The sequence below is a fragment of the Anomaloglossus baeobatrachus genome, chromosome 4, assembly GCF_048569485.1.
Source record: "Anomaloglossus baeobatrachus isolate aAnoBae1 chromosome 4, aAnoBae1.hap1, whole genome shotgun sequence".
Taxonomy (NCBI): domain Eukaryota; kingdom Metazoa; phylum Chordata; class Amphibia; order Anura; family Aromobatidae; genus Anomaloglossus; species Anomaloglossus baeobatrachus.
Genome location: NC_134356.1, coordinates 623352230 through 623413177, shown reverse-complemented (window position 1 = coordinate 623413177; position 60948 = coordinate 623352230). Strand labels below are relative to the sequence as shown.

At 48.4% G+C, this 60948-nt stretch overlaps 1 protein-coding gene across 2 annotated transcripts; it reads right to left on the bottom strand.

The window, feature by feature from the left end:
* Positions 1-2906: 2906 nt before the first annotated feature.
* On the bottom strand, positions 2907-37982 carry GIPC1 (GIPC PDZ domain containing family member 1). Of its 2 annotated transcripts, none has more exons than XM_075342980.1 (7): positions 37844-37982; positions 32180-32501; positions 28904-29089; positions 27695-27875; positions 6929-7044; positions 6683-6764; positions 2907-3794 (listed from the first exon to the last, which is right to left on the bottom strand). In XM_075342980.1, exons 2-7 carry the CDS (start codon positions 32462-32464, stop codon positions 3643-3645), a joined length of 1002 nt encoding a protein of 333 aa, XP_075199095.1. In that variant the 5' UTR covers positions 32465-32501; positions 37844-37982; the 3' UTR covers positions 2907-3642. The 2 variants fall into 2 exon arrangements, with proteins under 2 accessions (XP_075199095.1, XP_075199096.1); XM_075342981.1 differs by having other exon boundaries at positions 6938-7044.
* Between the last annotated feature and the right edge of the window lie 22966 nt (positions 37983-60948).

The following is a 60948-nucleotide window of genomic DNA, read 5'->3' as shown; positions in this document are numbered from 1 at the left end:
AATGACAGCAAACATCTAAGTAAGTGACACATCGCTGGAATCAGGATCTCTGTCTCTATATTATTCTGCTCTCAGATGGAGGAGCAACAACCTTGTGACAGATTCCCTATAAGTACAGATTATCATTACGGTGTGTTCAGTTGGACATAGTATGCTGCATTGGGCTGCCCACTGTGGACTAAGAAAGATTGCTATGGAACTTGGATTTCTTGTGTTAGGACCAACAACACAAATCGTAAGGCAACATCTGAATGTTTCCAATGGGTTTTGAGATTTTGCTTCGGATTCAGTTAACTGAGAAGGATGTCTCGATGACTGAATGGAGCAATGTTGATGACTGAAAGCAGTCATACAACCCCTTTAATACTCTCCTTCTACCTCAGTCCTCCCGTCCTCTCCACTGGTCATATGAAATGAACATCATCTAATGATGATCACTGGGGACATGTAGCAACCGATGCAACAAATTCAATCCTGCTGGATTACTGGCTGCAGGTCCCAGGCCCCCAAGGATCTCTGTGTAACCTGTGATTTGTCTTTTTTTTTTTTTTTTTGGGGGGGGGGGGGGTGTTAAAAATCATGGTTTGAAGACAAACTGTCACATTAATAAGGGGTTGTCCACTACTTTTACATTGATGGTATCTTTAGGATAGGTCATCATTGTCTGAACGGCCAGGGTTCGACATTCCGCACCTCCACCGATCAGCTGTTCTCTGCGGCGGCAGAGGTCAGCCGGAAATGCTCAGCTCCGGCGCTGCTCCGTCTTCTGATAGTGGCCGCGGCCGAGCACTGCACATCTGCTTCCCATTCAAATTAATAGGAGGCGGATGTGCAGTTCCCGGCCGCGTCCACTATCAGAAGACGGAGCATTTCCGACTGACTGCCGCCACCACCAGCAGCAAGAACAGCTGATCGACGGCGGTGGCGGGTGTCAGAACCCGGCCGGCCAATCAGACATTGATCAATAGGATAAAGAGTTGCACACCAGTCACAATGTATAGGGGAATGATGAAAAGCAGAACTGCTATGGGAATACTAGACTGAAAAATACAAATGACTATCTGAAAAAAGTGAAAAAACATGAAAATGGTATGTGTATAACTGCTATGAATAATAGGAATGAGATGCTTAGCCATTGTATTGATCAATACAAAGGAGCCCCAAAACCAAACGCCAAGGTAATCTCTAGAATGGCTAAACATCTCTTATATTTCTATTATTCATAGCAGTTATGCTCATATCATTTCATGTTTTTCACTTTTTTCAGATAGTCCCTTGTATTTTCAGTCTAGTATTCCCATAGCAGTTCTGCTTTTCATCATTCCCCTATACATTGTGACTGGTATGCAACTCTTTATCCTATTGTTTAGTTGTATATTTTTGAGTCTTGCACCTTGTTCACACCATGGTGTTCCAGACGTACATTCTTTAATCAGACATTGATGACCTATTCTTAGGATAAGCCATCAATGTAAAAGTAGTGGACAACTCCTATAATGTGACTGTTTTAGAACAGCGATTTTTTTACCCCCAGAAAAAGAAAGCCAAATCACAGACAGGTTACACAGATATCTTTAGGGGCAATGTCGCCTGGGACCTGCAACCAGGAATCCGCCAGTGTTGACTTTCTTGCATCTGTTGCTACATGTCTGACGTGATCATCATTAGAGGACGTTCATTTCGGCCATCAATGTAAAAGTAGTGGACAACCCCTTTAAGTCAAATTGCACAAACTATCTGGCCTGGCAGTGGCACCTGTTGTCCAGGGGTTGTCCAGGACCAACATATTGATAACCCATCCACAGGAGAGGTTATTGGTATTAGTGTAGCATGTAACCTGTACAAAATGGTGTCTACCTCTACAAACAAAATGTGTCCACCACTACAAAATGAAAACAAACAAAGTAAATAAACAGTAAAAATGCATAGGACCTCAGTCAGTCAGAAATTACCTCAGAAGATCTCAGTCAGTCAGAAATTACCTCAGAGGACCTGTCAGTCAGTCAGAAATTACCTCAGAGGATCTCAGTCAGTCGGAACGTTACCAGAAATTACCTCAGTCAGTCGATGTATTTCTGTCAAACAAAGTAAATAAACAGTAAAAATGCATAGGACCCCAGTCAGTCGGACCGGATGGGAAACAAGACTTACGCATGTTCCACGTGCTTTGTCGGAACAAACAAACGTTGCGACCGATAATTCAACCCCATATAGCACCCGGCACATTGATCAGACGAATGGGCCGCTTATCGGAACATTTCCACATGGCAAGGTTTCAATCACATGCACGAAACGGTGAATCATCAACAAAATTTCACTGACCCCATCATGGGTGCAAACACGGAAAGGATGCGAATTCCACTGGGGTAATATTAAATAAAACCAAAATATTGCGAAAAATGAAAAAGGTACATCGCTGAATTTATTTCCCGGTCACTAGGCTGAATATTGGTGGAAAAAGATACACAACGAAGCACCATTCAATGTCATCGTAGATGAAATAGCTGCGCAATTTCAGCTGATATAATCGCAATTTCTGGTAATTTTCCGACTGACTGAGGTCCTATGCATTTTTACTGTTTATTTACTTTGTTTCATTTGGTAGAGGTGGACACATGCTACACTAATACTGATTTTATCAATATGAGATAGTTGGGTGGTCTGACACCCGGCTGATATCTATTCCAGCAGTTGTCAGGTGTATATAATGTACGGACCTTGTGTAGTGGGCACTGCTAAGTACTGCAGGCTATCTCCCAGATACTGATGAGTGGAGGGTACCGGGTGCTGGACATCAATATGTTCAGAAAACCATTTTATTATTTTTAAAATTGCCCCAAATTCTAATTTTTGCTCCCTTCTAGTCTCTTGTGTGACCTATTGCCCCAAAAAGAAACTGAAAACTCTTATGTATAAAATCTTTTAATAAATCCTGTTCTTTCTTTTTTTCCTCTTACAGTCACAATAGAGAACACAGAAAATAGACTTGTGAGTTGACGACATAAATTATCTAGGTCAAATGATTCCTCCGATTCAGTAAGAAGCACTATAAACATTATTGCGATTCTGCCCCCAGACACTGGGTGGCGCTAGTAACCAGCATCTTCTGAACACGGAGGCTCTGTAACATACCACTCTTTTTAGCAGTTTTAGACTTTAAACATTAGAAAAAAAAAGTGTCCTTTACGGGGCGGAAAATGTCACCGGCGAGCATTTCCCCAGACGAGATGTCCCATGTTACAGGGCGGAGAGATTAGCTTATTCAAATCGGATATTCTGGAAATCCCTCGAAGGAATGTAGTGGAGCGTTTTCGGTGGAGGTTGTAGTGTGCAGCGTGGTCCTCGCCATCTCCTGCCCTGCAGTGGGTTTGCATTCAGAAAACGTGACAATGTTCATGGCCATTTGTGTCAGTCACTCAGGGGTTAAATCATAAATCAGTGCCAGGAATCCCGATGATGGGGTCTGCAGAAGACTGAGCAGGAAGGGACGTATAATCGCCGGGGTCAGCAGTGGTTTAGCCCTTGTGTAGATCCCCCTTCACCTCCTGGGGCTGGATGAGAGAAGATGTGGACGAGAAGCAGCGGATCCAACCCCCTTTTAAAAAAATAAGATGAAGGGCATGGTGCAGGGGTTAGGATAATTTAGTAGCGTCCAGCCTTGGCATCGCCTATTGCCCCCCACACGTCGAAGACGAACTCATCCGGGAAAGCGAAGTCCCCTAGCGTGCGGTCCAAGGCCTGGGAGAAGTCGTCAGGGTTCTGCTTATCCATGCCGAGCTCCACCATGGTGCCAGCTGCAAGCGAGGGCAAGAAAAGGTCAGAAGGCAGAATATCTGGCGCGGATTCACATTCACTCATCCAATTAAACAAAAATAAATAAATTAGAGAACTGAAAAAAAAAAAAAAAGGAAACACGAAGCCGTAATGATATTGAGGCGATCTGTGCAGCCAACAGTTTAACCATCAGGGACCACTTACTATCAGTGTGTCATGGAGCGTGAGCGCCCCCCTGCTGGAGGACTACTCCTCATCCAGTGCATGGCTGCACTCCTCAATGATAGGAATACCTGCTTTGTTTTTTTATATATATCAGATATGTCATTATTAAAAAATTAAAGGGAACCAGTCACCAGGTTTTTCCCTTATCAGCTGAGGCCACCACCACTGAGCTCTTATATACAGCATTCCAGAATACTGTATATAAGAGCCCAGGCTGCTCTGTATAAAGTAAAAAACACTCACCTAGGGGGCGGTTGGGTCCGATGGAGGTTGCTACTCTCCGGTCCGGTGCCTCATCTCTACAGTGTTCTCTGTTCTCCTCCTTCTGAGGCCCATGTGCATGACGCAGCCTATGTCACCACATCCTGCGCAGGCACACTTTGATCTGCCCGGCTTAGGATAGATCAAAGTATTATAGTGCGCATGCGCAGGAGGTCTTTAACCTTTCCTCATCCATGCGCATTACAGTACTTTGATCTGGCCTCTGTAGGGCAGATCAAAGTGCGCCTGTGCAGGACCTCAATGCCGGTGTGTGTGGATGATGTAGGACAGGTCATCCATACTGGGCTGGGGAGATGGAGCACGGAGATCGCAGCAGAAGAGAGGCGCTGGCCCGGAGAGAAGAGGCGCCGGAGTTGAGAGGAGCGACACCCATCGGACCGGACTGCCCCTTAAGCGAGTACTATCAGTGTTTTTTATGTTATACAGAGGCCTGGGCTCTTATATACAGTATTCTGGAACGCTGTATACAAGAGTTCAGTGGCGGTGGCCGCAGCTTATAATCTGGCCAAATCTATAGCCAAATCTGATAACAGGTTCCCTTGAAGTTATAACATCACATGAAAATTAACCTCGATGTGCAGCGGGGGAGGTGCATGCACATGGAATGTATTGACACGCCCAGAATGCACCTCAAAGCTAATTTGCATGTTTTTAAAGCTTCGTCACCCCTGGCACATTGGATTACAGCAAAACAGGTAAAATTTGTGTTACTGGACCTATCCAGCCATAGAGGTGTATGGCCAAACCCACACATCCACTATATCCAGTATTGCCGGCCCCCAAGTTTTGGAGCTATGTGATAAACATTTTTACAGCTCTGAATCGAGAACGGAGTGGAAACTGCGAACCATGAAAACAACAGTAATAATATATTAGTCTTCACGTTTCCCAGAATCAGTGTAAAATATATGGAGGCCATTCACAGAGCCCCCTCCTCAGCCAAAGCTCAAATTTCTATGTAACTCAATGGCTCTTTTCACCCCCTGGCAGCAAGTCACCCACGAAGACCACCCCCCCCCTCATCCATAAATCACTGAGGAGGGTGAACCCTCAGGCTGGGTTCACGCAGTGTTTCAGTGGCTCTGTCCGAAACAAGATACCAGCGTATGCACCGATGGGGCCATTGACTATAATAAGGCAAATACAGTCTGTTCAGCATCATTTTTGGCCATAGAGATGAGGCGGGCATTATGATATAGTCAACTACGTCTTGCTGCCCGCCTCAACTGGCATATCAGAGCCAAACTGTGACTACATCTGCGTCATTATAGTCAATGGCCCAGTCAGTGCACACAGCTGAATCCCGTTTTAGGCCATGTGCGCACTAGAAAGTGACTATTTCTTAGAAATCCGGACCCTCTGAAAGAATTCCGCACCCGAGGTAAAAAAACGAAACGCACCAAAACCGCAACAAAATCCTCATGCGGTTTTGATGCGTTTTTACCGCAGGTTAGGCCCTGCAAATTTTTACCATTATCTATGGCAAAAACCGCAGGTACCTGCGGAAAAGTAGTGACATGCTCAATTCATACTAATTCCGCAGCGGGAGAATCCACGGGTAAATTCGCAGGTATATAAAAAAAAAACAAAACAAAAAAAAACACTTTTTTTTTTAAAAACCCATAGGATTTGCTGGGGAATTGACTGCAGCAATGTTAGAAACATTTCCTGCAGCAAATCCGCAGCAAAATCCGCAGCGTGCGCACAGAGCCTTAAGGGGGTCCGGACATAAGCCACAATGAAGCCACTGGACGTAGGTGAAAATACTATGCAACCCACCCTCACATACATGTTCTGTCCTTGTTTTACAGATCACACACCCATTATAGTCTACGGGCCATGGTTTTTTATGCAGTGTGTCCACAAAAAAAACAAAAAACAAACGGATCAGAATGATCCATAGAGGTCTATGGGTCCGTGAACATCACTGAAAGCACCGTGATGGCATCCATGGGGTGTCAGTTTACATTGTAATGGATAGGAGAACTTAGTCATTTTCTTGTACGCTGGAAGAAACAAAAATTGCTAATGGTAAAAATTGGGAAAACAGACTATGCGATCAATGTCACAGATAGAAATCAGGCTGTGTATGAGGAAAATCAGCTGTAAATGAGGCCGGGGGGGGGGCGACAAGGAGCGAAAATCATCTACAAACATTATAGGTCATAAGTGTACGAAAATAAAAGTAAGGACGTGGGATTTTAAGTTTCCTAAAAGTAAAAAAAAAAAAATAATAAATGTGTGTATGTGTATATATTATATATATATATATATATATATATATATATATATATATATATAATATGTGTGTGTGTGTGTGTGTGTGTGTAATGTATATAATATATATAAAAATGCAAGAGACAATAAAACAATGGCCACCATCAATAAGTAGGGAGCTCACCAAGATCGCTGTCTCTGATGCCCATGTAGCTCTCCAGGAGGTCGTCCACCTTCTGTATGGCTTTCTCCTCAATGACCGAGACCTGGAGTCGGAGCGATGCACACAGCATGGGGTCAATTTATATCATCTCCGCCCCATAACGTGCACACATAATGCCCTCATCCTGAATATCGCCAATATCGCCTGAATATCGCCATACACACAACAGCCGCCCCTCCACCAAATGCTTCAGTGCACAAATCCCACCTCTCTCACCAGCTCCTCCACGGTCGGTGGTCCTTTGGCTCGGAGGCGTAACGTTCCTCTACCTGAGGATATCCCAGGACTACTCACCGAAGAGTTGGAGCGTTGACCGATCATGTCTGAGAAGAAACAAAATGAAAAAATATTGGTGAAACACACCTCACTGACTGTAGGTGGCCATCCCCGGCTACGCTGCTTACACCTAGCCCGTGGTATGGTGAAGGGTACACTTACACTGGCTCACTGCGCCATTAAACCACTAATCAGCTACATGGACGTGGACTGTAGTCATTCAATAGACCCGCCGACAGCACCTCCATGTGCACAAAACAATCGAGATTACAGTTGTTTTTGGCAGCACGTGTATACACAGGGCAATGCTGTAAACCTGCCCTTTCAAGAACAAGGAGCTGGAAAGATTTCAGCTTCCATATATAGTGTATTATTGTCCACTGATAATGACTTTCCACCTAACCAGAAGCCAGAAGTTAAATCACAAGCATTCAATGCAAGTCTATGAGAGCCAGAACGAGGCTCTCATAGAAGTTACAACTCAATGTAAGTCTGAGTCCATTAAATACTGGAGCTGCCAGTTGGTCATAAATCGTCAGAGACCGACCGAAGTGATGAACGAACCAGATGAAAACAGCGGCAGTTGAGTTAAAACAGAGAAGCAGGGTACTTAGATTTAAAGCACAACTCCAGCAGTGAAATTTAACCCCTTAACGACCCATGACGTACTGGGTACGTCATGGATCGTGTGCCGGTAAGCCCCGCCCCCTGCCGCTGGCAGCGATCCGCGCACATATCAGCTGTTAACAGCGGACATGTGTGCCTGCTAGCCACGGGTGGAATCGCTTCCACCCGTGGCCATTAACCCCTTACATTTCGCTGCCAAAATCTGGCAGCGATATGTATATGAGCGCCGCCATGACAGTCACTTACCCCGCCCCCACCGGAAGTCACGAGACATGATCACGTGACTTTCGGTGGTTGCCATGGTAGCACGGGGTCATGTGATGACGCCTGTAGCTAACATGACTCACTTCCTCTCAATGCCGGAATACAGCCGGCATTGAAAGTGAAGCAGCAAATCTGCAGTTCTCAGCTGTGTAGTGCAGTGCGATCGGATTGCTGATCGCTATAGCCCCCTAGGGGGACTAGTAAAATAAAAAAAAAATAAAAAAAACCTAAAAGTTCAAATCACCCCCCCTTTCACCCCATTGAAAATTAAAGGGTTAAAAAAAATAAAAATTATACACATATTTGGTATTGCTGCGTTCAGAAATGCCCGATCAAAATATAAAATCAATGACTCTGATCAGTAAATGGTGTAGAGGCAAAAAAAATGCCAAACGCCAAAATTACGTTTTTTGGTCGCTGCAAATTTTGCGCAAAATGCAATAACAGGCGATCAAAACGTAGCATCTGCGCAAAAATGGTACCGTTAAAAACGTCAGGTCGAGACGCAAAAAATAAGCCATCACTGAGCCTCAGATCCCAAAAAATGAGAACGCTACGGGTTTTGGAAAATGGCGCAAAACGTGCGCCACTTTTTTTGACAAGCTTGTGAATTTTTTTAACCCCTTAGATACAAGTAAACCTATACATGTTTGGTGTCTACAAACTCGCACTGACCTGAGGCATCACATAGATACCTCAGTTTTACCATATAGTGAACACAGTGAATAAAATATCCCAAAAACTATTGTACGGTCACACTTTTTTTGCAATTTTTCCGCACTTGGAATTTTTTTACCGTTTTCCAGTACACTATATGGTAAAACTTATGGTTTCATTTAAAAGTTCAACTCGTCCCGCAAAAAACAAGCCCTCATATGGCAAGATTGATAGAAAAATAAAAAAAAGTTACGCCTCTCGGAAGAAGGGGAGCAAAAAACAAAAACGCAAAAACGGAAAGTGCCCGGGGGCTCAAGGGGTTAAAAAAAACAAAAAACAAAAAAACTCTGTAGTGGTGCTATAAATGTAGCTTTTTGAAAGTGGGGAAAAAAAAAAAATCAACATATATACACACACACACACACACACACACACACACATAAAATATATATTAATTATATATATATATATATATATATATATATATATATATATATAAAAATTTATTAATATTAATATAATTATAATAATTGTTTATAATAGTTTTTTATTACAAAAAAATATTATAATTATCTTGCAATACTCAAACTTGCAACTATGCTTAAAGGGTTTGTCCACTACCTGGAGGAGCACCTTTTTAAATAAAGCACTACCTGTAAGAAAACAAATACTTTAAACTCACCTCCCACGCTGACTCCAGCGCTGTTGTATCTGTTACGCAACAGGAGATCTGCAGCCAATCAGTGGCTGCTATTGGGCTGCTGCGCCCAATAGCAGTCACTGATTGGCTGCAGATATTTCAAAAGACTGACCTGCACATCCTACAAGTGTGTATAGGTGCCAGCTGAAAAAACCTAGCAAATACAAAATGGATACAGCCGCACACTAAATGCCATCAATGTATAAGGGAACTCTGGTACTGCATTACTGCTATATGAAAGAATTAGATTTTTAGTTTATGAATTGGCCAATGCATGTAAGCCCGGAAACCCAATGGCAAGGTAAATCTCAATATTCCGGGTCCCTAACTAAAATGCCACTATCTAGGTTAAAAACATCCATGCCTGGGCAGCTAGACTAAAAATCTAACTAAGTTGCTAGGTTTTTTCAGCTGGCACCTATACACACTTAAGGACAAAGAGACAGAAATGAGAGTATATTGTATCAAAAAATTTTTTTTTAATAATATTCGTCAAAATATTTTTATAAAAACACCTTTTTTATTTCAAATTGCTAAAATCATCACAAGGTCAAGAAAAAACATCACCAGAAAAAACATATAAACACATACAGAGGGGATCTCTGATCCAAAGGATTACTGGTGAAAAAAGCAGAGGATCATTTCATATCAAAAAATATATATCATAAAAATATCACCCCTGTCCCTTCACCAACATCCATAGTACAGCACTAAGGCTGGTTTCACACTACGTCTTTTTAACATCCGCTGAAAACGTTTTTTTAGCGGAAGTACGGATCCTGCTTTTACAGCAAATAACGTATGCAAACGCATATGTTATTTTGCAGGATCCTGCACTGGATGTTTAGGGGCGGGCATTGGAGTCATGTGATCGGGAGTGAGGGGAACTAGACTGGGAGGAGGCTTCTGACAGCTGCAGACGCTGGTAACCAAGGTAAACATCGGCCTTGGATACCCGATATTTATCTTGGTTACGAGTGTCTGCAGCTGCTAGGAGCAGGGCTGCCTGCACGCGTAACCAACGTAAACATCGGGTAACTAAGAGAAGTGGTTACGCGATATTTACCTTGGTTACGAGTGTCCGTAGCTCTCAGGTGGGAGAGAGAGGGAGGGGGAAAGACAGATAGAGAGAGAGAGGGTGAGGGAGGGAGTAGAGAGATAGACAGATCACGCGAGACTGGTTCTGGGCATGCTCAGTACTTTCTGGGCATGCTCAGTACAAAAGCAGGATCCTGTCTATCAGCACGCCAGCGTTCACCTGCGTTTGCGTGCGTTATAGTGCGGATCCAGCAATTTGCAGTATTTGGACGGAGCTCAAAAACGCTACAAGTAGCGTTTTTGAAACATGTTAAAAAACTGCAAGTCACTGGATCCGCACTATAACGCACGCAAACGCAGGTGAACGGATGTTAACGCGAGTCCATTGCAAATGCATTGAAATGAAAACGCATTTGCACTGGATCCGCTTGTCCGCTAAAATAACGTTAAGGACGGATGTTAAAAAGACGTAGTGTGAAACCAGCCTAATACATATATTAATTGATAAATAATAAATATACAAATATATAAATATTATATCAATATATCAATAAATATACATATAATAGCTCCAGTGTAAATAGCCAATGTTCAAAAGGAAGGTTTCTACTCCTATAGACAAGAGCGGAATAAACGAGGAATCTCCTCCATATAAATATAACTTCTCCTTTAAGAGTGATATTCCTATGTCCATAGGTTTAATAAGGGGCAATGAGTTATAGTTTATTTAATAGCTTGCCCACTCAAGCTGTTTATAAATGCCCACTCCTCCCAAATAAAATAAATTACTCCCTTAACAACACGCACTCGTATTTTTAGTTCGCGGGTCGTCATTCCAATATATATTTTTTCACATGGACATGTAGCATGGTATATGACGCCCTTTGATGAGCACGTTAGAGTATGTAGAATTTTATACACTCTGGTTCCTTCAGCATTCTTAAATTGTTTGGTTTTCACCAGATTTCCACATGCCTTACAAAGGCCGCAAGGATAAAAACCTTGTAGATCTGAAATCACTTTTTTATTTTCTCTTTGCGGGAGATAGTGGCTGCGCACCAAATGATCCCTAAGATTAGGTGACCTTTTTGCCGTAATTGAAGGTTTTGGTGGCAGTATTCTCTTCAAGGTGGAATCTGTAAACAAGATACTCCAGTGTTTCCGAACTATCATTTGAATTTCATCCCAGTTGTCGTCATTAAAAGGGGTAATCAATCTGACTACAGCTCCATCCGTCTCCGATAATTTGGGACTATTCTTGTAAATCAACTCATTTCGTGATGTATTACGGGCACGATTTAGAGCCTTCCTAATTGAACGATGGGTATAGCCCCTCTCTCTGAATCTACTATACATATCCCTAGCCTGTAACTCAAAATCCTCCTCTGTGGAGCAAACTCTCCTCAGACGGAGGAATTGGCCAGTAGGGATACCTCTGATAGTACTGGGAGGATGTGAGGACCTAGCATGAAGCACTGTGTTGGTTGCAGTTGGTTTTCTATATAAATCGGTGGCAAGTTCTGTGTAATGGTCAGGGAGAGAAGCGTCTTTAATTGCCTGGATACCGATAGTGAATATCAGCTGAAATACACGTGGATCTTTTGTGGTGCCGACTATTGGCTGATGAACTGTATAAATAACCAACCCTCCTGCCTCGACTTCAGCCTCCTGATGAAAAGGTTTCCCTTGAAACGTACGTCGAGCTTTTGAGGGTGTCTCTGACCTTATATTAGGCAAGTATGGCAAATTGATGTCTGTTACACTTATTATTGGCCTCTGTTGTTAAGGGAGTAATTTATTTTATTTGGGAGGAGTGGGCATTTATAAACAGCTTGAGTAGGCAAGCTATTAAATAAACTATAACTCATTGCCCCTTATTAAACCTATGGACATAGGAATATCACTCTTAAAGGAGAAGTTATATTTATATGGAGGAGATTCCTTGTTTATTCCGCTCTTGTCTATAGGAGTAGAAACCTTCCTTTTGAACATTGGCTATTTACACTGGAGCTATTATATGTATATTTATTGATATATTGATATAATATTTATATATTTGTATATTTATTATTTATCAATTAATATATGTATTAGTGCTGTACTATGGATGTTGGTGAAGGGACAGGGGTGATATTTTTATGATATATATTTTTTGATATGAAATGATCCTCTGCTTTTTTCACCAGTAATCCTTTGGATCAGAGATCCCCTCTGTATGTGTTTATATGTTTTTTCTGGTGATGTTTTTTCTTGACCTTGTGATGATTTTAGCAATTTGAAATAAAAAAGTGTTTTTATAAAAATATTTTGACGAATATTATTAAAAAAAATTTTTTTGATACAATATACTCTCATTTCTGTCTCTTTGTCCTTATCTAATTATTTGAGTTAAAGTATCTCTAAAAACTATGGTGGAGAAATTATAGGAATCTGCTATCATGTTTCTACCTATACACACTTGTAGGATGTGCAGGTCAGTCTTTTGAAATATTTGCAGTGAGTTTTTTTCTGACTGAGCACTCCGCCCTATAAACCAGGCTGTGTTTACAATCCTTATACCAGGAGTCCTAGCTGCCCCGACATGGAGGTTAGTCCAGATAGTGGCATTTCAAGTTAGATTTTTAGTCTAGCTGCCCAGATAAGGATGTTTTTAACCTAGATAGTGGCATTTTAGTTAGGGACCCGGAATATTGAGATTTACCTTGCCGTTTGGTTTCCGGGCTTACATGCATTGGCCAATTCATGAACTAAAAATCTCATTTTTCATATAGCAGTAATGCAGTACCAGAGTTCCCTTATATATTGATGGCACTGATTGGCTGCAGAGCCGATAACGCTGTAATGGTGCCCATGCAAGAAGTGAGTATATTCTATTTATCCAAATGAAAAGGAGTCCAGCTTCAGAGGGATATGTTAATTTATATTTCTTTCATTTTTCTTTTGGCACAAGTATACAGCACATTGCAGTCAAGATGATAGCATGACCGACGCATTTCAAGTGACACCGCACTCTTAGTCATGAAACTTGTATACTTGTGCCAAAAGAAAAATAGAAAATTTTGTTTACTTACCGTAAATTCTTTTTCTTATAGTTCCGACATGGGAGACCCAGACCATGGGTGTATAGCTTCTGCCTCCGGAGGACACACAAAGTACTACACTAAAAGTGTAGCTCCTCCCTCCGAGCATATACACCCCCTGGATGACAAATCTAACCAGTTTAGTGCAAAAGCTGAAGGAGGACATCCACCCATAAGTAGAGAGAGTAAAACCCGGAATAACCGGAACCTCTGTCTACAACAGCCGGTGAAAACACACGGAACAAGAACTGCCAACAGGAAACAGGGAGGGTGCTGGGTCTCCCATGTCGGAACTATAAGAAAAAGAATTTACGGTAAGTAAACAAAATTCTCTTTTTCTTCATCGTTCCTTATGGGAGACCCAGACCATGGAACGTCTCAAAGCAGTCCATGGGTGGGAAATAAACAGAACTGAGAAGTAGGCAAAACCTAACTTCACAAATGGGCGACAGCCGCCTGAAGGATGCGTCTGCCCAAGCTCGCATCTGCCGAAGCATGAGCATGCACTTGGTAGTGCTTCGAAAAGGTATGCAGACTAGACCAAGTGGCAGCCTGACAAACCTGCTGAGCCGTAGCCTGGTGCCTGAAAGCCCAGGAGGCACCGACAGCTCTGGTCGAGTGCGCCTTAATCCCTGGCGGTGGAGGCACCTGAGAACATTGGTAGGCATCGGATATGGCCGACCTAATCCAACGAGCTAGGGTCGGTTTAGAAGCCGAGAGACCCTTGCGCTGACCCGTGGTTAGCACAAAAAGAGAGGTGCACCGCCTAAGAGCGGCGGTGCGTGACACAGATTCGGAGCGCCCGCACCAAATCCAAAGTATGCAACGCTTTCTCAAAGCGATGCACAGGGGCCGGACAAAGGGAAGGCAATGAAATGTCCTGGTTAAGGTGGAAAGGAGACACCACCTTAGGGAGAAAATCCGGAGACGGACGAAGAACCACCTTGTCTTGGTGAAAAAACAAAAAAGGTGACTCCGAAGAGAGCGCAGCCAAATCAGAGACTCTCCTGAGAGAAGTTATGGCCACCAGAAAGACCACTTTCTGTGAAAGACGAGACAAAGGAACTTCCCTAAGAGGCTCAAAGGGGGGTTTCTGTAAGGCCGTGAGGACCAGATTAAGGTCCCAGGGATCCAAAGGCCGCCGGTAAGAAGGAATGATGTGAGATGCGCCCTGTATGAAGGTGCGCACCTGGGCCAGTCGGGCGATACGCCGCTGGAACAATACCGACAGAGCCGAGACCTGTCCCTTGAGGGAGTTGAGGGATAGTCCTAGCTGCAGACCGGACTGTAGAAAGGACAGGATGGTCGGCAAAGAAAACGGCCAAGGAGCATGGCCGGAAGAGCGACACCAGGACAGGAAAATCCTCCAAGTCCTGTGGTAAATCCTGGCCGAGGAAGACTTCCGAGCCTGAGTCATAGTGGAGATGACCTCGGAAGGAATGCCTGAAGCCGTCAGGATCCAGGACTCAAGAGCCACGCCGTCAATCTGAGGGCCGCAGAATTCTGGCGGAAAAACGGACCTTGAGAGAGAAGGTCTGGGCGGTCCGGGAGATGCCATGGCACCTCTACGGACAGACGGAGAAGGTCTGGATACCAAGCTCGCCTGGGCCAGTCTGGGGCGATGAGTATGACCCGACGGCCCTCCATTCTGATCTTGCGCAGGACTCTGGGCAAGAGAGCTAGAGGGGGAAACACGTAAGCCAGACGAAACTGGGACCAATCCTGAACCAGCGCGTCCGCTGCGAAGGCCTGAGGATCGTGGGAGCGAGCCACGTAAACCGGGACCTCGTTGTTGTGCCGGGATGCCATTAGATCCACTTCCGGAGTGCCCCACTTGCGGCAGATTGACCAGAACACTGCCGGATGCAGGGCCCACTCGCCGCTGTGCACGGTTTGACGGCTGAGATAATCTGCCTCCCAGTTTTCCACGCCTGGGATGTGGACTGCGGATATGGTGGACTTGGAGTCCTCCGCCCATTGAAAGATGCGTTGAACCTCCAACATCGCCAGGCGGCTGCGAGTCCCGCCCTGGTGATTGATGTAGGCAACAGCTGTCGCGTTGTCCGACTGGACTCGAATGTGCTTGCCCGCCAACAGGTGGTGAAAGGCTACGAGAGCTAGAAGTGCAGCCCTGATTTCCAGCACATTGATCGAGAGGGCTGATTCGGACGGAGTCCAAGTGCCCTGTGCTCGGTGGTGGAGAAATACTGCTCCCCAGCCGGAGAGACTGGTGTCCGTGGTGAGGATCACCCAGGACGGAGTCAGGAAGGAGCGTCCCTGAGACAGAGAGAGAGGGGCCGAAGCCACCACTGAAGAGAGCTCCTGGTCTGTGGCGACAGAGCCACTAGCCTGTGGAAGGAAGAGGTCCGCTTGTCCCAAAAGCGGAGAATGTCCAGCTGCAGAGGACGCAGATGGAACTGGGCAAAGGGAACCGCTTCCATTGACGCCACCATCTGACCCAGCACCTGCATGAGGTGCCTGATGGAATGGCGGCGGGGCTTCAACAGAGAACGCACCGCCAGATGAAGGGACTGCTGTTTGACTAAGGGCAGCTTCACAAGTGCCGGCAGAGTCTCGAATTGCATCCCTAGGTACGTAAGTTCCTGGGTCGGGGTCAGAGTGGACTTGGGAAGATCGACAAGCCACCCGAATTGAACAAGCGTGGCGAGAGTGAGCGAGACACTCCGCTGACAGTCTGCACTGGATGAGGCCTTGACTAGAAGGTCGTCCAGGTAGGGGATTACTGCCAACCCCTGGAGATGCAGAACCGCAACCACTGCTGCCATGACCTTGGTGAACACACGAGGGGCCGTGGCTAACCCGAAGGGGAGAGCCACGAATTGGAAATGTTCCTCTCCGATTGCAAAGCGTAGCCAACGCTGGTGTGAAACCGCAATTGGCACATGCAGATAAGCATCTCTGATGTCGATGGATGCTAGAAAATCTCCTTGGGTCATTGAGGCAATGACCGATCGCAGAGATTCCATGCGAAAGTGCCGCACCTGAACATGCTTGTTGAGAAGCTTGAGATCCAGGATGGGCCGGAAGGAACCGTCCTTCTTGGGGACTAGGAAGAGGTTTGAGTAGAAACCTCTGAACCGTTCCCGGGCGGGAACCAGAACAATTACTCCGTTGGCCTGCAAGGATGCCACGACCTGTGAGAAGGCGGCGGCTTTGGAGCAGGGGGGAGTGGACATAAAAAATCTGTTTGGCGGGCTGGAAGAAAATTCTATCCTGTAGCCGTGGGAGATGATATCCCGCACCCACTGATCGGAGACGTGTTGAAACCACACGTCGCCAAAGTGGGAGAGCCTGCCACCGACCAAGGACGTTGCTGGCGCAGCCAGATAGTCAAGAGGAGGCTGCCTTAGTGGCAGCGGCTCCTCCGTTCTTCTGAGGACGCGGCTTCGCGCGCCAGCTGGGCTTTCGATCCTTGGCTGAGTTAGTGGATGAGGCCGAGGGCTTAGAGGATGACCGGTTAGAGGAACGAAAGGAACGAAACCTCGACTGGTTCCTGCCCTGGACAGGTTTCCTGGTTTTAGTTTGTGGCAAGGAAGTACTCTTCCCGCCAGTGGCTTCCTTAATTATCTCATCCAGTTGTTCACCGAACAGCCGGGACCCAGCAAAGGGATGCCCGGCAAGATACTTCTTGGAAGAAGCGTCTGCTTTCCACTCTCGAAGCCACAAGATCCTGCGGATCGCGAGGGAATTAGCGGAAGCCACCGCCGTGCGGTGAGAAGCCTCCAGAATGGCAGACATGGCATAGGATGAAAAAGCCGAAGCCTGAGAAGTTAAGGCAACCATCTCGGGAATAGAGTCCCTGGCGAGGGAATGTATCTCCGCCAGAGAAGCAGAGACTGCCTTAAGAGCCCACACTGCTGCAAAGGACGGGGAGAACGAGGCTCCTGCCGCCTCATATATAGATTTGGCCAGAAGGTCAACCTGGCGGTCAGTGGGATCTTTAAGAGAGATGCCATCGGCCACAGATACGACTGTCCGGGCTGAGATTCTAGACACCGGAGGGTCTACCTTTGGTGAGTGAGCCCACTCCTTGACCACCTCTGGTGGAAAGGGAAAACGGTCATCATAACTACGCTTTGGGAAGCGTTTGTCAGGACAGGCCCTGGGCTTGGTAACAGTGGCCTGAAAACTGGAGTGGTTAAAAAACATACTCCTTGCTCTCTTAGGTGAGGTAAAGTGGTGTTTTTCTACCAGAGAGGCTTGTTCCTCTGACACTGGTGGATTGAGGTTCAGTACGGAGTTAATGGATGCAATCAAGTCACTAACATCCGCATCACCCTCAGATAAATCAATGGGGTACATAGAGGTAGCGTCTGAGCCCACAGTAAAGGCATCCTCCTCGCCCTGCAATTCAGCTTGTGAATCAGAGCCGTGGGACGAGGAAGGAGAAGAGTCCCTGCGTCTCCGTTTAGGAGGACTGGGTCCTAAATCATGTTCTGTTAGCTCTGCAGAGCGAGTCGGAGCAGCAGAGGCGCCCTGAGAAGGGGGCTGATGCATGGTCAGCAGAGTCCGGGACAGCTGTCCCATGGAGTCGGCAAAAGACTGGGAGATAGCTCTGGAAAAAGATGCTACCCAAGCCGGGGGTTCAGCCACCGGGGCGGGAGCAGCCGGAGAGACCCCTGAGGAGGCTCCAGGCTGAGGCACCACCATGTTAGAACAGGCATCACAATGTGGATATGTGCTCGGTTCAGGCAGAATGAGCTGACATGCAGTGCATATAGAGTAAAGCCTTGCAGCCTTGCTCCTAGTGAGAGACATGCTGCTGAGGTGGAGGCTCTGCAGTAAAGAATACACTCCTTTAGAATGACCCCCTGAGAGTGTATAATAAAGCCCACAACCAGAGGTTGTGGCTTACCAGACCAGTTTTTTTTTGTGTGCCCTCCGGATTCCACAGCTCGGACCCCCAGTGATGCAGAAGTTGAAGCAGCCAGCGCCGATCAGAGTGTGAACGCTGATAAAATGGCGCCGGAGTGAGGAGGGGGGGCGGGGTTGAGCCCAAGAGCGGGAACCGGAGGGCCAAGGAGAGATACAGGGGAGGGAAACATCTCCTCAGAGAGGAGTGTCCTCCCCTCTGCTGAACGGCCGGTGGGCGGCGCCGCACTGTTCCCCTGCCTGACTGACATGCAGGGGAACTAAAACGAAACTAGGCCGCAACTGAAGCCGGGGCCTAGATTTTTACATGCGGCCGACGAGCAGGCACCTTCAGCGCGGTTCTCAGGAAAAACCTAGAGAACCGGCCGGAAATCACAGCAAAGTTAACAAACACACTCTCCCCACAATAAATATACCCGGGACCACTGAATAACGTCTCAATACTTAGCTTATGAGACGCAGGGCCAAGTCCTTGGGGGGGGGTGAGCGCTCCGTCCGGCAGGATCCTGACAGGGCTTCGGATGGAGACCGGTCTCCTGCACAGCAGAGAGAACCGTGATGGCTCCCACTTCAAGCCAGAGCCTCAGGGGATGGTGAAGGAACGCGGCATGTAAGGCTCCAGCCTTGTAAAGTCAACCTTAACAGCACCGCCGACACAGTGGGGTGAGAAGGGACATGCCGGGAGTCCAGACTGGACCCGCTTTTCTTCCAAATCTATGAAATCAAAAATCTGAAAAATCAAAAATCAGAGGATGCATGTGTGTGTGTGACCTCCTGAACACAAAGCATTGAACTGGTTAGATTTGTCATCCAGGGGGTGTATATGCTCGGAGGGAGGAGCTACACTTTTAGTGTAGTACTTTGTGTGTACTCCGGAGGCAGAAGCTATACACCAATGGTCTGGGTCTCCCATAAGGAACGATGAAGAAATTAACATATCCCTCTGAAGCTGGACTCCTTTTCATTTGGATCTTGCTTGAGGCGTGGCAGCCCCTTGTCCGGGCTCCAGAGGGCAGCTCAGAATGATCACCACGGCTAGCTGAACTTGTTTATTTGATACTCTATTTATGTTTTATATGGGGGGGGGGGGGGAGGAGTACTTAATTTAAAAAAAAGAGGTTGTCCATTTAATAGACAAATCCATTAATATTGCCTCCCACGCTGTTTTGGGCACATGGATATTTGCAGCATTATCATGAGTTAAGGGAGGGCAGAGGAGGTGAGCTGTGACATCACCTTTCGTAAATGGTGAATCCTGCCTTACCCATCCTTATATAGAAGGTATTAATACAAACATTTCCATAGTTCCCACAAGAGGATATCTAAAGACATTATAGACTACTCCAAAGGGACTACATGAGCATCAAAGAAAAATGGAGTTTCCAAGTCAATTAAAATTGTAAATTTTATTTCATCACAAAATTAGGTCTAGCGGACAGGGTGAAAATAGAAATGTATTCTCTGATCACACATTACTCTTAAAGATTGAAGGAACAACAACTACCACATCCCGGCGCCCACAATAGCAGTAAGGAGCCAAAAATGTAGTTTTCTTCCTGGAACCTCAATCAGTGCAGAGCAAATAGTCGCACCCTGTAACAGCCGCGCCGAGCTCTTCTGATGCAGCCGTGCGTTACCCTGCGATATCTGTACACCAGCAAATAGTACAGAGCGAGCCCTAAATCATCAGATCAAGCCGTGCTGAGGGCAGACACCGGACCAGCATAAAGCAACGCGGAGATATGTGCCTAACTACAGCTTTGGGTGTGACTGGAGTAAAATAGGCTTTACTTGTAAAGCAAAATAAACAAAACACGGTGTTACTGCATCTAAAGTAAATAAAGTATTAAATACGGCTTATCAAACAAGGAGCGGTGGCTGCACATGACCCCTACTGCTTTATTAATTTGCCATGACATTACTGGAGGTACCGGAGTGCAGAGAAGGACGGGGGTGTTTCCATCTTCACATGTAAAGCGCCATGGAATAAATGGCGCAATAAGAATATTAAAAAAAAAACAAAAAACAACATGCCCCTTAATGACTGCAGGCCGTAACGGTATGTCCTAACCCACCATAGTGTAATCACCTGCGACTGCTGCGGGCAGCCAGCAGTGATCCACGCACATGTCAGCTGATTAGTGTGCCTCGCAGGCACGGGTGGATCCACAATCCACTCGCGCCTGTTAACCCTTTACGTCGCGCTGTCAAAATGTGACAGCGCAATTTAAATGCCCGCCGCGGTAAATCTTCATTGGCGGCACCGTGACGTGATCAACGTGAGACAATAGTTGCCATGGTAGCACAGGGTCATGTGATGATTCCTGTAGCTACCGTAGCATTTGTCACTTCCTGTTCCACTCAGCTGAGTGCTGCCCTTAACAAGAGATGAGCGTTTCCAGTGATCACAGTTGTGTAGTTGTGATCAACAGAAATTAATGAGCGATCAGACTGCTGTTACTTATAGTCCCCTAGGGAAACTAGTAAAATAAAAATAAAAAAAAAAAAAAAAAGTCACCCCTCTTTCGCCCCATTGAAAATCAAACCATTAAACAAATGAAAAGAAGGGAATTTTGTTTACTTACCGTAAATTCCTTTTCTTCTAGCTCCATTTGGGAGACCCAGACAATTGGGTGTATAGCTTATGCCTCCGGAGGCCGCACAAAGTACTACACTCAAAAGTGTAAGGCCCCTCCCCTTCTGGCTATACACCCCCCCGTGGGAGCACGGGTCCCTCAGTTTTAGTGCAAAAGCAAGAAGGAGGAAAGCCAATAACTGTTTCAAAAACAAATTCAATCCGATAGACAATATCGGAGAACACAACTTATCAACATGAACAACATGTGCACCCGAAAAACAAATACCCTAAGAAAAAACAGGGCGGGTGCTGGGTCTCCCAATTGGAGCTAGAAGAAAAGGAATTTACGGTAAGTAAACAAAATTCCCTTCTTCTTTTTCGCTCCTAATTGGGAGACCCAGACAATTGGGACGTCCAAAAGCAGTCCCTGGGTGGGTAAAAGAATACCTCGTGATAGGGCTGTCAAGCAGCCCTTTCTTACAGGTGGGCCACCGCCGCCTGAAGGACTTGTCTACCTAGGCTGGCATCCGCCGAAGCGTAGGTATGCACCTGATAATGCTTGGTAAAAGTGTGCAGACTCGACCAGGTAGCCGCCTGGCACACCTGCTGAGCCGTAGCCTGATGCCGTAATGCCCAGGACGCACCCACGGCTCTGGTAGAATGGGCCTTCAGTCCAGATGGAATCGGAAGCCCAGCAGAACGGTAGGTGTGAAGAATTGGTTCCTTGATCCACCGCGCAAGGGTGGATTTGGAAGCTTGCGACCCTTTATGCTGACCAGCGACCAGGATAAAGAGTGCATCCGAACGGCGCATAGGCGCCGTGCGGGAAATGTAGATCCTGAGTGCTCTCACCAGGTCCAACAGAGGCAAACCCTTTTCAAATTGGTGAACTGGATGCGGACACAAAGATGGTAAAGTGATATCCTGATTGAGATGAAAGGAAGATACCACCTTGGGAAGAAACTCTGGAATTGGACGCAGAACTACCTTATCTTGGTGAAACACCAGGAAGGGAGATTTGCAAGATAACGCCGCCAGCTCTGACACTCTCCGAAGAGACGTGACCGCCACTAGAAAAGCCACTTTCTGTGAAAGCCGAGAAAAAGAGATCTCCTTCATAGGCTCGAAAGGCGGCTTCTGGAGAGCAATTAGAACCTTGTTCAGATCCCAGGGTTCCAATGGCCGTTTGTAAGGGGGAACGATATGACAAACCCCTTGCAGGAACGTGCGTACCTTAGGAAGTCGCGCTAGGCGTTTCTGAAAAAATACGGATAGCGCGGAAACTTGACCTTTAAGGGAGCTAAGCGACAAACCATTTTCCAACCCAGACTGCAGGAAGGAAAGAAAAATAGGCAATGCAAATGGCCAGGGAGAAACTCCCTGGGCAGAGCACCAAGATAGGAATATCTTCCACGTCCTGTGGTAGATCTTGGCGGAGGATGGTTTCCTAGCCTGTCTCATGGTGGCAACAACTTCATGAGATAAACCTGAGGTCCCTAGGATCCAGGACTCAATGGCCACACAGTCAGGTTCAGGGCCGCGGAATTCAGATGGAAAAACGGCCCTTGAGACAGCAAGTCTGGACGGTCTGGTAGCGCCCACGGTTGGCCTACTGTGAGATGCCACAGATCCGGGTACCACGACCTCCTTGGCCAGTCTGGAGCGACGAGAATGGCGCGGCGGCAGTCGGACCTGATTTTGCGGAGCACTCTGGGCAACAATGCCAGAGGTGGGAACACATAAGGTAGCTGGAACTGCGACCAATCTTGAACTAAGGCGTCTGCCGCCAGAGCTCGGTGATCGTGAGACCGTGCCATGAAAACCGGGACCTTGTTGTTGTGCCGTGACGCCATCAGGTCGACGTCCGGCATCCCCCAGCGGCGACAGATCTCCTGAAACACGTCCGGGTGGAGGGACCATTCTCCTGCGTCCATGCCCTGGCGACTTAGAAAGTCTGCTTCCCAGTTTTCCACGCCTGGGATGTGAACTGCGGATATGGTGGATGCTGTGTCTTCCACCCACGTCAGAATCCGCCGGACTTCCTGGAAGGCTTGCCGACTGCGTGTTCCCCCTTGGTGGTTGATGTACGCCACCGCTGTGGAATTGTCCGACTGAATCCGGATCTGCTTGCCTGCCAGCCACTGTTGGAAGGCTCGCAGGGCAAGAAAAATTGCTCTGATTTCCAGAACATTGATCTGAAGGGTGGACTCTTTCTGAGTCCACGTACCCTGAGCCCTGTGGTGAAGAAACACTGCTCCCCACCCTGATAGGCTCGCATCTGTCGTGACCACCGCCCAGGATGGGGGTAAAAACGACCTTCCTTTTGACAATGAGGTGGGAAGAAGCCACCACCGGAGAGAGTCCTTGGCTGTCTGAGAGAGGGAGACATCCCTGTCGAGGGACGTCGACTTCCCGTCCCATTGGCGGAGAATGTCCCATTGTAGAGGGCGCAGATGAAACTGCGCGAAAGGGACTGCTTCCATTGCTGCCACCATTTTCCCTAGGAAATGCATGAGGCGCCTCAAGGAGTGCGACTGGCTCTGAAGAAGAGATTGCACCCCTGTCTGCAGCGAGCACTGCTTGTCCAGTGGAAGTTTCACTATCGCTGAGAGAGTATGAAACTCCATGCCAAGATATGTTAGTGATTGGGTCGGGGTTAGATTTGACTTTGAAAAGTTGATAATCCACCCGAACCTCTGGAGAGTCTTCAGTGCCACGTTCAAACTGTGTTGGCATGCCTCTTGAGAGGGTGCCTTTATCAGCAGATCGTCCAGATACGGGATCACAGAGTGACCCTGTGAGTGCAGGACTGCTACTACTGCTGCCATGACCTTGGTGAAGACCCGAGGGGCTGTTGCCAGCCCGAAAGGAAGCGCTACGAACTGCAGGTGTTCGCTTCCTATAACGAAGCGTAGAAAACGCTGATGCTCTGGCGCAATCGGTACGTGGAGATAAGCATCTTTGATGTCTATTGATGCTAGGAAATCTCCTTGAGACATTGAGGCGATGACGGAGCGGAGAGATTCCATCCGGAATCTCCTGGTTTTTACGTGTTTGTTGAGCAACTTTAGATCCAGGACGGGACGAAACGACCCGTCCTTCTTTGGCACCACAAACAAATTGGAGTAAAAACCGTGACCTTGTTCCTGAAGAGGAACGGAAGTCACCACTCCTTCCGCCTTTAGAGCGGCCACCGCCTGCAGCAGAGCATCGGCCCGGTCGGGCGGTGAAGAAGTTCTGAAGAAACGAGTTGGAGGACGAGAGCTGAACTCTATCCTGTACCCGTGAGACAGAATGTCCCTCACCCAACGGTCTTTGGCCTGTGACAGCCAAATGTCGCCAAAGCGGGAGAGCCTGCCACCGACCGAGGATGCGGAGAGAGGAGGCTGAGAGTCATGAGGAAGCCGTCTTGGTAACGGTTCTTCCTGCTGTCTTTTTTGGGCGTGAGTGAGTCCGCCAAGAATCTGAGCCTCTCTGATCCTTTTGAGTCCTTTTGGACGAGGAGAATTGGGACCTGCCTGAGCCTCGAAAGGACCGAAAACCAGACTGACCCCTCCTTTGTTGGGGTTTGTTTTGTCTGTGTTGAGGTAAGGATGAATCCTTACCCTTGGAGTGTTTAATGATTTCATCCAAACGCTCACCAAACAATCGGTCACGAGAAAAAGGCAAACTGGTTAAGCACTTCTTGGAAGCAGAATCTGCCTTCCATTCTCTCAACCATAGGGCTCTGCGTAAAACCACGGAGTTGGCTGACGCCACCGCCGTACGGCTCGTAGAGTCTAGGACAGCATTAATCGCGTAAGACGCGAATGCAGACATTTGAGAGGTCAATGGTGCCACCTGCGGAGCAGATGTACGTGTGACTGAGTCAACTTGCGTAAGCCCAGCTGAAATAGCTTGGAGTGCCCATACGGCTGCGAATGCTGGCGCCAACGACGCTCCAATAGCTTCATAGATGGATTTCAACCAGAGCTCCATCTGTCATCAGTGGCATCTTTAAGTGCCGCTCCATCTTCTACTGCAACTAAGGATCTAGCTGCAAGCCTGGAGATTGGAGGATCCACCTTGGGACACTGGGTCCAGCCCTTGACCACGTCAGGGGGGAAAGGATAGCGTGTATCTTTAAGCCGTTTGGAAAACCGCTTATCAGGATAAGCGTGGTGTTTCTGGATTGCGTCTCTAAAGTCAGAGTGGTCCAGGAAAGAGCTTAATTTACGCTTGGGATATCTGAAATGGAATTTCTCATGCTGTGAAGCTGACTCCTCCGCAGGAGGAGCTGGCGGAGAAATATCTAACATCTTATTGATGGACGCTATAAGATCATTCACTATGGCGTCACCATCCGGTGTATCCAGATTGAGAGCGGTCTCAGGATCAGAATCCTGGTCAGTTACATCCGCCTCATCACCCATAGATTCATCCCGCTGGGATCCTGACCAGTGAGACGAAGTTGAGGGCCCCTCATAGCGAGCCCGTTTAGGGTGTCTGGGACTGTCGTCCGAGTCAGAGACGTCACCCTGGGGTGCGTGTGACACCCCCGGAGCACGGAAGTGTTCCAGCTGAGGGGGACCAGGGAGCAATGATTCAACAGTGTCCGTGGTCTGAGTTACTGGTCTAGACTGCAATGTTTCAAGAATTTTAGACATAGTCATAGACAATCTGTCAGCAAAAGCTGCAAACTCCGTTCCTGTCACCTGGACAGCATTCACAGGTGGTACACCCTGGGTCACGTCTAGCAGAGGCCCCGGCTGTGCAAGTGTCACAGGGGCCGAGCACTGCACACAATGGGGGTCAGTGGAACCTGCCGGTAGAGCAGCCCCACATGCGGTACAGGCAGCATATAACGTCTGTGCCTTGGCACCCTTGCGTTTTGCGGACGACATGCTGTTGCCTCCTTGTAATCTAGGAGGGTATATAGCCGAGAACACCAGCGACCGTACAGTGTCAGTATTTGAAAACACAAAATACCAGGTACACAAACGGCACAAGTGGGGGAGAGCCCTTGAGGGCTGCTTACCGCCCGCTGAACAGCGGGTATGAGGCCGTAGAATCCCGTGTCTGGGTCTCCCCGTCTCCCCTCTGCAGCTCAGCGTGCAGGCAGGAATGGCTGCCGGCGTCCTGTGAAGAGGGGCGGACCGTGGGCGTGCCACAGACAAAAGTGCGGGAAACTGCGTCCCCCTGTGCCTAGTGTGAGGGCTGGAGTATGTAAAAAAGACTCCAGCCCTCAGCGCTGAAGCTCTGTACAGCGTCCCTCCCTCCTCCTGACTGGCAGGTGCGGAGGCGGGCACGAGACGAACTAGGCCGCAAAAGCCGGGGACTGTAGTAATAAGCGCGGCCGAGATATATGCATGGCCAGCGCGGAAGTCCCCGGCGCACCACAAGTCCCAGCCGTGTCACAGTGCGACTGACCCCAGCGGCCGGCGCGACCGTTCGCCCTGGTCTACCCACTCAGCCGAGCTGTAGTGAGGAAATGGCACAAGCGCAGCAGCGCTGATGTCCCCGGCGCACTAACACACCCAGCAATGCTGCGGTGTGCGCGCGTATGCACGGGGACACAGAGTACCTTGACGGAGCAGGGCCATGTCCCTGACGATACTCAGCTCCATATCCAGCGGCTTCTCCAGGGGCTGCGGATGGAGCACGGTCTCCTGTGCCTGGAGACCGGTAAAGTCCCACTTCACCCAGAGCCCTAATGGGGGTGGGGAAGAAATCAGCATGTGGGCTCCAGCCTCCGTACCCACAATGGGTACCTCAACCTTAACAAACACCGCCGACAGAAAGTGGGGTGAGAAGGGAGCATGCTGGGGGCCTTAGTATGGGCCCACTTTTCTTCCATCCGACATAGTCAGCAGCTGCTGCTGACTAAACAGTGGAGCTATGCGTGCGTGTCTGACCTCCTTCGCACAAAGCAAAAACTGAGGGACCCGTGCTCCCACGGGGGGTGTATAGGCAGAAGGGGAGGGGCCTTACACTTTTGAGTGTAGTACTTTGTGCGGCCTCCGGAGGCAGTAGCTATACACCCAATTGTCTGGGTCTCCCAATTAGGAGCGAAAAAGAAAACGGATTTTTGTGTACTCACCGTAAAATCGTTTTCTCTTAGCCATCATTGGGGGACACAGGACCATGTGCTGTGTCCCCCAATGAGGCGTCAGAGAAAAAAAAATATATACATATTTAGTATCGCCACGTTCAGAAATGCCTGATCTATCAAAATATAAAATCAGTTAATCCGATCAGTACACGGCGTAGCTGCAAAAAAATTCCAAACACCAAAATTATGTTTTTAGGTTGCCAAAAATTGTATGCAAAATGCAATAACAGGCGATCAAAACGTAGCATCTGTGCAAACATGGTACCGTTAAAAACGTCAGCTCGAGACACAAAAAATAAGCCATCACTGAGCCCCAGATCCTGAAAAATAAGAACGCTACGGGTCACGGAGAATGGAGCAAAATGTGTGAAACTTTTTTTTGGACAAACTTCTGATTTTTTTAACCCCTTAGATAAAAGTAAACCTATACATGTTGGGTGTCAACAAACTCGCACCGACCTGAGGCATCACACTGACACATCAGTTTTATCACATAGTGAACACTGTGAATAAAATATCCAAAAAACAATTCTGCAATCGCACTTTTTTTTGCAATTTTTCCGCACTTGGAATTTTTTTTCCCCATTTTCCAGTACACTATATGGTAAAACTCATGGTTTTATTTAAAAGTACAACTCGTCACGCAAAAAAACCAAGCCCTTATATGGCAAGATTGACGGAAAAATAAGTTAAGGCTCTCGAAAGAAGGAGCAAAAAACAGAAAATCGGCTGGGGGTGAAAGGGTTAAATATAGCCGTTTTTCATTTACCAAAAGCTTTTCTGGGTTCACACAGCTTCACTGTGAAGACTCTTCCTCGGGGCAGCTCCTTCAGAGTTCGGGCCACTTCAAAGTGCCGGCTGCCAATTAGATTCTTCCCGTTGATGGCTTCGATCATGTCCCCGACACTGATGAGTTGCATCTTGTGGATTATGCTGCCTTCCTTAATCCGCTGGAGACGCAGGAGAGGGCAGAGGTTAGAAAGTCCAAGATTAAACCGCCCCATACACTTAAAGGGGTATTCCCATCCCAAAGACCGTATTACATAATGTAGTCTTATATCTCATGTGCAGGGCATTACAGTAACTTAGGTACCCATGGTTACTACCACTCATAGTAAGTTAGTTGCTTGTGGTTGTAACCATGGATACCTAACCTACTGTAATGCCCTGCACATGAGGTAAGTGACATGTATAGTTCTCTTGATTAGCTATGTCCCTTACCTCATGTGCAGGGCATTGCAGTAGCTTATGTATCCATAGCTATGACTATTCAGAGTGACAGTTAGTTGCTTGTGGTCATAACCATGGATACCTAACCTACTGCAATGCCCTGCACATGAGGTAAGTGGCATGTATAGTTCTCCTGATTAGCTATGTTAATTACCTCATGTGCAGCGCTTTACAGTACGTTAAGTGACATAGCTAATCATGTCACTTAACCTACTGCAAAGCGCTACACATGAGGTAATTGACATAGCTAATCAGGAGTACACATGTCAATTACCTCATGTGCAGGGCTTTGCAGTATCGTAGGTATCAATCGTTACAACCAGAAGCAACTGTCACTACGAGTGGTTGTAACCATGGATACCTTTGCTATTGCATTGCCCTGCACATGAAGTAAGTGACATAGCTAATCAGGAGAACTATACTACATTTCTAATTGGAAGTATTTGCTAATATTATTATTATTTTTATTACACCTACTACATATTGGAATAGGATCTTGGATATGGAATACCCCTTTTAGGCAACTTCTGGTAACTAAATGATGGTTTTGATGATTAATCGTCCGGCTGCCATCTCTCCCCAGCGCTCCTCTGTTTTCTCTTACAGAGCAAAAGGATTGGAGATCCAAACTTGAACATGCCGGATCCGTATAATCCGTACTAATCATTTATCAGGGAAAGCCCCCATTTTTACGTGTATAGGGGGCTATATGTCATACAATAGAACAAACTGGATCTTCTTACACTACCTTGATGAAGGCGTATCCGGAGCCATTATCAGTGATGGTCAGGCCCAGCGAGTCCTCAGATTTATACACCTCAAGCTCCTTTTTCTGGCCTCGTACGTGAGCAAAGATGAAGTCCTCCAGGCCTATCTGACCCCCCAGAAGCTTGTCCATGTCCAGACGGTGGGTGTTCAGCGTGCAGAACATCACCTAGAAATAGCGACAAACATGGCATCAGCATAAGGGGGGGGGACACAGGCTGCACCCCTCTTCACCGGCATGTCCCCCCTCTACACACAATGTATGGGTGACTGTGACGAGCACAATAATACGGAGCATAATTACGTGCTGCACTGATACTGGAGGGAAGCGGAGCCGCTGCTTACACCATAAACACCAGTTATTGCACAAACAGCGGCGGCAATCATAAAACAGGAGGAGGAGGACAAAGCCTGAGTGATCAGCCACGTCCCGGCATATTAACCCCTTAATGACAACTTCATTATTTTTATTTTCTCCTCCTCTTCTTCCAATAGTCAAAACTTATTTTACTTATGCGTCCACAAAACCCTATGAGGCAGAGCGAGCTGCAGTGATTAAAGACCCCATTTATTTTACAATAAAATAAACTGAAAAATGGGGGGGGGGGGGGGGGATCCCAAATTTGGTGGAAAAAAAAAAAAAACAAAAAAAAAAAAACACTACAGTTCCACCATTGTTTTTTTGGGGTTTCTATTTTTACGCCCTTTACTGTGCACTAAACTTGACCTGCAATATCAGGTGGATTATAGCGATACTAAACCGGTATAGTCATTTGTAGAATATTTCTAATATATATATATTATATATACAATTACACATATACATACATACATACATACATACATACATATATATATATATATATAATATAATACAATATATATATATATATACACACATATATATATATCTGTCATATATATATGTATATATATATATATCTGTCATATATATATGTATATATATATATATCTGTCATATATATATGTATATATATATATATCTGTCATATATATATGTATATATATATCTGTCATATATATATGTATATATATATCTGTCATATATATATGTATATATATGACAGATATATATATACATATATATATATGACAGATATATATATACATATATATATGACAGATATATATATACATACATATATATATGACAGATATATATATACATACATATATATATGACAGATATATATATACATATATATATGACAGATATATATATGTGTGTATATATATATATTGTATTATATTAATATATATATATATATATATATATATATATATATATATTATATATATATATATATATATATATATATATACACACACATACATATATATATATATATATATATATATATATATATATATATGTATGTGTATATATAATATATATATATATATATATATATATATATATATATATATATATATATATATATATATATATATATATATATATATATATATGTATGTGTGTATATATATATATATATATATATATGTAATATATTATATAATATAATTACTATTATTTTTATTTATTTTTTTCCCCTTATATATTTTTTTTATTTTGTAAATTTGGTTTCTGTTGATCTATTCTGAGACTTGCGCCTTTCTTTTTTTTTTTTTTTTTTTTTTTTACTGTTGATGGAGCTTAATTTTTGAGAACTGGAGGTTTGATCTTTATTGGTACAATCTTGAGGAACATAAAATATTTGTGATTGCTTTGTAATTATTTTTTATGGGGGGGGGGGGGTTGTAGGAGGTTCAGTGACCAAAAAAATTGCAATTCAGTTTTTTCTATTTTTTTTTTTCTTTCATCATGTAACAATGGTTTAAGTCATTTCATGTTTTAATAGATCAGACTTTAATAAACGAAAAGCTAATAAAAAATTGAATTCAATTACTTTTTGAAGTGAAAAAAAAAAGAGGGTTGATTAAATATTATATATTATTTTTTTTATTACGCATTTTCTTTTTCTAATTTCCAATCCATTTTAGTCCCCAAAAGCAAGCTTTAACCTGCTCTTATTTTATCGATTGTAGTAAAAGATGTGCTGAAAAACAGTGAAAATGGTGACAAAAAAGACAATGAGTGATGGGTGCTCGTAACTAGTGATGATCGGGCACTACCATGCTCGGGTGCTCAGTACTCGTAACTAGTGATGAGCGGACACTACCATGCTCGGGTGCTCAGTACTCGTAACTAGTGATGAGCGGACACTACCATGCTCGGGTGCTCAGTACTCGTAACTAGTGATGAGCGGGCACTACCATGCTCGGGTGCTCAGTACTCATAACTAGTGATGAGCGGGCACTACCATGCTCGGGTGCTCTGTACTCATAACTAGTGATTAGCGGGCACTACCATGCTCGGGTGCTCAGTACTCGTAACTAGTGATGAGCGGGCACTACCATGCTCGGGTGCTCTGTACTCGTAACTAGTGATTAGCGGGCACTACCATGCTCGGGTGCTCAGTACTCGTAACTAGTGATGAGCGGGCACTACCATGCTCGGGTGCTCAGTACTCGTAACGAGTGGGCACTACCATGCTCGGGTGCTCAGTACTCGTAACTAGTGATGATCGGGCACTACCATGCTTGGGGGCTCTGTACTAGTAACTAGTGATGATCGGGCACTACCATGCTCGGGGGCTCAGTACTCGTAAATAAGTAGTCGGACGCTCGGACAGGCATGATTCGTGTACAGAGTATAATGGAAGTCAATAGGAAAATTTTGCCTTTTTTACAGGAAATTTTTGGGAAAACTGGGTTAGATGTTGTATTTAAAAATAAATCAGATTTATAAAGGAGCCTGCAACACACAATATGCTTTTTTTTTTTCGAGGGGGGGTGGATATCTGTTTTTTAGTCTCTCTATAGGACTTGAAACAGAGATCATTTGATCACTTGTACTAAAAATCCCACCTAGTGCTGGGCTTTGGAGAAACAAGCAAAATGGCAAAAACATGACCGGGCTGATGAGCACTGAAACAGATACCTCTCAGCTCAGATCACTGTTAGAGGCAGATGCTGGCTGTATACCGCAGCTGGCACCTGAACCGTATGGCGTAGCCTCAGCTCCTAAGCCCGCTCTGTCCACTTGTACCTGCTCTATTGGTACGTCATGGATTGAGAAGAGGGTAATAACTCCGGTGTCTCTTGTACAATGAGTGACGTTTGCAGGATACTGATCCGATCACACAGCTGTAGACCTCACCGGACATGTACTCACATCACTTGTAGTTATATTGAAGGCCTCTGCTATCTTGGCGTACAACTCCTTCACATTGCTGAACCCCTCGATCCTCCCGGTGGGGCTGCCGTGAGCCAGCTGGGCGTGGAAAACCAGGCGAGGTCGCAGTGCAGGAGCAGGGGGAGGAAGGCCGGGTATCTGCGGTGAGATGGAGCTGCCGGAGACACTGCCAGCATGGGATATTCCCAACGCCGTGCGCTCGCCCACATCGTCTTCCTCCATCAGCGGAGAAGCCTTCTTTCTTCGACCAAGACCCAGCGGCATTGAGACTTGTCTGCGGTGCACGATCCGTAGTAATAAACTACAGGGAGGAGAATGGAAGACGCTGTCAATATACGGATGAGGATGAGGAGGTTGCTCAGTCCAACCATATAGGCGAGTACTTGACCATAAACTTTGAACACTAAAACCTAGGTCAGTCCATGGAAGTACCTAAGTGTCACCACACAGTGCCAATCACAGACTGGCCCAATATAGTACCATACATCTTAGAAAGCCATCCAAATTCCCCAAGACCCCTCCATACCTGATCGGCCAAGCTTCTACGTGTTGTCAGTAGGGAGAGGGGAGTAATTGGCTACCAGACGTGCAGGACATTTTTAGAAATCTTATGTCCCATCTGCAGACAATATGTTAATTTATGCTGCGGATTGAACATCAAACATCACCAATCACAATGCCAAGGGTGATAAGCCCAAGCTTAAAGGGATTGTCCAGTACTTTAATATAGATGGCCTATACTTAGGGTAGGGCAGCCAAAAAGATGGGTGGGGGTGGGACACCCTTCATCGTCGCCGACCAGCTGTCCCCAGTGATGGCCGAATGTGATCAGTTGCGGAGGTGCACAGCGCTATCAAACGTATAGTGGCCACGGCCGGGTACTGCACGTCACCCTTGGCGTTGTGGCTAAATCCCAGTGGGTAGAAGGACCTGTGGGCGTGACCGGCTTCCTTAGTGGGCGTGACGGCTTGTTTGGTGGTCGTGGCAATGTTTCCTTCTGTCCAGTATACTCATGCACCCCACCCCCCAATTTGGGGGTCTTATCCCCAGACCCCCTGCTTCTATTATAATCAACTCTATGCTGACGTGGACTTAGAAGACTATGTATCTTCTTGGTATGAGCAATGTCGGTGGAGGCCTTGCCCCTTTCTGGTCACATGGGTGTGACGTCAGCAGTGGTCCCTCTGGCCACTGGGATTTAGATGCGACCTATGTAGCTGATGGAGCAACTAAGCGCATCTGGCCGGAACTAGGAACATCTGATCGGCGAGGGTCCCGGGTGGTTCATCTCCTCCATTTAAAAATGCCCGTTTTTCGAGCAGAGGACACTTTTATTCACTTCCTGACCAAATTCAGCAATTTTTGGGCGTTTATCCAGTGTTTTTACCATGATTTACACAGGGGAAAACACAAGAAAGAATTGATGTGTTGGTTTCTCTTTTCTCTATTAATTAATGAAAGGGAAAAAACCCCGACATGAGCCCTAGAGACCGCCAAGAGGCGAGCACGCAGATACCACACAATATTCAATGGGAATCAGCGGCAAAAATCTCCATGTGCAGATTTCATCTTAGGATCACAGAGGGTTAATTTCATTTTCTACCTGGAAAAAAAAAGTTTCCTAACTTGATTTGTGTATTGGGCATTTTCCAGCTTCCATTGATTCAGTTGTAATATTTGGAGCATTGGTTTAAGTAAAATCTCAAGAATTTAGACATTGCTTTTTTTTTTTTAACATGAGGAAAAAGACACAGGAAACAGAAATATTGAACATTTAGGCAGATCACACAGCGCGTTTTGGGCGTATCATTGGTCTACAGCAATGTTTAAATAAAGTTAGTTTCATTCACCAAAAAAACAGCATTTTTTAATTCATTGCTATCAATTATGAAAAAAAGCAGCAAAAAAGCTGACAGAATTCACAGCCCATTTTCCATTTCAGTCAGGAAAAAAAAAAAAAAGCACATGTGAGATTTCTGGAATATCATAGGTTTTGTTAGGACTGAAAAAAGCAGCTTTTTATTAGCATGTACTTGTATAAAGCCAATGCAAACAAAAAAACCCGGCAAGAACACCCTGTGTGAACACAGCCTAAGGCCCTGTACCCACGGGAGCTTGCTTCTGCGGATTTTGCCGCGGAAAACCTGCGGCTTTATCTGGATTTTCCAGATAAATCCTCAGGTTTCAGCAAGTACAGACACTCCCCATGTTATCCTATGGGACATGGGGGGTGCTGTGTCAATGTTGCGGAATGTGCGGTTGCGGAATATGCTGCGGATGTCCCGTAACCGCATGTCGATTATTCCTGCGGATTTACCTGCGGAAATCTGCCTTGGTCCCATATACTTACCTGCCTTGATAGCAGACACCCAAGTCATTTTCCCTCGGTGCACAGGAGCGCGGTGGAGCCAGGAGCAGGAAGGAGCAGGTGGGCGGGGCCTGCACGAGCTCTGGTCATGTGACAGCTAGAGCTAGTTCAGGCCCGCCCACCTTCTCCTGCACAGTGCAGACGCTGATAGACTCCGGAAAGTGAAGTGCTGCGTGATGGAGGTAAGTATGAACTCCCCCATCACTCCAGCACTTGTTCTGCATTGAGGATTCAGTGCCGAAGCCATGGTACTGTATCCTCAATGCAGAATGCCCGCAGCATATCCGGAGGACATTCCGCAATAAAACCGCAGCATGGAAACAGACAAAGTTGTGCTGCGGATTTCTGGGAGCTCCTGCGGATATAACCGCAGGACACTTTCCCCGTGGGCACATAGCCTTATGCCTGCTTTACACGAGACTATCTATCATGCGATGCATCGTCGGGGTCACTGTTTTTGTGACGCACATACGGCATCGCTTGCGACGTCGGCCTGTGTGACACCTCCTAGTGACGCAGTATCGCTCACAAATTGTTAGTCGTGTACTGGTCGCTAGGTTTCATAAAATCGTTTATGAAACATGGCACCGCTTGTTCATCATTCCCATGGCAGCACGCGTCGCTCCGTGTGACACCATAGGAACAATGAACATCGCTTACCTGCGTCCCGCGGCTCCCGCCGGCTATGTGGAAAGGAGGTGGGCGGGATGTTTACATCCTGCTCATCTCCGCCCCTCCGCTTCTATTGACCGGCGGCTGTGTGACGTCGCTGTGACGCCGAACATCCCTCCCACTTAAGGAAGTGGATGTTCGACGCCCTCAGCGACGTTGCACGGGAGGTAAGTACGTGTGACGGGGGTTAACGACTTTGTGCGCCACGGGCAATAAATTGCCCGTGATGCACAAACGACGGGGGTGGGTACGATCGCTCGTGCGATCACGCGATAGATCGTAACGTGTAAAGCCCGCATTAGGCTATGTGAGCACTAGAAAGTGCCATTTTCGTAAGAAAAAAACGGACCCTCTGAAAGAATCCCACACTCGCAGTAAAAACCGCAGTTAAAACGCACCCACGTTTTTGCCACGGATTTTGCGCAAGTTGGTCCCCGCGGATTTTACCATTAAAATGCATTCAATGCAATAAAGCACATTGAGGGAAAAGAAAAAAAAGTAATTTCCTTTTAGATAGATGGATAGATAAATAGATTAGATTAGATAGATAGATAGATTAATTAGATAGATAGATAGATAGATAGAGGGATAGATAGATAGATAGATAGATAGATAGAGGCATAGATAGATAGATGACAGATCACTGCAGTTCTCCCAAGCGGTAATGTGTTGTTCACATTACCGGCCGTGAGAAATAACCTGTAATTACCTCTGCCGTCTTGTTGCGAGGCTGCATTCAGCGCTGTGTGTCAGACGCGGCTGGATCAGTCTGCAAGCATCGTGGGACCTACGTGGATTACGCCGGAGCTGTGTGTTTGGGGGGTGTAATAAAGGGGTGAAAGAGGGGCTTTTTTGTGTTTTATTTAAAATAAAGGATTTTTCAGTGTGTGTGTTTTTTCACTTTACTTACGGGTTAATCATGAGAGCTGTCTCAGACGCTGCCATGATTAAGCCGGGACTTAAATGGCAGCGATCTGCTGCCATTTAACTCCTTATTACCTGGATTGTCACCGCATCACGGCATCTGGAAGAGCCGGGGACACTCTGGGACTACCGCATAATGGATGCGACAGTCCTGGGGCAGCTGCGGACTGATATTCTCGGCTGCAGGGGGGGGCTTGCGGCATTAACCCTGGCCCTCGCCCTCCCCAGCCTGAGAATACCGGGCCGTCGCTGGGTGTTTACCTCGGCTGGACGGTAAAAATATAGCGCTTTTTTATTTTTATATGTCCGTTTGATTTCTGTGTATTCTATGTGTAGTGTGTGTGTGTGTGTGTGTGTGTGTGTGTGTGTGTGTGTGTGTGTGTGTGTGTGTGTGTGTGTGTGTGTGTGTGTTTTTACTCTCTGCTCCGCTTCCTCTTCCTGTCATAATGACATCACTTTCCTGTAAACCGCAGACAGTGATGAACATTACCGCAGGGAAATCGCGGCTATACCGAGGGTATACCACACATCATTTGCTACCTGCGGTATTTCGCGATTACATTACAGTGAAATGAGTTAAATACAGCAGGTACCTGCGGAAAAGTGACATGCACATTTTCTCAAGAAATTTTCTCATGAAATTCTGCAGAAAGAATGCTCTTGAGAAAAAAAAAACGCAGTGTGCGCACAAGGCCTTAAAGCGCACTGTGCTGTTTTTTTTTCCGTAGAACAGGTACAACATTGCATTGACCAATTAAAAGTGTCATATATATATATATATATATATATATATACACATACACACACGTGTATGAGCGTGTGTGTGTAATAAATACACATCATACATATACACACACGTATACATACAGTATACACACACACACGTGTATATATGTTTGTGAGTGTAGACAGATATATACACATACATACATCTCTCTATATACACACACACACACACACACACCTATATATGTGTGTGTGTATATATATATATATATTAAACACACACACATGTATCTATATACACAGAAGCATACATGTATATACACACCAACACACGTATTTACATACATACACATACATTATATATATGCTTGTGTGTGTAGATAGATATTTACACATACATCTACACATACATATATCTCTCCATACACAAGTGTGTGTGTGAGTATATATAATTATACACACACATGTATCTACATACACACATTAGATATATATAGTGTATGTAGATAGATATACACACGTGTGCATATATATATATATATATATATATATATATATATATATATATATATATATATATATATATATATATATATGTATGTATGTAGATATAGCCATATACACACACACGCATACACGTACACACATGTATCTACATACACACTGTAATTCTGCAACTATCTCAGAGGCAGTTTTAGTTTTGCAGAGATCTGACTTGTGGGCTTGTTGGTTAAAGGGTTTGACCATAAGACACATATATATATACACTTACATTATAGCGCCATGGAATAAATGGCACTATAATAGCAAATATATACACACACTACAGATTTAGAGGCAAATACAATGATTACAATGTGAATAAGCGCCACAGCCCGCAGCACTGTGACACCACTGTGTCTATAGCCCCGCACTGCTGTATGAGACTGTGCGGGTCACAGCGCCCTATATACCTCTGTTCTCCCCCGTCCTCCTATCACGGGCAGATATCCCGGCGCTTCCGCCTTTCTCCCCGTCTCTTTCTCTCCCTCTTTCGCTTCCCGGTGCCGCTTCCGGTTTCGGTGACTCTCCCCACATTAGTCAGAGTGGGCGTGGTTACATGGGAAAACCGTGTTATACTTTGACCAATCACAGATGCTGACTAGACCGGAGTGGGTGTGGCCGCCTGTGTGACACGAACGGCTGTCAATAAAGCTTGTTTAGGAGACATTGGCCAGATTATGGTAGTTTTAGCTGGTTACCATGGTGATTATGAAAGCGATAAGAGGCTGGGTGGCTGCTGCCGCCATTTTAGTGTTTGGCTAATGACATATACAAGCAGAAATGGCATCTGAGAGTCAAATCACTGCACTCACAGCAATAAATATCCCTCAGTCATGTGATTAAGATAATAAATTGTATGGCGACCACTATGTCCATACACTGACCTGACAGGACGCCACAATGGTGTGATGGCTCTAACACATAATATACAGCTGACCCCAGTGACGTATAATAGGGTCAGTCAGGTTGTGTCAAGGCGTCCATGGCTTTTACATGGATGAATTGCACCTTAACCCCTTCACCCCCAGGCAATTTTCCATTTTTCTTTTTCATTTTTTCTTCCCTTTCTTCCAAGAGCCATAACAACCGTACTTTTTTACTTTTGTGGCGCCCTGGACAAGCCAGGTCGTCCCAGGTACTGCAACAACACACCCCACACCCCAGTTAGGCACACCAGTCACACACAAATCCTTGTTGCCTCCCTCCAGGGGCTGATGTCCACACCAGGTGGGGTGGGGCCAGGCGGTTGGCCCCACCCACTGAGGAGTTCACAGTCCTGGAGGCGGGAAAGGAAGTCAGAACGGAGTGGTTAGGGAGAGTGAAGGAGTAAGTGGCGAGTGAGGAGCAGTCTGACCGTGTCCGGGTACGTGGCCCGGGCACATACAGCAAGGTTGGCAGACGGTGGTGGCCGTCTGCAGGAGAGGCCGATCGACGCGGAACCATAGGACCAGGGACGGGCGGTGGCCTGCCGGTACCGAACCGGGGAGCGAAGAGAAGCCAGCACCATTCGGCAGGCCTACGGACCCCGACCAGGCTTGGAGTCGCCGTTAAACCGGTCAAATCCGTTAGCGACGGGAACCTCCGGAGTTTCCCAGCAGCAAAGACCCGATTGAAGGCAACCGTCCAAACCGTGAAGGGAAATACAGTCACCGCCAAGGCTACAATTCCCAGGGCCAGAGCCTGCGGGCAAAAGGAGCTCCTCCGGCGCCTATCAAAGCTGGGGAGCGGGTTACCGGTGGGAAGCCATCGGGGACGAAAACACACTACAGGTGCAGGGAAAGGCAGTCACTGCCAACCTACCGGGAGTGACCACTGCAGCCGGCTGCGGGACCCATCCATCCAGCCGTTTGTTTCACCAGAGACTCCGTGTACGTTACTGGCTGAGTGAGTACCACCGTGTCGTCGGGCACTGCGCTGCCCCCGCGACCCTGCACCTTGCCAAACACTGCCATCCACATTCCAGTCACCTCACCGGGCCCCGGGACCACCCAAAACCCCCTACCCACAGAGGGGAGAGAAACATCTCGGCTGCTCCCTGTCATCGCTCCCGGGATCCCCGTCCAGAGCAGCGGTGGTGTCCCAACCTCACCACAAACCGTGGGTGGCGTCACGAACCGACTTTCCCAACCCCAAAAACTATCCCCTTTCACTCACGGGCGAGGAGCGCTGCTCGAGTCCCCGGATCCGGCCCACCGCTCGAGCCACCAAGCAGCAGGCTGCAGCAGCGCCGGACCCGAGCGCCAGCGAGAGCGCAGCAGCGATGGCTCCCTCCCCGCACGCGACACTTTTCCATCAATATAGCCATATGAGGGCTTGTGTTTTGCGGGACGAGGTGTGCTTGTGGGCTATTTTATTCACCATTTTCACTGTATGGTAAAATTGATGTGTTGATGTGATGCCTCAGGTCGGTATGAGTTTGTAGATACCAAACATGTATAGGTTTACTTTTATCAAAGGGGTTAAGAAAATTCAGAAGTTTGTCCGAAATTAATGGATAGAAAACTACACTTGCGATCACTTAGAAATAGTGATGAGCGGACCCGGACTGGTGCGGTGGCAATCGTGGGTAATAGGGGTTAATGACAGTGCACAACGGTCATCAAGCCCAGAATAATGGGTAGGGGTCTATGAAACCATCACTGATCCTATAAGTAAAAAGAAATAAACACAGAGAAAAATCCTTCATTTGAAATAAATACAGCACTCTCTTTCCCCTCTTTGTTAACCCCAAAAAGACACTTTAAGTTCCCAGTAATCCACATGACGCCCCATGAAAGTCCTGCCTCTGCTACATCCAAGCCTGGACAGACCAAAAACATGTCCGATCTCTCCAGGCTCCGGGAAACACTGACAAGGGTCCGGGAAACACTGACAAGGGGGACCCGACCAGCAGCAGTGACGTCACTCAGTTCACTGGAGGTCATACCCGGGTTCCCACGGTATGACCTCTGATGACCTGAGTACCGCACTTTGGCTGAAAGTGCAAGGCCATGCTCCGCACCCCGCCAGCCCTTTAACAGCGATAGCGTCGGTCGGGGAGTGGGGTGCAGGGCATCCTCGCACTCCCTGACACCCAGACGGTACTTTCAGTGTTAAAGGGTTGGCGGGGTCGGCCCCGCACTTTAAGGCCACGCTCACATAAGGCTACTTTCACACTTGCGTTCAGGGCATTCCGTCACTATGGAGAATAGCGCAGTCCGTTAACAGACTGCGCTATTCTCCATAGACTTATATGGACGACGCACTGTAACGCAAGTGTCTGCGTTGCATCCGCTGGACGACGCAGCGTGGTTATTTTGACGCTGCGTCGGGCGGATGGAACGCTGCATGTACGCTTGGCGGAGTGTCAAAAAAACGCAACCTGCAGGAATCCGTTTGGCGTCCGTTGTTTTTATAATGGACGCCTATGGTGGCGGATTCCGTTAGAATGCGTCATTTGACGGATTCCGTTAACCCATCCATCTTTACACAACTGCGCATGCCCAGATGTGTAAAGTCAAGGAAAAAAAACTATAACGGATTGCGTTATTTTGTACGATCCGTAGCATCCGTTGTGCCACTATATGCAACACATCCGTTGCATGCATCACACAACGCAATGCTACGGATCCCGTACAACGCAAGTGTGAAACTAGCCTTAGCGGTATTTTGCTGCAAAACCGGATCTGTCATAAATGCATTTCAGTTCCATTCATTTACAATAGAATCGTGGCAAGATGCGGTGACATGCGGTTGTGTATGCCGCACGCAACCGCATGTCACTGCATCTTGCCGCGATTCCATTGTAAATGAATGAAACTGAAACGCATTTATGACGGATCCGGTTTTGCAGCAAAATGCCGCTGATGTGAGTGCAGCCTAAGTTCTAGCCAGAGTTCTTCAGGTTACCAGAGGTCTAGGGCCAGATGTGGCAGAGGCAGGACTGTTGGGGGACATCATGTGGATTATAGTGGAACTTCAAGGGTCTTTTTGGGGTTAATAAACAGGGGAAAGACGGATTTCAAAGGATTTTTCTGTTTGTCTTTATTTCTTTTTACTTATAGGATCAGTGATGGGGGGTTTCATAGACCCCTACCCATCACTAATTCTGGGCTTGATGATAGTTGTGCACTGTCATTAACCCCTATTACCCCCGATTTTTTACCACACCAGTCCGGGTCCGCTCATCACTATTTCTAAGTGATCGTAAGCGTAGTTTTCTATCCCCTAATTTAGGACAAATTTCTGAATTTTCTTAACCCCTTAGATAAAAGTAAACCTATACATGTTTGGTGTCTACAAACTCGTACCGACCTGAGGCATCACATCCATACATCAGTTTTACCATACAGTGAACACAGTGAATAAAAAAACCTCACAAACAATTGAGAAATCGCACTTTTTGTTTTTTGCAATTTTCCCCACACTTTATTTCTTGTTTTTCCGTACGCTATATGGTAAAACTCATGGTTTCATTTAAAATTTCCACTTGTTCCGCAAAAAAACAAGCCCTCATATGGCAAGATTGACAGAAAAATAAAAAAAGTTACGGCTCTAAGAAGAAGGGGAGCAAAAAACAAAAATGGAAAATCGCTTCTGGCTGAAGGGGTTAATAGAACAATTAATTCTACTGTTCTTGGCTCATACTGTGAGAGGTTCACAAAAGAGGACAATGTTTTCAAGCTATTGTGTAAATTGGGTCTACCGGCTACATTGAGAGCGGCTTTCCGTCCTGCGTCTGTTGAATTTCTCTTTCTTGTTGATAATAAGGTGAATTGTAATTTCTTGTAAAAATCCTGTAATGTCTCTTGATTAGACATGAACCAGGTCCTTGTATTCTTTCCTGTCAAGTTTTTTTCTCATTTTATATGGTTCTCTTCTCGTAAAAAAAAAAAAAAAAAAATCCAGTGAGGTGATTCTGCAGTCTCTCAGATGATCAATTGCAAATTTTCTGTTAAAAATGAGTAATATGGGTAAAATGAATTGGATTCCTTATCATGTGGCCTTTAGGGATTACGTTTTCCTTTTTGCATCTGGATAGAAAGAAGATGTCGCCGATCAGTTGTGCCAATGTCTCCAGTAGGTTTTTTTTTTCAGATCCATCTCTGTTCAGTACAATGGGCTACCTTCCATTCTTACGATGTACAATACAATATTATATACCTACGTGGAAAAATGTGAGTTTGTGTATTTAAGATGTGCGTCTGTTAGATCCGTGTGCACAAAGGACAAGGCCGAAGTTGAATAATGGATGCTCATGATGTGCAGGACCTCACTGCATGAAAAACAGGCATGATTTGGTTGTTCAGATCACTTCACTCCCTCAGGAATCCATCCAGAAATCATTGTCTGTGAGCTCAGTCTGTCGCGGGCGGGGAGGAGGGTGTCAGCACACCGCGCTCACCCCTTCTGCTCGGGTCCGGCAGTTGCTCCTGGTGGCTCGAGCTGCGGGCCGGATCCCGGGGTGTCTCGAGCGGCACTCCTCGCCCGTGAGTGAAAGGGGGGTGTTTGTTGGGGTTATAGTTCGTGACGCCACCCACGGTTGTGGTGATTGCACCACCGCTGCTCGGTGTGGGGGTCCCGGGGATGGTGATGGGAGCAGCCAGGTGTTGTGTTGCCCCTCCGTGGGTAGGGGTTGGTGATCCCGGGGCCCGGTGGAGAGATGTAAAGTGTAGGGCCTGGAGGGCGCAGGGACGCGGGGGCAGCGCTGTGCCTTGCGGCACTATGGTACTCACTCAGCCTGACACGGACACAGTTTGTACGGTAAACCAACGGCTGGTAGGACGGTCCCACAGACGACTGCACCTGCACTCCCGGTAGGTGACGGTGACTTCTCTCTTCCTTGCACCTGTGTGGTCTGATGGTATCGGTGGATTCCCTCCGGTTACCCGCTCCCCGACTGCAATCTGGGCCGGAGGAGCTCTACACTTTGCCCGCAGGCGCTGGCCCTGGGGAAACTGGTGCCTTGGCGGTGGCGGTGTCTCCCCGTTAATGGTCGGGCTGTTGCCGTCAATCGGGACTTTGTTGTTGGGGGATCTGCGTCCCCGTCACTGACGGATTCGGCAAATTGGGCGACTCCTAGCCTTGCCGGGGTCCGAGAGGCCCCTGCCCTGGTGCTGACTGTCCTTCGGAACACTGCTCCAGACCACCGGGCACACAGCCAACGGGGTCCTTCCAGGAACTTCCGAACTGTCCCACTCCGGACAGTCACCGCCGTCGCTGACCTTGCTGTTCTAGCCCTACACAAAGCTGGGCTCTCAGGCTTGCTCACTCTCTGCGCTGTCTCCACTTCTTGCTTTCCTCCTTTTCCACTTTCCTTTCCTTCACTTTCACTTCTCTGTTGTTTCCTCTAGCCCCTGCCTGGGCTACTCCTCACTCCTTCCACTTCCTCCTCCCTGACAGTTCTGCCTGGTCACTTCCCGCCTCCAGAGTTGTGAGCTCCTTGGTGGGCGGAGCCAACCGCCTGGCCCACCCCCTGGTGTGCATCATCAACCTCTGGAGGAAGGCAACAAGGATTTCTGGTTAGCAGGTGTGCCTACCTGGAGTGTGGGGTGTAGTGGTGTTGTTATCTGTGTTCCCTGGCTTGCCCAGGGCGACACATTCCCCCTTAGCAAAATGCAGACCGTCCGCGGGCTGCCGTCCTACACCGGTTTTATTTTTCTGTAAAAGGGGATAACAAGGGTTAATCAAACATACATTTCAATAACTCTTCCCAAGACGGGAGGCACATTTACTTTTAACGTTTCAACGGTGTACGGTCACGGTTTCCGCTCTCTCCCACCCAAGCAACCTGGCCCTGATGCTACCCCTAAAACCCAGGCAGCACCCCTTGACCCACAGTCCAGCACAAGTCACCCGAGCGGGATCTGTCCTTGCCCTCCAGAGGGTGGCCACCGGTTCCTTTGGTGGCTGGGCCCTGGCCTGCTCTGCTCAGGGCCCTCCCTCCAACCTGCCTCTCCGGAGGCGGCATTGCGGAAACGGTAACGGTACCCAACATATTTACAAGCCACTAACGTTTGTGGTTGCCCTGCAGAGTTCACGGGCTTGTCCATGGATAGTTCCCATGCATTTTTAAACTTTAAACGGTCCCTACGGGGACAACGGTGCCGGCTCCTGCCGGTTGCTAATCACTGCAGACAATCGGGTAAACTTCGGTAAATCATTTTTCATCATTGCAGAATTTTCAAAAACTTTCAAACAACAAACAACTCAGTGGTGGTCCCAACGGGGGACGGTGCAGCGGGCATCCGCTGCCCTGGAGGCGGCTACCACCGCATGGTGTCGGCCCACTTCGCGACCGAGCGGTACATGGGATTTTCCTCCCACTGGCAGTTCAACCCCGCACCGCTGACAGCCGTTAGGAATGGCGGCGGAGGCGGCATACTTGGGACCTCTTCCTCCATCAACGACATCCCCTTCGGACCTCCAGCCGCGGTGCTGATGTCTGTCTCCCACTCAATCAGGGCCGGCTCTGGGGTTTGGGTGGACTGATCGCGACGCGGCACGGCTGCAGCGGCCCCTTGCTCACGGGCCCCTACTACGGCAACCATCCTTCGCATCTCTGCTTTCCAATCCATCAACTGCTGCAGGCTCTGCGCCCTCACCTTCACGCAGAATCGGCCCAGCTCCCGCTCCAGCCACGCAGCGGTCTCGGCGGGGAGCTCACCCGGGCCGCAGTCTTCAAAAGCTACTCCGCCTCGTTTCCCCCAGAGCTTGGGTACTCCGGTGGCGGGCATTCCCGCACTCCAACTTGAGGACGCTGCCATTTCTCCATTCGTGTCCCCGTCTTTTTAGCTGCGTTGTTACACGCGTCCAGCCGCCATCGCGTCCCCCTTAGCTCTTTCCGGCCCCTCCTCTCTCGGGGCGGAGTTTTGGCCTTCGCGCTTCTACTGCTCGAGAAGACGCTCGAGCGGGAACTTTTCGCGCCAAAGATGGCGGCTTCTGAAATTTTTCTGCCGGATGCCTCCGGCGGTAACAAGGCGCACCTCTACCTGACGGCAGAGCGGTAAGATCCTGTTCGTGACGCCAAGTTGTCGCGGGCGGGGAGGAGGGTGTCAGCACACCGCGCTCACCCCTTCTGCTCGGGTCCGGCAGTTGCTCCTGGTGGCTCGAGCTGCGGGCCGGATCCCGGGGTGTCTCGAGCGGCACTCCTCGCCCGTGAGTGAAAGGGGGGTGTTTGTTGGGGTTATAGTTCGTGACGCCACCCACGGTTGTGGTGATTGCACCACCGCTGCTCGGTGTGGGGGTCCCGGGGATGGTGATGGGAGCAGCCAGGTGTTGTGTTGCCCCTCCGTGGGTAGGGGTTGGTGATCCCGGGGCCCGGTGGAGAGATGTAAAGTGTAGGGCCTGGAGGGCGCAGGGACGCGGGGGCAGCGCTGTGCCTTGCGGCACTATGGTACTCACTCAGCCTGACACGGACACAGTTTGTACGGTAAACCAACGGCTGGTAGGACGGTCCCACAGACGACTGCACCTGCACTCCCGGTAGGTGACGGTGACTTCTCTCTTCCTTGCACCTGTGTGGTCTGATGGTATCGGTGGATTCCCTCCGGTTACCCGCTCCCCGACTGCAATCTGGGCCGGAGGAGCTCTACACTTTGCCCGCAGGCGCTGGCCCTGGGGAAACTGGTGCCTTGGCGGTGGCGGTGTCTCCCCGTTAATGGTCGGGCTGTTGCCGTCAATCGGGACTTTGTTGTTGGGGGATCTGCGTCCCCGTCACTGACGGATTCGGCAAATTGGGCGACTCCTAGCCTTGCCGGGGTCCGAGAGGCCCCTGCCCTGGTGCTGACTGTCCTTCGGAACACTGCTCCAGACCACCGGGCACACAGCCAACGGGGTCCTTCCAGGAACTTCCGAACTGTCCCACTCCGGACAGTCACCGCCGTCGCTGACCTTGCTGTTCTAGCCCTACACAAAGCTGGGCTCTCAGGCTTGCTCACTCTCTGCGCTGTCTCCACTTCTTGCTTTCCTCCTTTTCCACTTTCCTTTCCTTCACTTTCACTTCTCTGTTGTTTCCTCTAGCCCCTGCCTGGGCTACTCCTCACTCCTTCCACTTCCTCCTCCCTGACAGTTCTGCCTGGTCACTTCCCGCCTCCAGAGTTGTGAGCTCCTTGGTGGGCGGAGCCAACCGCCTGGCCCACCCCCTGGTGTGCATCATCAACCTCTGGAGGAAGGCAACAAGGATTTCTGGTTAGCAGGTGTGCCTACCTGGAGTGTGGGGTGTAGTGGTGGTGTTATCTGTGTTCCCTGGCTTGCCCAGGGCGACACATTCCCCCTTAGCAAAATGCAGACCGTCCGCGGGCTGCCGTCCTACACCGGTTTTATTTTTCTGTAAAAGGGGATAACAAGGGTTAATCAAACATACATTTCAATAACTCTTCCCAAGACGGGAGGCACATTTACTTTTAACGTTTCAACGGTGTACGGTCACGGTTTCCGCTCTCTCCCACCCAAGCAACCTGGCCCTGATGCTACCCCTAAAACCCAGGCAGCACCCCTTGACCCACAGTCCAGCACAAGTCACCCGAGCGGGATCTGTCCTTGCCCTCCAGAGGGTGGCCACCGGTTCCTTTGGTGGCTGGGCCCTGGCCTGCTCTGCTCAGGGCCCTCCCTCCAACCTGCCTCTCCGGAGGCGGCATTGCGGAAACGGTAACGGTACCCAACATATTTACAAGCCACTAACGTTTGTGGTTGCCCTGCAGAGTTCACGGGCTTGTCCATGGATAGTTCCCATGCATTTTTAAACTTTAAACGGTCCCTACGGGGACAACGGTGCCGGCTCCTGCCGGTTGCTAATCACTGCAGACAATCGGGTAAACTTCGGTAAATCATTTTTCATCATTGCAGAATTTTCAAAAACTTTCAAACAACAAACAACTCAGTGGTGGTCCCAACGGGGGACGGTGCAGCGGGCATCCGCTGCCCTGGAGGCGGCTACCACCGCATGGTGTCGGCCCACTTCGCGACCGAGCGGTACATGGGATTTTCCTCCCACTGGCAGTTCAACCCCGCACCGCTGACAGCCGTTAGGAATGGCGGCGGAGGCGGCATACTTGGGACCTCTTCCTCCATCAACGACATCCCCTTCGGACCTCCAGCCGCGGTGCTGATGTCTGTCTCCCACTCAATCAGGGCCGGCTCTGGGGTTTGGGTGGACTGATCGCGACGCGGCACGGCTGCAGCGGCCCCTTGCTCACGGGCCCCTACTACGGCAACCATCCTTCGCATCTCTGCTTTCCAATCCATCAACTGCTGCAGGCTCTGCGCCCTCACCTTCACGCAGAATCGGCCCAGCTCCCGCTCCAGCCACGCAGCGGTCTCGGCGGGGAGCTCACCCGGGCCGCAGTCTTCAAAAGCTACTCCGCCTCGTTTCCCCCAGAGCTTGGGTACTCCGGTGGCGGGCATTCCCGCACTCCAACTTGAGGACGCTGCCATTTCTCCATTCGTGTCCCCGTCTTTTTAGCTGCGTTGTTACACGCGTCCAGCCGCCATCGCGTCCCCCTTAGCTCTTTCCGGCCCCTCCTCTCTCGGGGCGGAGTTTTGGCCTTCGCGCTTCTACTGCTCGAGAAGACGCTCGAGCGGGAACTTTTCGCGCCAAAGATGGCGGCTTCTGAAATTTTTCTGCCGGATGCCTCCGGCGGTAACAAGGCGCACCTCTACCTGACGGCAGAGCGGTAAGATCCTGTTCGTGACGCCAAGTTGTCGCGGGCGGGGAGGAGGGTGTCAGCACACCGCGCTCACCCCTTCTGCTCGGGTCCGGCAGTTGCTCCTGGTGGCTCGAGCTGCGGGCCGGATCCCGGGGTGTCTCGAGCGGCACTCCTCGCCCGTGAGTGAAAGGGGGGTGTTTGTTGGGGTTATAGTTCGTGACGCCACCCACGGTTGTGGTGATTGCACCACCGCTGCTCGGTGTGGGGGTCCCGGGGATGGTGATGGGAGCAGCCAGGTGTTGTGTTGCCCCTCCGTGGGTAGGGGTTGGTGATCCCGGGGCCCGGTGGAGAGATGTAAAGTGTAGGGCCTGGAGGGCGCAGGGACGCGGGGGCAGCGCTGTGCCTTGCGGCACTATGGTACTCACTCAGCCTGACACGGACACAGTTTGTACGGTAAACCAACGGCTGGTAGGACGGTCCCACAGACGGCTGCACCTGCACTCCCGGTAGGTGACGGTGACTTCTCTCTTCCTTGCACCTGTGTGGTCTGATGGTATCGGTGGATTCCCTCCGGTTACCCGCTCCCCGACTGCAATCTGGGCCGGAGGAGCTCTACACTTTGCCCGCAGGCGCTGGCCCTGGGGAAACTGGTGCCTTGGCGGTGGCGGTGTCTCCCCGTTAATGGTCGGGCTGTTGCCGTCAATCGGGACTTTGTTGTTGGGGGATCTGCGTCCCCGTCACTGACGGATTCGGCAAATTGGGCGACTCCTAGCCTTGCCGGGGTCCGAGAGGCCCCTGCCCTGGTGCTGACTGTCCTTCGGAACACTGCTCCAGACCACCGGGCACACAGCCAACGGGGTCCTTCCAGGAACTTCCGAACTGTCCCACTCCGGACAGTCACCGCCGTCGCTGACCTTGCTGTTCTAGCCCTACACAAAGCTGGGCTCTCAGGCTTGCACACTCTCTGCGCTGTCTCCACTTCTTGCTTTCCTCCTTTTCCACTTTCCTTTCCTTCACTTTCACTTCTCTGTTGTTTCCTCTAGCCCCTGCCTGGGCTACTCCTCACTCCTTCCACTTCCTCCTCCCTGACAGTTCTGCCTGGTCACTTCCCGCCTCCAGAGTTGTGAGCTCCTTGGTGGGCGGAGCCAACCGCCTGGCCCACCCCCTGGTGTGCATCATCAACCTCTGGAGGAAGGCAACAAGGATTTCTGGTTAGCAGGTGTGCCTACCTGGAGTGTGGGGTGTAGTGGTGTTGTTATCTGTGTCCCCTGGCTTGCACAGGGCGACACAAGTCCACCTTTCAATCCACAAATTCAAGAGAAAGTTCTATCACATAAGGCTAAGTTCACATTTCCGCTAAAATCTATAGGTCACAATCCGCTGCTCTTGTAAACAGCGGAATCCGTTTAGCGGATTCCGCTGCTCCCATAGACTTGTATGAGCAGCGGATTGTGACTGATGATGCTGCGTTGCACCCTCCGCCCGACTGATCAGTCGTGGAACGACTGACCGCCGGGCGGGGGGAACGCAGCATGTAACGTTTTTTGAGCAGCGAGATCCGTCGGATTTCGCTGCGCATGCTCTCTGGCTCCCTGCACACGTCACCAGCTTTGGTTTGTTACCCGATATTTACCCTGGTTACGGTGCAAGGAGCCAGCGCTAAGCGGTGTAGGCCCGTAACCAAGGTAAATATCGGGTAACCAAGGTAAACATCGGGTGCTTTGCTGTTACCCGATATTTAGGCTGGTTACGTGTGCAGGGAGGCCGACACTTCCCCGCTCGGCCCCGCCCCCTCCCGCACTCCGCACATGTATGTACACACACACACACACACACACCTGTCCCCAGCCATGCAGACAAGCACTGACACCCTCGTCTGGCCCCGCCCCCTGCTCGGCTCCGCCCCCTCCCGCACTTTGCATGTGCACACACACACATACATACATACATACATGCACATACACACACTCACTCACACATACACTCACCTGTCCCCAGCCATGCAGACCGCAGCACTTCTACTGACATCTTCAGCGCCTGGCCCCGCCCCCCGCTCGGCTCTGCCCCAGAACTCCGCCCCCCGCACACAACGGAATCCGACAAAGAATTCTGTTCTTTGTCATCCGTTGTACAGCGTTGAACAGCGCATCAGTCACATGCGTCAAGCGACGCATGTGACTGATACAAATCAACGGAAATGTGAACTTAGCCTAAAGAAGAAGCCATATATCATCACAATCCACAAACCTCTGCCGTCTTCTCAGCTCATTTATAATGGACTGAGGCAAAATGGAAAACTGTTCTGTGGTCAGATAAATCAAAATGTGAAATTCTTTATAGACTCAAGAGGAGAAGGACCATCCAGCTTGTTATCAGCACACAGTTTACAAGCCTGCATCTCTGATGGTATGGGGTTGCATTAGCGCCTACGACATGGGCAACTTACACATCTGGAAAGGCACTATCAATGTTGAGTGTTATATAGAGGTTTTAGGACAACCATATTACCATCCAAACAACATCTATATTAGGAAAGGTCTACATAATTAAGCAAGACAATGCTAAACTACATACTACATCCATCTCAAGAGTATGACTTCACAGAGGAAGAGTTCAGGTGATGAACCGGCCACCTGCAGTCCGGACTCGTGATGAGCGAGTGTGCTCGCTACTACTCGATACTCGATCGAGCATCAGGGTGCTCGGGTACGTTTGTTACTGGATCGAGTATTGCGGGTGCTAGAGCGCTATGCTCTAGTTCCAGCCCCACATGTTTTGCAGCTGTTAGCCAATAAACATGGAAGGATTTTTTGCACTACACGGTAATGCTGTAGCCTTGTTGATACTTCACATCATTAGGTCTTATATGAGACACACTCCCCTCTGGAAGCAGCTCAGGGAGAGTTGATCTAGGAGGGAGAGCTTATATTATAGCAGGCATGTAGGCAGTGTTTAATTGCTATTGCAATACATTATATACTATATACTAGCATCCTTTAGTGACTTTAATGCAGCACTAAATGGTGTGTTTAGCCTTTTGGAACCTAATTAATAGATAATTTAAAATAATAGTGTGGGTTTCCCCCTATTTTTGATAACCAGTCACGGTAAAGTAAGGCTGGAAATGCTCATAGTTATTTGGCTCTTTCCAGCCTAAAATTAGCAGCCCACGGCCACCCCAAAATTGGTGCATCACATTAGGTGCGCAAATTCTGGCACTTTGCCCGGGGTTTCCCATTTGCCATGATGCTGTGGCAATCAGGGTAATATTTTTGGAGGTTGATGTTAGCTCTGGGGCAGCTGTGGGCTGGAATTTTTAGGCTGAGAAGGGGCCAATATCCATGGACCTTCCCAACCTGATAATATCAGCCCGCAGCTGTCTGCTTTATGTTTTCTGGTAATCAAAAATAGTGGGGACGCCACGTCATTTTTAAAAAATGTTTTATTTATTTTGTTTCCAGCAGCAACCTTGGAGTCAGAGATGCATCCAGGTGTCTTCCCAATGCTGCTTCCATTCCATTTGACTACTGTTTACACCTATTTTAACAATTTTCTGTCTTCCCTAGCTCTGTCAAGATCTTCTGGAAAAATACTCGAGTTCCCACTGACTTCTATTATACTCAAATTGAGCCCGTCTGAGCATCCGACCTGCTCAATTCGAGTACCAAGCACTTAAGAATTTCAGTGCTTGCTCATCACTAGCCCAGACCTTTCACCAATAGAAAAGATTTGGTGCATTATGAAACCAAAAATCCAAAAAAAGACCCCAAACTGTGAAGTAATGAGAATATTATAGCACCATTGTCCACCATTCACCTTCTAATCTGTGTTCTATGTTCTGTTGTGAATAAAATATGGCTAAGAGATTTCCCAACCATTGCATCCTTGTTTTCCTTATACTTTACATACTTTCCAAACTGTTTTATTATTTATATAGCTATAACTGATTCAAATGGAAGCATAGGGGTCCATTGATTTAGATAGGGATCATCTGCTTTCAATTTATTTTTAGAATGGAAAAAAAAAATTCTCTATGCAGGATTTTTTTTTAGTTCTAAAACAAAAATCAGAGGGACCCGTGTAAATTAATGGGACTCGTCTGCTTCCATTTGATACGGGAAAGCAAAGGATACGGAGTCGGTTTCCTATCCTGTTTGTCTGGTCTAAATGGAACAGACAAACCAAAAAAATATATGGACATGTACACATAGCCTTACAACCTCATGTGGGCAGAGTTTGTACAGTGTTAAAATAAAAACACAAATAATGTGTTCAAAGGTTCCGCTCGGCTGAGCCAAAGAGTGGTCAGACATTGTACTTCTATGCTTATGTTTGACTTTCTTTACACCAGGCATGTCTCTTTAAAGTATAGTGCAGCAGATAAAAATAAAAACGTATTTAGCATACAGATTGTTGAACATAAGCATAGTTGTACTATATGTGATTACTACAATCTATGGCCCCGATTCATGAAGACCCGCATAGTTCACATGAGCCTTGATCTGAGGGCTGTGCAGGAATTAGACACCCCTGATTCAATGAGAGGTGCACAACTCAAAGGGAATCTGTCAGCAGGTTTTTGCTCTGTAAGCTGAAGCCAGCATGCTGCAAGTGGTAACACAGAAAGTTCAGGCATGCCTGTTTTCTCAGAGTAGATCTTTTGTTTATTTGCTATGTTTGTTTAAGCAGCAGGATCCTTATCATTACAGGACTAGAAACTCATGTGCAAAGAAGTCTGACATGTTCCCTGGTGTGATTGACACCTGTCACCCGACAGACAGTCATGTGGTTTCTGACCATCTATATATATAATTGCCTTATTCTGTCTGTCTGTCTGTCATGCTCCAAAATTGTGTCACGGTGACATTGTGTCACCGTGACATGTCCTTACGGTGACACAAAGCTGATTGGCCGCTGGGTTCGCCATGGCCCCGCCCCCCCACACGGATTGGCCTCTCGCCCCGGCTGCGCCCCCACACGGATTGGCCAGCCGCTCGCCCAGGCTCTGCCCCCTCCACAGATTGGCCTCTCGCCCCGGCACCCTGCAGGCATTGGCAACTCGCCCACGCCACGCCCCGCCCCCTCACGCAATAGACGTTAGCTCTGCCCCCCCCCCCCTCGCATTGCCCGAACTGACACGGTCACGGAGCCACGAATCCCAGGTGAGTACTGTACTCCCCCCCCCTTCCCCCCTCACCAACGGGAGCCCACATCAGCGTACGCCGCCGCCGTATGCTGGTGCCACGCCACGCCCCGCCCCCCTCACGCAATAGACGTTAGCTCTCGCCCCCCCCCCCCGCATTGCCCAAACTGACACGGTCACGGAGCCACGAATCCCAGGTGAGTACTGTACTCCCCCCCCACCAACGGGAGCCCACATCAGCGTACGCCGCCGTATGCTGGTGTGGGCTCCCGTGCGAGCGGGGGACGTGTTGCGCTGGTAACCATGCTTGCATAGTTACCAGTAAATCAAGGTCCTGCAGCGGCGGGACTTCCACACGCACAAACATAACAGCACACACACACGCATCATCAGATCATCACTCCCATCAGATCGCACTCACTCTCACAAACACCTCACACACACCTCACACACACCTCACACACACATCGCATCCACACACTCACAGCATCCGGCGATATCGCTTGCTTCTCGGCCTCGATACTGTGCTGTGAGCTTCCAGGACCTGCCGGAGGATCACATGGCCAGAAGCATGTGATATCTCCCGGATGTTGTGACTGTGAGCGCGTATGTGCGATATCGTCAGTGTCTGTGTGTGTGAGTGTATGCGATCGGGTGTGTGTGAGTGTATGCGATCGGGTGTGTGTGAGTGGATGCGATCGGGTGTGTGTGAGTGGATGCGATCGGGTGTGTGAGTGTCGGCAGAGGAGCACGGCGTGCTGGAGGAGGCTGGGAGCAGAGAGGCTGATCATGGGGGAGGCTGGAAGGAGAGAGGCTGATGCTGGTGGAGGCTGATGCTTGGGGAGGCTGATGCTGGGGGAGACTGGGAGCGGAAGGCTGATGCTGAGGGAGGCTGGGAGGGGGAGGCTGGGAGGAAGGAGGCTGGGAGGAGAGAGGCTGATCCTGGGGAAGGCTGGGAAAGGGAGGCTGATGCTGGGGGAGGCTGGAAGGAGAGAGGCTGAGGCTGGGAGGAGAGAGGCTGATGCTGGGGAAGGCTGATGCTGAGGGAGGCTGGGAGGGGAAAGCTGATGCTGGGGAAGGCTGGGAGGACGGAGGCTGGGAGGAGAGAGGCTGATCCTGGGGAAGGCTGGGAGAGGGAGGCTGATGCTGGAGGAGGCTGGAAGGAGAGAGGCTGATGCTGGCGGAGGCTGATGCTGGGGGAGGCTGGAAGGAGAGAGTCTGATGCTGGTGGAGGCTGATGCTTGGGGAGGCTGGGAGAGGGAGGCTGATGCTGGGGGAGGCTGGGAGGAGGGAGGCTGGGAGAGGTAGGCTGAGAGAAGAGAGGCTGATGCTGGGGGAGGCTGGTAGAGGGAGGCTGATGCTGGGGGAGGGTGGGAGGAGGGAGGCTGGGAGGAGAGAGGCTGATGCTGGGGAAGGCTGGGAAGAGAGAGGCTGATGCTGGGAGGAGAGAGGCTGATGCTAGGATGAGAGAGGCTGATGCTGGGAGGAGAGAGGCTGATGCTGGGAGGAGAGAGGCTGATGCTGGGGGCAGAGAAGCTGATGCTGGGGGCAGAGAGGCTGATGCTGGTGCAGCATGGGGGATGGAGCACGATGGGGGGTGCGCAGCATCGGGGATGGAGCATGATGGGGGGGTGCGCAGCATCGGGGATGGAGCACGATGGGGAGTTCACAGCATGGGGGATGGAGCACGTTTGGGAGTGCGCAGCATGGCGGATGGAGCACGTTTGGGAGTGTGCAGCATGGGAGATGGAGCACGATGGGGGGTGCGCAGCATAGGGGATGGAGCACGATAGGGAGTGCGCTGCATGGGGGATGGAGCACGATGGGGAGTGCGGAGTATGGCGGATGGAGCACGTTTGGGAGTGCGCAGCATGGCGGATGGAGCACGTTTGGGAGTGCGCAGCATGGCGGATGGAGCACGTTTGGGAGTGCGCAGCATGGGAGATGGAGCACGATGGGGGGTGCGCAGCATAGGGGATGGAGCACGATGGGGAGTGCGCTGCATGGGGGATGGAGCACGATGGGGAGTGCGCTGCATGGGGGATGGAGCACGTTTGGGAGTGCGCACCTCCCCCCAACACACACACACGCACGCGCACTGCACAACACACCACACACCAAACACACACACACACACACACACACACATTGGGAACCACAAACAACTGCCCTACACAGACACCCACACACACAGACAACGCTGCACACACACAACACCCAACACACAAACACCGCGGCACACACAAATATACGCACATACCGCACAACACACACATTGCACAAAACATACCTCCCCCCAAAACACACCACACACACACAAACCGCGCAACACACACACAACGCTACAGACACACAGCGCTCCACAAACAACACAACACACGCAACACACATACAACACCGCTCTCACCCCCCGTCACACCCAGACAACACCCAGAACATGTACAGCCCCTACACAAACACTTGGTAACTACACACAACAACATTATATATATATAACAAAAATCATACATGAACTACACAATACGTAAATTCTAGAATACCCGATGCGTAGAATCGGGCCACCTTCTAGTTAAAGATAACAGCTCTGGCTGAGCAGAATGCTCCCTGACTTTCCATTGTTCCTGCTGTCAGTATTCATTGGTATAGGTAGCTTTCCTGCTGGATTCATCTCTCTCCCTTTTGGACCCAGCAGGAGCTCGCCTTCCACCCAGCTGTTGATTATCAGTATTCTCTTCCTGTGAAAATACCCCTTCCTTCCTTTGGACAGTGCTGGTGATACTTGTAGTTCCTTCAATATTCCTGCGATATTATTCATCCCCTTTAAGTTAATACTTTGTAGCGCCCCCTTTTGCTGCGATTACAGCTGCAAGTCGCTTGGGGTATGTCTCTATCAGTTTTGCACATCGAGAGACTGAAATTCTTGCCCATTCTTCCTTTGCAAACAGCTGGAACTGAGTGAGGTTGGATGGAGAGCGTTTGTGAACAGCAGTTTTCAGCTCTTTCCACAGATTCTCGATTGGATTCAGGTCTGGACTGTGACTTGGTGATTCTAACACCTGGATACATTTATTTGTGAACCATTACATTGTAGATTTTGCTTCATGTTTGGGATCATTGTCTTGTTGGAAGACAAATCTCCGTCCCAGTCTCAGGTCTTTTGCAGACTCCAACAGGTTCTCTTCAAGAATGGTCCTGTATTTGGCTTCATCCATCTTCCCATCAATTTTAACCATTTTCCGTGTCCCTGCTGAAGAAAAGCAGGCCCAAATCATGATGCTGCCACCACCATGTTTGACAGTGGGGATGGTGTGTTCTGGGTGATGAGCTGTGTTGCTTTAACGCCAAACATATCGTTTGGCATTGTGCCCAAAAAGTACGATTTTGGTTTCATCTGACCAGAGCACCTTCTTCCACGTTTGGTGTCTCCCAGGTGGCTTGTGGCAAACTATAAACGACACTTTTTATGAATAGCTTTCAGAAATGGCTCTCTCCTTGCCATTCTTCCATAAAGGCCAGATTTGTGCATTGTACGACTGATTGTTGTCCTATGGACAGACTCTCCCACCTCAGCTGTAGATCTCTGCAGTTCATCCAGAGGGATCATGGGCCTCTTGGCTGCATCTGATCAGTCTTCTTCTTGTTTGAACTTAAAGTTTGGCTGGACGGCCGGGTCTTGGTAGATTTGCAGTGGTATGATACTCCTTCCATTTCAATATGATTGCTTGCACAGTGCTCTTTGGGGTGTTTAAAGGTTTGGAAATCTTTTTATAACCAAATCCGGCTTTAAACTTCTCCACAACAGTATCACGGACCTGCCTGTTGTGTTCCTTGGTCTTCATGATGCTATCTGCACTGTAAACAGAACACTGAGACTATCACAGAGCAGGTGCATTTATACGGAGACTTGATTACACACAGGGGATTATATTTATCATCATCAGTCATTTAGGACAACATTGGATCATTCAGAGATCCGCAATGAACTTCTGGAGTGAGTTTGCTGCACTGAAAGTAAAGGGGACGAATAATATTGCACGCCCCAATTTTCAGTTTTTGCATTTTTAAAAAAGGTTTAAAATAAGCAAAATTTCATTCAACTTCACAATTGTGTCCCACTTGTTGTTGATTATTCACCATTAATTTAAAATTTGTTATCTTTATGTTTCAAGCCTGAAATGTGGGAAAAGGTTGACAAATTCAAGGGGGGCTGAATACTTTCGCAAGGCAGTATATATATAATATAAACTGAGTGTACAGTATGTGTGTGTGTGTGTATGTCCACTAAAGGAATCCGCACCATCGCATTTACAATCACGAAATTTTGCACAAATACCCCATGTGACTCAGGGAACGTCATAGACTATGTTTGAGCGGGAAAATGTAACTCTGCGCTTTACACTTAGGCGGGCTTTGCACACTGCGACATCGCAGGTGCGATGTCGGTGGGGTCAAATTGAAAATGACGCACTTCCGGCATCGCATGCGACATCGCAGTGTGTAAAGGCTGGATGATACGATTAACGAGCGCAAAAGCGTCGTAATCGTATCATCGGTACAGCGTCGGCGTAATCGATAATTACGCTGACGCAATGGTCCGATGTTGTTCCTCGCTCCTGCGGCAGCACACATCGCTGTGTGTGAAGTCGCAGGAGCGAGGAACGTCTCCTACCGGCCTCACTGCGGCTTCCGTAGGATATGCGGAAGGAAGGAGGTGGGCAGGATGTTGACATCCTGCTCATCTCCGCCCCTCCGCTCTGATTGGCCGCCTGCCGTGTGACGTCGCAGTGACGCCGCACGACCCGCCCCCTTAACAAGGAGGCGGGTCGCCGGCCACAGGGACGTCGCACGGCAGGTGAGTGTGTGTGTGAAGCTGGCGTAGCGATAACTTTCGCTACGCCAGCTATCACCACATATCGCTGCTGCGACGGGGGCGGGCACTATCGCACTCGGCATCGCAGCATCGGCCTGCGATGTCGTAGTGTGCAAAGCCCGCCTTAGGGCCCCGTCACATGCTACGATATATCTAACAATATGTCGTCGGGGTCACGGAAATCGTGACGCACATCCGGCATCGTTAGAGATGTCGTAGCGTTTGACACCTCTGAACGACTGTTAACGAGCAAAAATACTCACCTTATTGTTGCTCGTTGACACGTCATTCATTTTCAAAATGTCGTTCCTCCGGTGGTTCGTCGTTCCCGAGGCAGCACACATCGCTACGTGTGACACCCCGGAAACGACGAACACAGCTTACCTGCGTCCCGCCGGCAATGTGCAATGCGCCCCCAACTTGCAATAAAGCAAGATAGCAGAAAAAATACACCAAAAAACTGAGCTGTAACAAAAAAAAAAACAGTAAGCATGTGTGACACCCTGGACCCCAGGGGTCACAGTAGAACAACACACACACACACCCCTTCCCCTGGTAGGAACACCCGTCAACCCAATAATCCTTGTTGCCTCCCTCCACTGTCTGATGTCCACACCAGGTGGGGCAGAGCCAGGCGGTTGGCCCCGCCCACCGAGGAGTTCACAGTCCTGGAGGCGGGACAAGCAGTTAATCAGTGAGTACAGTGGTGGAGAGGAGGGCAGTCAGAAGTTGAGAGGAGTAAGAGACTGTGTGTGCCTGGGTCGGAGCTCAGGCACCATCAGCAAGGTCGGCAGACGGTGGTGGCCGTCTGCAGGAGTTAGTGGACGTCTGCGGAACTGTAGGACCGGGGTCGGGGGGGTAACCGCTGTTACCGAACCGGGGAGCGGAGTGAAGCTAAGCACCAAGGCAGGGTACTCAGACCCCGACTAGGCTCGGAAGCCGCCGTAAAGGTCGAATTCTCTGATTGCGGTCTGGACCTCAGGGGTTCATTCCCACCCAAGTCCCGTTAAAAGGCAACCGTCCAACTCGTCCGGATAAGCGCCACCGCCAACGGCCAGAGATCCAAGGGCCAGCGCCTGCGGGCACAAAGGGCTCTCCCGACACGTACAAGCCGGGGAGCGGACCAACCGTGGGAATCCATAGGGGTCAAACACACACTTACAGGTGCAGGGAAAGACAGCCGCCACCAACCTGTCCGGGAGAAGTGAAGACACCGCAGCCGGCTGTGGGCCCCATCCATCCAGCCGTTTGGTTTACCAGAGACTCTGTCATTGACTACCTGAGTGAGTACACCAGTGCCATCCGGCACAGCGCTGCACCGTAACGCTGACCCAGCAGCCGCGCTGCCTCCCCGCATCGGCACCTGCACCTATCCCCTACCCACTGGCTTCCAACTTCCCCCAACCGGGGGCCCCGGGACCAACAACCCCTACCCACAGAGGGGCCAACACCTCAGCTGCTCCCCGCCATCGCTCCCGGGAACCCCCGTCACCAGCAACGGTGGTGCCCACCATCACCACAACCCCGTGGGGTGGCGTCACAACCGACATCCCACCACCAAACCTTCCCCTTTTCACTCGTGAGCGAGGAGGCGCTGCTCGAGTCCCCGAGTCCGGCCCCGTGCTCGAGCCACCGAGGAGCAGAAGCACCGGACCCGAGCGCCAGCGATCCCCCCGAGGCGAGCGGCGTTCCCGAAAACCCCTCTCCGCCCGCGACACATGCAACATTATAAGCAAGTAAATGACAGCCTCAGCATTGGTGTTTTTTGTCTGCTATCTAGCTTTATTGCAAGTTGGGGGTGTAGCCCTTCTTATACTGAGGCTGAACAACCAATTGCTTCACACTTTGCTGTGTATTTAACCTGGGACCCAGCTGACCACTTGTTACCATTCACATTGGAGTTTTTGATAGACACAAGTCAGGTATATATAATGGTTCTAATTTTATTTGGTTAGGGACCGTCCCAGATGGGTACACCGTGACGAGGTGGGATGGCTTCTTACGTTTTTGCAAAAATGTATATACTAAGTACCCTGTTATTAAGCACTTGCATTTTATTCATTATTATTCAGGGTATTTTTCATACAATTTTTCTCTTTGTTCTTTTCTTGTCTAGAGGCTGCCATTTACATGCTTGTAATGTTACATGTTTACTGTTTTTTTTTTGTTACAGCTGAGTTTTTTTGTGTTTTTTTAGCTAATATATATATATATATATATAAATATATATATATATATATATATATATATATATATAGATATATGAGAAAGGAAGACCTGTGTATAGGATAACATAATAGATATTGCAGGTAACAGTAACCCAATATATTTAATCCGATAAGTAGGCAGTGTTCATAAAAATATACAAAAGATATTGCAAAGGGGACAAAACAATACAGTATATACAGTTACATAACAAAAAGATAAACAAAAAAAGAGTACTAAACCTTTGTCACGCAAATTGGTGCAGATTGTAGCAGTTGGAAGCAATCCTTTTAGGGAAACGAACAAAACCACAGTGCACTGTCTTCCAGACAAAGCTAAAAACTTAAACTTCTGATTTTGTGAGATAAAGGTTACATTCACATACTTCCCCTTTTTGACCTTTTGGCTGGTCATGAGATGTGGCTCTGGACTTTAGAAAATTATGGGATCCCAAACTTTCAGGATACCTCCACCCCTGGAGGTCCCATGCGGAACATATTAATGCCATACTTCCTATCATGATTTTAGCTTTTCATACAGTCAGGGCCAGATTTGGATTTGAAATGAAACCTCTACAACAGAATTCAAGTGCAGATTGTAACGTTTAATTTGAAGGTTTGAACAAAAATATCTGATAGAAATTGTAGAAATTGTACACATTTCTTTACAAAC

Coding starts and splice junctions, on each gene's coding strand:
- GIPC1 (XM_075342980.1), bottom strand. CDS start 32,464: ATGCCGCTGGGTCTTGGTCGAAGAAAGAAGGCTTCTCCGCTGATGGAG. Junction 29,090..32,179: donor TCAATATAACTACAAGTGAT/GTGAGTACATGT, acceptor CGCTATTTCTAG/GTGATGTTCTGCACGCTGAA. Junction 7,045..27,694: donor TGAACCCAGAAAAGCTTTTG/GTAAATGAAAAA, acceptor GTTTCTTCTCAG/ACATGATCGGTCAACGCTCC.